Here is a 72,089-nt window from a genome sequence, read left to right on the forward strand (position 1 = left end):
CTTGATAGCAAATAATGTTCAGCCTAATAAATAATGCTGTATTTTTGTCAGTATCAGGTCAGATACAAAAAGTCACTCAAACATAATAAATGAGGTAATTAATTTAATAAATACAAAATTTAATAAATCTATTGTCTGCAACGTTATCCTAAATTAATTTAAGTTAATTAAAGTTGCTATGACATATTTGACAGATTTAAAACTGATAAAATGCAACTAAGGAATAGGATTTCTATAATAATTAATTGCTTCGGAAAAAACCCTACTCGGTTCTAAAATTACGAGTTGTTTTGTAGACTCATTCTATTTCTATAGTTAACAGTAAAACTGAAAATCTATTTTGACAGGACACCCAAGTATGGTAATGTAATCTAATGGAAAGCCTCCACATAGCCTGGGAGTTTGTATATTGTCTTCGACTGTATATAGTAGGTTTAGTCATTCACCATTGAACAACAAAAGCATCACCACGGCATTCACCCACATATCATGGGAAACACCTATTTTGCTATATTTAGAATGCTATTTATAGTAACATGTTCACGTCGGTCGTATATATGGCTGTTCAGCGCATGCCTCAAGCAGACAAGCACCTGTCAACTTCCGGCTAACAGTAAGTTCAGTAAGTTTACCATTAACTTTCAATAAAATGAAGGGATATAGCTTTTTGGTTGATTTTGGGGGAATGACATATGAATAAGATAAATTTTGGAAAGTCGTTTTCTCCATGTACTGTTGATCCATTCCTCAACATCTTGTAGAAACAAGTTCATAGAGGTTACGATTAGCCATAAGATTGAAAGGGTGATCTCTGTAGACTGTACGTGTGACCGATCGATGTCACAGTAAATGATGTGATGACAACTAAGATATCTTATGGATTACATCATTACATTACAAGTTTGAGTGTGATTTCAGCTGATACGTCCCATTTCATTTAGGATCGTTCACAAATTCCTTGACAGCATTTTGAGTCTCTCGATCGAGTATTTTTAGGCCTGATCCAGAAATATACTAGTACTGTAGTCTTGCAGTTAAACTGAATTATGGAATTTCATTTCTGTGGCATGTTATACGTACACATACACTGAGTGTATGGTAATCTTGGAATGGACTGTTATCAAATCATGATGTGATTTTCATGTGATGATGTTTTCTTAAGCCTTTGGAAGTAACAATGTACATATTAAAATTTAGATATTGAAAGTGAAACTAGATCTACTACATCTGATGACAAGCAATTACTTTCATGAAGATCCAGGTTAGGAATAGTTTTCAGCCATCTGCATTGTTTGAAGTGTTGGCTACTGGGTGTCATACAGCTAGAATATTGCTACGGGTGGCATTAAACAACAGACTGACAATTAAATGATTTCAAAGCCCTGTGTAATTGTTACAATATATGTTACTGCACAAAGTTTTGTGTTGTTGTTTACTCTCAATATATATTACGATTTTCTAGTAGGGGAGTACGATGTAGGTATTCATCAAACGCCATGTTTATGCTATAGGCATTATCGGAGTACAATTGGTCCCCACTAAGCTATGCCAAGTAGTTCCGATGATCGAAAATCGATCGAAAGGAGGATTAAAAATAATTATCGAATGAAAAAAATATATTTTCGATTAATCTGAATTTTGTTGTTGTAGCATGACATACTTGAATGAAGTAACTAACCATTAAATTTGACGAATATTCACGAACAAACTTGCGCTCAACAGCGTAAAGTAAAGTTTTGTATTCATCACGAAATATTACTGTAACCTGTCTATGAATAAATTCTACATCTGTTGTGAACGTAATGAGATATATACTGATAAATATGTGTTGTATAAATAAACAGAATATGTATGTAGAAAGTAAAATTACTGCACTTTAAAATTTAGATATATTGAAAATATATTGCTAATCCTGCCTGGCTGACACCGCTGTGGGTTAAGCTGCCACCTGTCCTTACCCTGGACATGGGAAGTTGAGGGTGTGGATTTACTCTCTTAAAAATTAAGAAGAAACAAGTGGTAACACACACACACCCCATTATATTGCATGACATAATTAGTTTTTAAAACATTAATTAGACAAAATCAGGGGAAAAACCCTTGAAATTGGTGATTACATTAAAAATGTACATATTTCGATAATCGATAGTGGATTTGGTTTCCGATTCCCAACACTAATGCCAAGGCAACATTGTGTTTTATTGCCAAGTAAATAAGAAACTAACCAACTTCCTTGAGTTATCCTCGATTTTATAAATAATAAACACACATTTGCAAATAAGGAAGAAATACATTGTTTAAGCAAAACAATTAAATAAGGAAATTGGTACCACAATGAATAATCGGCTGCTGTCGATTTGTTCTTTTTTTCAAACACGCAGTCAGTTTGAAGTATTTTTATGCAAATTACTAGCTTCTCCTTTTAATTGGTCAAAACCTAGATGTAATGAATTTGACACATTGCTACCAATACTGGCTTATATTCAACCTTCAAGTGATACTGGGATAGGATGAATAGGTAATTTGAGATATTAGTGAAAGAAAATAAACCTACTTGTGTCTTGAAAGCAGTTTAAAAGATGGGTGTTTTACACAGTCACATCATTTTTGATTAGCAATTTACAACAATGTCATGTATATAGGCATCTCTGTAACGTAGAATTGATCAACAGTTACATAGGACTCTAACAGGTTGTTGCAATATGATACATGCGAACTCACATGCTGTACTGGGAGACAATACAAGAGTGAGTGAGTATGGTTTTATACTGCTTTTAGCAATATCACAGCGGGGGACACCAGAAATGGGCTTCACACATTGTACCCATGTTTGGAATTGAACCCGGGTCTTTTGCTTGACGAGCAAACACTTTAACCTCTAGGCTACCCCGCAGCCCTGACAATACAAGAAATTAAGGGGCCACCAAAACATAGTCTGTAGGTTTTGAGGTCATGAAAATGTCACATGGGAATTAGACCTGTGTCAAGTCAAACAGCAATTAGTACTGGAAGGTTATGCTATGGCTGCTGACAGATCATACATCATGACATTCTGAGATGCCTGATGGGCTGATGGGAGGTTTTATTTTCGTGAATGATAATAATAATGCTATTTTTTTGCGCCTAGAATCCAACGCGATGCTGTTCTCTGGCGTTACATTATTACCCTGACGGAATTGTACTTTCAAAGCTGCTACTAAGCGCTAAGCCCGACCATATAGGTCCGTACATCCGCTTTTCAGGTACCCATTTTAAACAGCTGGGTGGACTGAGTGCAATGTGGATGAAGTGCCTTGCCCAGGGACACAACACAGTATGAGACCCGGGTCACAAATTTTGGTGTCTCCACCGGGATTCGAACCCGGGCCTTTGGCGTGAGAGGCCAGCATGCTAACCACTACACCACTGTGCTCCAGTGAAGACTACCATATACTAAACTATTTATTAAGTAACATGACATCAGACTGTACAATGTATCTATTTGAAAGTGAATGGAAGACATTGTCTCTGGAAAGGTAGCAGAGCAGACAGTGCTCCAACTGACGTAATTCCAGTTTCTTATCACCCAGACTGACATTGATCACATATTCAAAATGCATTGATAAGCCATATCAGTCTGGCCAGAGATGTATGGTATAACTCTATCTGTGTTGTTGTACGGCATGATTAGCACATCTAATACCTTTGATAGGTCTAACATGTATAACATCTTCTATTTTTATTAGGGCTGTAACGATGCATCAAACTATCGATGGATTGCAATTGTTGAGTCTCTGATAGCAATTAATCGGTGGTAGAAATGAAAAAGTATCGATGCATCGATAGTGTTTGTGACTGTCGATAATTCATTAATTGACTTCCGTTGATAAATGTGGTGCACAAAATACAGGAAGTATTTATTTATTGTTTGGGTGCAGACTTGCAGCTTCATTGAACTTATATCTTAACTGTTTACTTGATTTGGTTTTCAAGTTTCTTGTCAGTTATTAAAAGAGACTGAAACTACTTCAACTTGTTTATATTTTGTACAAACTATACATTCATTTGGAGAAAAAATACTATTCCAATAGTTGATAGAAATAGTATGTTGCAATAGACTATCACTATCACAATAGTTTTTTCCCCCTCAATAGTCACCCCTAATATTTATGTTTACACTTTCATGTCAACCATACATACACTGTAAAAGGCACATCATCTCATCTGTGTGTGTGAAAGACATTGATCTCATTTGACACTGATTTATCGAGGAGTTCAAACAAAGTGTCCTTTGTAGGCAAATTGTAATCAAATTCATAATAATGTAAAAAATGAGATTATGTTATATATTATAACACAGACTATGCAACAAATGGTCTGCAAGTTTAGATTAGTTCAGTTTCAGGAAAATGAAGAGATTATCTGGCTTTTTATTATCTTTCCTGCTAAGTTTTAACATGGTTAAGAGTCAGTGTAACAAAGACTGTAATATTTTACAAACATATATCTAGCCTTATGTTCTTACCTGTGTGGATCCGTTCCTGGGCCTAGATTTTCGAAGCTCTCTTAGTGCTAAGATAGTCGTAAGTGCCATACATTGACATTAACTTACGACTATCTTAGCGCTAGGAGAGCTTTGAAAACTAGGCCCTGGGTAATAGCTTGCTGCTGTTGGTTTCTGAAATCTGCAGACTTTAATTGTTTTTCCTGTTTTCAGAACATCCTAACATTCCACTCTGTGAGTAAAGCTGGACACAATCAGGATGTATCAATGTATTGCCATGGATGACAGCGGCATGTAGTGCCTGTAACCATGGTGAAGGCGTTGAAGGACATGTGCCTCCACTGTGTCCAACACAGTCTGGAGCACATCCCAAATCTGCAGCAGAACTTACCTACTTTGTACAAAGAGATCCTCATTGAAAGACTGGCCAACCATGACATGTTTTTTGAACATTACCGCCCATTTATTGCCAGTAATTTGTTTTGTGAGAACTTACGTTATGTCAAGCTGTACAAGTGCAGTCAAATAGACAATGAGTGCCTTATATCACTGTCTCGAGCTCGATGTCAGCTGGAAGTCCTCACCATTCACAGGTGTGAGAATGTGTCAGGTAAGACCCACTAGGTAACCATAGTAATAGGTTCAGGGCTCCAGACAATTTTTCAACAGAAGAGTACTGGAAAACCTTAAGAGTACAGTTAGAGTACTTGTTGGCATTACAGGAGAATCAGTAATCTTGTGTTTTGTTTCTAATATGCACCACAGCATTGCTACTCTTTTATATAAACAGGTCAATAAACAATAAAACAATGCTTTTAAAAATATATACGTCTGTAAATGATCTTAGACGCGCGTACACCATTGCTATAGTGCGTATTGGCTACGTTTTCTAAATTATTTCCTACCGTATCGTGCATATTTTATATCCGTACATACGTCGATACAGCCCTTATCTGGAGCCCTGAGGTTTAAATAAAATGATAGTTGAGCTTATACAATGGCCAGCAATTTGGTGAAAATCTATGCTGTTGTGAAAACATAACACATTTATTAAAGTTAATATATATATTTTAAATTCAGAGCTATTTCAAAATAATTTTAACATTGCTTCTAATGCCTCAGTATAAAACTGAGCATTAACATAATTAAAGAATCCCTTGATGTATTGGTCCTGTTGTCAGTGGAAACTCAAGTTTCTTTGCGTGATAACATAATCATCACTAAGGCTGTAACAAATCTACTCCAAGGCGAATATGGTACAGCTTGTTCAGCTTGACCTGAGCTACTCTACATATGCATGACCCGGGAGGTCAAATGGCACAAACGGCAGGTCGAAGTTTACTTCATTAAATAGGGGAGCAGAGAATGTTATTAATGTTGCTTCGTATGAAACATGCATACATGGTATGAAACATGCATACATGGATTGAAGTTAAAGAACTTGTTCGAGAAAGCAACACTTCAAACATATTGTACTGAAAAAACAATCTTTTCATGTTTTAATTGAATTGTTTATATAGTCATGTGCTATCTAGTGACTAACTTTACAACGTACAGCGTCAGTTATTTTCACAATCCGATTCACTCTCGCTGTCACTCTCTACACCCAGTTCAATTATCACTTTTTCTATTACATGTTCAACTGCAATATTTCTGTCCCAGTAGTCGCCTAAAAGCCCGAATCGGAAACATTAAACCATCTGTAGCTTCTTTTTTAAAGAAAGTTAGGACATTGCTGACGATTTTTCGACACTACACAAAGAGGGCAAACGGCAACCTTGTCTCGGCTGTTCGGACATGTTGACAATCAACTGACAAAGGTGCACCCCTTCACAATAATAGACCCAACCAGTTGTGACACACTCACGCAGTGCATTAGTATTCACTTGATCTGGTCAAGCTGAGCAAGCTGTACATATCACAAATATTGGATAACGAATACAGTAACAAGTCGGCATTTGATTTACAGTTCATTAAAATGATAAGAAAGATACATTCTTTGACATGTTTACCATTCTGCAGTGTCAATTTATCTTGACAAAGATCGGTGACCACATTACTGTTAAGGTGAATATATAATAGTGTTGGCTTTTATCCTGGCTGGATATATTCCATTTTGCATATATCATATCACTTTAAAAAAACATCCAAATTCAAGTAAAAACACTCTTTTTTAACAAAATTCATGAATATTTGATTATTGTGATCACAAAAAACTAATTGAATTCATGAAGGGACATAGTTCGTTTCACTGAAGACGTGAGTTTATCATAACTCTACTTGTGACTAATCCTGAGCACTGGGGTCACCATGGTATATATATATAGAGATAGTTTGACACATGGTTGAGAGCATGTCATCTTTGTTAACAATGCCAATCACTGGTTTGTCTGGTCCAGGCTTGTTCACAGTAGAATTTGTTTATTCTATCATGCTCAGAATGAACTGATGGATATTGGGATTGTTTTGGGGTCCAGGGTGCGTTGTACAAAACAACCTTAGCGCTAAGACTACCTTAAGTCTATGTTAAGGTATGGGAGTTACTGTCACCTTAGCACTAAGATCACTTTGTGCAACAGCACCCAGGGGCTCCTTTCACGAAGCAACCTTTACTAAGGTTAACCTTAACTCCCATTCTTTAACATTGCACTAAGGTTACCTTAGTGACTTACACCTTAGTGCAATGTTAAAGAATAGGAGTTAAGGTTAACCTTAGTAAAGGTTGCTTCGTGAAAGGAGCCCCTGGCCACTTTATATAGACAAAATGTGTAATAATGAACTATGGTTATAACCAACTAAAATTAGTGGTCCCTCTGAGTTTGGTGTGACTGTAGTTTACTGTATATACCATGTTTCTGCTGTTGTTGTACAGCTTAACTGCGGTGACATATTCACATATGTTTACGAGTGTATGTTTTCATGTGGTGTATACAAGAGTTACCATGGTTACAGGTAATGATTTGTAAGTAATTTGCTTTCTTATTTTAGATGCTGGAATACTTGCATTGACATCAGCCCAGACATCATTGCGGAAGCTGGAACTTCAGGCGTTGCCACTTCTGACAGGCCAGGGACTGTCTCAGATTACCTCCCCTTCTTTGTGGAAGGCTGACTTTCGTGGCTGTCATTCGTTATTGAACAATGGTAGGTTAATACTAGTATACTTAGCCAGTGTGTAGTTTTGACATCATCAGCCATGGAAAGTTGCTAATTACTAGGGCTGTATCGATGCATCGAACTATTGATGGATTGCAATTGTTTAGTCTCCGATAACAATTAATAGGTGTTGGAAATGTAAAACTATCGATGCATCGATAGTATGTGTGAGACTTCCGTTGATAAATGCGACCAGATTAGTTCACGTTGATTTAGAGTTATCCGACCCTGTTACCTCTTAAACAAATTTGATCTGGGTTTCAAGTTTCTTGTCAGTTATTAAGAGAGACTGAAACTAGTTCAGGTTGTTTTTATTTCCTTTTTATTTATTTTTATTTGTGTTTTTATAAACTATACATTCATTTAGGAAATGACTTCAAATGAGACAATTTAAGGAGAAAAAACTATTGGTCACGATAGACTATCGCTGGCGCAATAGTATGTTGCAATAGAGTATCGCTATCGCTATAGTTGTTTCCCCCTCAATAGTCACCCTACTAATGACTTCAGAAGTAGAAGATAATGCATAAACATGGTCAGTGCGCACATGTTTAAGAGGGTATTTATAGTTGATATAGTTTTTCTTTGAAATGTGGTGAAGTGTGGTATGTAGTTTATTACTTGGGATTTTATAATATAATCAAAGTAATTACCTTGATATTCAACTCACAAGTCGAGAGTGAGGACCCTTAGAAATCTAACACTAAATATATTTTCACAGACCATTGCTTTCATATACAATGTTGTTACCAAATTTGGAGAAATAACATTATTAACCATTATCCCTACCTTTCAATTAATGTTATGTAAATATTACGTAAAGATGATGTCGTGTGGAACATTAATCAATGATTATTAGTGGGTTAAATATATTTTGTTCTGAATTATGAAATATCTCAAACAATTTTAGTATAAAAAGAAGTTTCCACTGTCAATGTTATTTTGTTTGAAAGATATCATTTGCTCGATCACAAATATGATTCTCCCACTTGTCTTGTGACTTCACGCCTCCATGAATGAACAGCAGAAAATGCCAAATATGGCATACTGTCAATCATGAAATTAAGGTGCCTCCAAATTAATGCACCTGCTGGCCACTAGCCATAAGTGCAACTCAGTAGTAATGCAGCTTCCCCTCCAACCCCAGTGGTACATATAGTAATGAAATATCTCCTGTGAGATTTACAGGAGATATGTTTAAGCCTTGCCTCACTCCAGGCTTACATTAACCTAATCAAACTGCAAATAGGACCGCTTATTAGTGAAGACAAGTGAAGTATAAAACCATCATAAATCATCACTTCACTGATTGATATGCGGGGTAAGTGTCAACAAGCTTGTAGTCAGGCGACAAGACCATCCCTGTGGATCTGAGAATATATCGATATGTGGAATTGTTCTTTTTTACATTTTACTGGGTATTTCTGCTATCACAGTATAAACCCGTGTAGGTCCGGGTTAGAATTGATCTTCAGTAACCCAAGCTTGTCATAAGAAGCGACTAATGGGATCGGGTGGTCAGGCTCGCTGACTTGGTTGACACATGTCATCAGTTCCCATTTGCGCAGATCGATGCTCATGCTGTTGATCACTGGATTGTCTGGTCCAGACTCGATTATTTACAGACCGCCGCCATATAGCTGTAATATTGCTGAGTGTTGCATAAAACTAAACTCACTCACCCACTATCACAATATACAACTGCCAACACAGTCACTGTTTTTTCTGAAGGACCTACGCATGTTTTGATAAGTGTGAATTTGGTATGGTGGTAGTGCAATAAAATCCACCCTAACCCCCATTTTATCATTTTGTTATAAAACACGATAGATACTTTTTCAGAAAATATAGTGTTCTAGATACAGACTAGTGATAATCCTTAGTGTTTGTTTGTCAATCCAGGTATTGCAACACTCGTGCAGAAAAATCCATCCTTACAACATCTGGTGCTGGTGGACTGTCCAAAGATAGATGAGAAGATATTCTCTATAGCTGCTGTCTCCCTGCAAGCTTCTCTGGTGAGATCACTTTGTTATAAACAGTTGTAGGAACAAATTGTCAGGGATAGACTAATTTTTGTTCTATGAATTGGTACCTCTTTAAATTGGAGCCAAGAACTTCCATCACAAGGTTTAAAATGTATGAATAGGAATAGGAGATATAGTTGTTCTACCTGAAATTTCAAAACGGTAGACATTTTTCTAAATTCACTTGCTCTATCCCTATATAATGTGTGCATCTCAACCCCATGAGACTGAGCTGTTGTAATGTTCCTCCCTGAGAATGAGATGTTATTATGTCCCCATTGAGAATGAAGTGTTGTGATGTCCTCCCCACACCCTAAGAAAAGATTATTGTGATGTTTCTGATTCCTTGAAGGGGCAGTGCGTTAGCCCATTGGTTAAAGCTTTTGCTTGTCATGCCAACGGCCCGGGTTCGATTCCCCACACGGGTACAATGTGTGAAGCCCATTCCTGGTGTCCCCCTCCATGATGTTGCCGGAATTTTGCTAAAAGCAGCGTAAAACCATACTCACTCACTCTGCTTTCCCTGAGAATAAATTTCTTTGATGTTTCCCCCTCCAACAAGACTGAAGTGTTGTAATGTTTCCCCATTTCCTGAGACTGAAGTGTTGTAATGTTTCCCCATTTCTTGAGACTGAAGTGTTGTAATGTTTCCCCATTTCCTGAGACTGAAGTGTTGTAATGTTTCCCCATTTCCTGAGACTGAAGTGTTGTAATGTTTCCCCATTTCTTGAGACTGAAGTGTTGTAATGTTTCCCCATTTCCTGAGACTGAAGTGTTGTAATGTTTCCCCATTTCCTGAGACTGAAGTGTTGTAATGTTTCCCCATTTCCTGAGACTGAAGCGTTGTAATGTTTCCCCATTTCTTGAGACTGAAGCGTTGTGATGTTTCCTCATTGTCTGAGACTGAAGCGTTGTAATGTTTCTCCATTTCCTGAGACTGAAGCGTTGTAATGTTTCCCCATTTCCTGAGACTGAAGCGTTGTAATGTTTCCCCATTTCCTGAGACTGAAGCGTTGTGATGTTCTGCCTCCCCATAGATGTTGTTTGGTGATGTTGCAGGAGGAGCTTGAAACCAGTCTACACACCGTCACTGACGACAGCCTACTGCAGCTGGCCACCCACTGTCCTAACCTTAAACGGTAGGTGACTCAAGAGCAGTATAATTACTTGCCACTCTTATCCAGCCTTGGACTCAGTTGTAAATTCTGAAGGGATAATGTTATTGTTTCAACAAATGAATCATTGATGAGATTTGGTTATTGATATTTGTTGATTGTCAAGATGTTTCATACCAAGAGGGAGTGAATGAGTTTAGTTTTTTATTTATTATTATAGGATATTTATATAGCGCACATATCTAGGCAACTAGTGCTTGCTCAAGGAGATGGGGTTTTTTCCTCGATCACTGGATGTCAATCTCAACGGCACATAATATTATGAATCTCAACTCCCTGGGGAGTATACAACTCTTGCAGCCACTAGGCGCGCCGAGTTATTGTCACATCATTGGCATTGTTGGTGTCTCAAAACGTTGACACTGAGATAGTTTGCAGCAGATTAGCATGGGTACCCCGTTCTTACACATTGACTTGACAGCTGACAGTTGCTTATTGTAATTTTATTCATCCTCATTACCAAGAATTAGGCAATGGAACCAGTACCTTCTTAAAACAGCTTTTGATCCGGCTGAACCACAGACCTACCTACTGTCAGGCTGTCACCCTGATTGAGGATGTTCCTTATCATGAGGACATCATTCTCTTATTTTGTTCAAATAGTTTGGTTTCTAGAGTCAGGTTTTGCGCCTCAGTATTCTTATAGAAGATTTTTGGATATCAGTTTTATATTGTTGACTGCATATCCAGGTGAGCTCCATTGCTGTGGCAATAGCTTTTGATGATTGTTGTTGGCTTAACGTTGTTCATAGTCTCAGTAGAGTCATGAGTGAGTCTTGCAGTCTTAGTCAGTCTTGCAGTCTTGGTTCAGTCTTGGTCAGTCTTGGTCAGTCTTGCAGTCTTGCTGATACTGAAATGACTAAATGCCTAGAGGGAAGTAATAAACTTTGGTTGCAAAGTACTTCTATGCTGTTAAGTGAATGACCGTGTTCAGTTTTACGTTGCTTTAAACAAGTCCAGCAGCATGAAGGCAGGGGATGCCAGGAATGGGCTTCACACATTGTACCCATGTTGCGTCAGACACAAGGCTATGCCACTGCCTTGATATGCTGTTTAGAAATTTAGAGCAAGCATATATTGTATCATGGTGTATTGAAGTAAATGTATTATACTTCTTGGGATTCAGATTGTTTTGTGAAAACTTTTGTTCAAAAGTAGGGGAAACCCCAAAATTGTTGCAAATTTTGTATTTCTTGCTCCTTGTCAATAATGTTTTTTGTTTTGTTTTGTTTTTCAGGTTAGACTTGAATGGTTGTACCAAGGTGGGGAAAGATGCTCTGATAAAGGTAGGTACATAGAGCACACAAACCTGATTTGAATAGAGTTTCTCACTTTGTAACACTTGCCAGGTGCACCGGTAATCTTACATAAAGTTTGTTTTGTGGCTCACCTTGACATAATCACAGTGAGTTCATCATGGGATCTGTCTTTCTGCCTGCTAAAACTGTACATGTTTGGTGGATCTGGACACAGTAGGGTAATGTCAGTAAGATGTACATGTTTGGTGGATCTGGACACAGTAGGGTAATGTCAGTAAGATGTACATGTTTGGTGGATCTGGACACAGTAGGGTAATGTCAGTAAAATGTACATGTTTGGTGGACACAGTAGGGTAATGTCAGTAAAATGTACATGTTTGGTGGATCTGGACACAGTAGGGTAATGTCAGTAAAATGTATTTTATCAGAGGCCCAGATAAGCTGCGTATCCGGGTAAAATACGCATAGAAAATTCCCATTTACGCATCGAAGAATAATTGTTGGGTACCAATTACGCATTTAAAATGTTAGATACGCAAAAAGTTTAAAACAAATGCGTACGGAATATATATATAAATATCGCTTGCGTAATGAAAATGACATCGATTGCTATCAAGTTGTACTGTTAGTATAGGGCAAGTGTTGTATTGTCAGTATAGGATGAGTGATTTCCATTATATTTAAGTTGGTTTTGATTAGGTATGACATAAGGCAGACCATACCTGCTTAGTAAACTTACTCAATGACATAATGACTAAAATACGCACATATTTGAAAGCAGTGGGTAACGGTAATTGAAATACCCACTCAACATTCATAATACCCACTCCACAAAAATACAGTGGGTACAGTACCCACATGAGCTAAATCTTATCTGGAGCTCAGTTTATTGTCCTCAGTAAGAAGATTCTGAATGTCCAATTAAAGATAGATCAAACAAAGATCAACTATAGTCATTAAATGGCAGGCAGATCTCTTGTCTCAAATGTCGTCAATGTTTAAGGTAATGTTAAAAAAATATGAAATTCATGGGATCCAGTTGTTGGTTTTATTGTTTGTTAATAAGATATAGTTGACATTTACCATTTAATATATCCAAACTTAATCTAAAGGTCAAAGGCACCAAAACCTTCTACCTTTCTTTACTGGACTCCAATTACAATAAGTCATATGCACATAAAAAGTGGGAAAGAGTCTTTGAAACACAGTATGATAACACAATGCTACGAAACATATATATGATGGCAAAACGATCCACAAAATGTAGCAATTTGAAATGGTTACAGATGAAGATATTGTATGATATTATACCCACAAATATTTTCTTAAATAGGATCGGTCTAAAGGACACACCTTTATGTACATTCTGTTCAAAGGAACTAGAAACAATTGTCCATCTACTCTGTAATTGTTGTCATGTTAAAAAGATTTGGGAGAGTTTGACCAGATGGCTAATGACTGTAACTGAAGGTAACATTGACACCAGAAAACATCTTACTTGGATTTAAAGGGAAAAACAATAATTCTTTAAATGCAATGTATCTTGTTGTGAAACAGGTAATATACACAAAAAAATTAAAAGAACAAGTTCCAAATTTCAAGCATGTAGTAAGCGAGATATCAAAATACTATGAAATTACAAAATATAATGCGTATTCTACATGCAGCAACAGTGAGTTTTTTACCTTCTGGTCATCTTTCCACAATCTATTTACAGGAAATACTAGGTCAGAAAACATATAATAAATGTATTTAATTACTATTATTAGTATTGGAATCACTGAGATAAGATATACAAAACATATTCAAAGACATTTATTCATTGTATGAAGGGGATTTGTGAGGGTGTATTGAATATACTTGATATATTGTATATGAATATTTGTATGAATATACTTATGTGAATGCATTCTTCATGTACTATGTAAAATGTGGAAATAAAGATGATAAAAAAGAAGATATAGTTGAGCACAAATGGTTGTCCCAAGCCTTTCGACAATGAATAATGATGAGCTTCTTTACCTCCACTAGTCTGGTTATTAGTTTTCCTTTGTCACACCTACTGCAGGCTCATCAGTTAACCGAGCATATATCTAAATATGGCTGTGAGAGTTGTTTCCCTTCCCAGCTGTTTCAGGGATGTCCTCATCTGGAGAAGCTTGATCTGTCTTACTGCAACCGTCTCCGCCAACACCCAGAGAGTGAGGCACTGTGGACGTTGCCGCAGTCACTGCGAGAGCTGTCTCTGTGCGGAATTCTCTTGGAAGATGAGGGAATATTTGTGGAATGTCTGCAACGTCTCCGTAACATCAACTCCATCCGACTCTGTGGGGTGTCAGCCTTAAATGATGACACTCTCACAAAGGTAACTATATTTACATTTATACTGTACTGAGTGTGAAATAGTATTCATTCTGCCAAGGAACTGAATAAGTAAAGACTTACACCACTTCAGCATAATTACATGAGGTTGGGGTGGGAGATTAGCCTAATGATTAAAGCGTTCGCTCATCATACCAAAGACTCGGGTTCAGTTCCCCACATGGGTACAGTGTGTGAAACCCATTTCTGGTGTCCTCCACCGTGATATTACTGGAATATTGCTAACAGCGGTGTAAAACTAAACTCTCTCACTCACTACATGAGGTCAATTTAAAAAATTATGTGGTCACGATATAAGATCCTATAAACTCAGAAACCTGATATGCAAGTTATTGATGCAGAATTGCCATTGACAAATGATGTTAGTTTACATGTCTCTTACCCCAGTATCCCACTTTTGCTGTCTAAAATTTAATGACAAAAGATTCAGGGTTGTGATTCACCTGCAGTAAAGGAGAGATATGGACTTCAGAAATACAACTACTGTACCAGGATATGCATATGTAATATCACCATCAATAGCTAAACCCTACCTCGGATGCTTTGTTAATAAACTGTACTTAATATTTGTAAGAGCAAAAGAAATGAGTGAAATTATGCTTTAGTTTCTGCAAAAACCTGATTGTTTAAAGTGTGGGCATATAAAGCCAGCCACGGTGTGAAACAACCTGGTGGTGCTTGCAGGTGTTGGAGCACATCGGCAGCAAGTTGTCCCTCCTGGACCTGAGTGGGGGGATGACGAGGAAGCTGACAGATGAGGGGCTGGCAGCCGTGGCAAGGTACTGCACCAGCCTGGAGTCCCTCTCCCTCAGTCTCCTCCACACTCCCACAGGGATCACCCTCATGCCACTCTTCAAGGACAGGGACAGGGCCCTCCAGCTCAAGAAGCTCTTCCTCAGCTGTAACATGGTAAGTTCTGAGATGCATACCAGGGTCAGGGGTCAAGTGACCTACTGAATGGAAAATCAATGAGTGAGATTTCTTATGTTTGTTGTTGAGGGTCCTGTTTTCTTCTGATATTAATGCACTGAGCTTGAGTGTCACTCGAAAGTATATTGTTAAAGTACAGTAAACTACTGTTCTACTCAAGGAAACTGCTTATTATAGTTCATTGTAAACATCGTTCATTATGCGTATTATGACTGAACTACTAGTTTTTGTGGTACTCAAAATTCAGATCATCTACGGTCATATACAGTTTACAGTTACTGGGTGTGGTGTGAGTTGAACGAAGAATGTAGGACGTTTGAAGCTTGACTAGCAATGCCCACACTGGTACATTGCCTGACAGTATCTGAGTCAGGGAACAAAAATATGATGTTAATAATGTATCCATGTTTCCACAGATAGACCTGGAACTGCTACACAAGATAGCTGCCACCACCACTATGTCTAATGTTTCCATGTTTCCACAGATAGACCTGGAACTGCTACACAAGATAGCTGCCACCACCACTATGTCCTAATGTTTCCATGTTTCCCACAGATAGACCTGGAACTGCTACACAAGATAGCTGCCACCACCTCTATGTCTAATGTTTCCATGTTTCCACAGATAGACCTGGAACTGCTACACAAGATAGCTGCCACCACCACTATGTCTAATGTTTCCATGTCTCCACAGATAGACCTGGAACTGCTACACAAGATAGCTGCCACCACCACTATGTCTAATGTGTCCATGTCTCCACAGATAGACCTGGAACTGCTACACAAGATAGCTGCCACCACCACTATGTCTAATGTGTCCATGTTTCCACAGATAGACCTGGAACTGCTACACAAGATAGCTGCCACATGCCATCAGCTGGACCAGCTGGACCTGTCTGGCCTGGTGTGTGTCACGGACGACCTGTTGTCACAGCTGGCCCACAACTGCCAACACATCTCCCACCTCAGCATCAAGGGCTGCAGACAGGTACATATACTACTCAGAACTAGTTAAACACATGGCATGACAGATTAGATCTAGTAATATCTGGGCTTTCTTTAACTGTTTTGAGTTATAGAGTTATCCTAGGAAGTGGTGCATTGTGATATTGTAGTGATATGTTTAGGTACAGTGAAGCTATTTATCTATATAAAGTGATTCAAGAATGTGTGGAGCAAATGATTTATGGTCTGGAAAAGAATTGTAGGTTACATTTTGATGAGTGTATGTAGTATGTATTAGTTCTAAAATATTCACCCATTTGGAAAAGTAAAGTCTTGGTCCCTTTCTTCCAAAATACTTCCCCGCACCAGGAGGGAGTTTTCACAATGACTTACAGTAAAATATTGCAACAGAACATCCATTTAAAATTGGATTCAGATCTCAGTTTGACTCACACCTATGTTTGGGTCAGGTACATAGACATACTTTTAATGTTTTGTTACGTGACAATGAGAGATGGTTTGTTTGTTTTTTGTTTGATGCTGCACTGAACGATATCCCAACAATATTCCAACCATATCCCAACCATATCCTGTAAATAATTGAATATGAACCTGACAATCCAGTGATGAACAGCATGAGCATGCTACATCGATCTATTATTGCGAAAAAGCAACTGGGTTCTTATTTGTCTGTGATCTATGATAAGACTTGTCACAGATTACTTGTTGTTTACTTCCTGTTCTGTGTTAGTATCGAATTACTATGTCAGTGTGACTTATGTTCAGGTGACAGACTATGGAGTGTGTGAGGTGGTCCGGTGCTGTCCACTCCGCCGACTTGTGGTGTCCGGGATCAACAACCTGACTGACAAGTCTGTCTTTGCCCTGGCCAACAGCAACCCCTACCTTGAAGAGATCTATCTGAATGGCTGCTCAAAGACTACTCCCATGGCCATCAAGTATCTCATAGTAAGAACTGCTTCCATTATTGGGTCACAGGTGGCTGATGTTCTGAGGTATTGCACCTACATTACAGAGTTTCTACCTTAGTGGACAGTATCTGCTGGTCAATGGTTCAAATACAATATTTAGCCTGTCTTGGTCAGTGTGGACAGTGAATGGATAAAAATGGTTCAGTCATGTAAGGCGTATCAGTACCCTGTGCAGAGTTATGTCCCTTGGGTAGGCCAGAAACACATGTTTATGGTATAAATTTGTGATGTATCAAATTCATTATCTGAAATGAAGTATTTATAAAAATACTAGTCTTGCTTCTGGTTGCAATAATTCAGCGGTTGGTGTCCAGCATGCCTGCAAGGTGTCGTGCATGTATTGCTGTTCATGGTGGACACACTCGTTATTAAGTATATCTGTCATACTTACCGTACAGTGGTGCTGATTAGATTATACATGCTTCACAAAGTCAAGGGGTTCCTTTATTTTTTGTGCCTAGTATATATATTCGGTGAACATTTGCTGAATCAGATTTGAAATATTCATGATGATGTGTATTTACTCAGAAATGTTCTATTATTGAGGGTCTGCTTGACTTGAGGAGTTATAAGCAACTTGATAAGTTCAATGGACAACAATGACAAGGCTTGACAGATTTTTGATGTTATGTGTTGGGACTATTATCTGTGTATTGAGATACCACTGCATGTGGAGTTGTAAGTTGACTGTATCTGTTTGGCAGGACTGCTGTGTACCCCGCCTGTACGTCCAGCACTGTGTTCCCAACGCAGTCCCTGACCAGCTGATGGCCAAGAACCTTGACACCGGCGAGTTCTGTAGAGCTGATCTCCTCCAGACATCATGACGCTGTACTGTACGACAACGTGGGATAAGCACCTGACAGGAAGGTGTACTATATGACATGTGGGATAAGCACCTGACAGGAAGGTGTACTGTACGACAACGTGGGATAAGCACCTGACAGGAAGGTGTGCTGTACGACATTGTGGGATAAGCACCTGACAGGAAGCTGTGCTGTACGACATTGTGGGATAAGCACCTGACAGGAAGGTGTTCTGTACGACATGTGGGATAAGCACCTGACAGGAAGGTGTACTGTATGACATGTGGGATAAGCACCTGACAGGAAGGTGTACTGTACGACATTGTGGGATAAGCACCTGACAGGAAGGTGTACTGTATGATATTGTTGCAGGATATACATTTTGTAGGCTCTATCATCTCTTAGGATGTGATTAGATACCTTAGATGGTTCACTAGGTCACTATCAAATCAAAAGTGTATTTTATCCACAAATTACTGTTGATATGGTTGAAGAGACAGAGAGGATGAATGGTTAGAAATGTTTACTTGTATGCTGGTTGCCTGTATTTGTTTTGGGAAGGATGAAATCCTGCCATTGTTGTGATAATACTTGCTGAATTTATAATATATAGTATTCCATGAAGAAATTATGCCATTGTCATGCACTAAAGGTGATATAATGAGCAAGGTTAGATTGAGTATTATTCACCAGTTACATGCAGGGTGAACATGAAGGGTTGGTTCTCCTGGGGAATCCAAACATCGGTTGTATAATACCCAAGGCAAATCCTGAATATGTAAAACTCATCTAGCATAATCAAAGTTGCTATTTCCACATGTCACTATGAGTATGAACTGTATGGCAACATGAATCTTGTCATGCGCACCAATGACAAAATTGGCTCTTGAGTATTGTGGCAAATCACAACATGCAAAGTTTTATGAAATTGCTTTTAAACATAAATGTTTGATTCCAGAGTGCCTGATACTATATGCCCAGTGAGGAGTGTGTTACATGAACACTTGGTGTGACATTGCTCAAACTTAATGCATGATATGCGAGTCATTCGATCAGTCCTCTAACGAATCATTCCATATTGTCTGTCATCTTTTTTTGCTGGTTGCATAGGAGATATCGTTTGGGAGAGATCTGTGAAATCATTTGCAGACCATTGTGAATTCATTCGATAACAAGACATTGCGATCTCAAAACGTAAAAGTTGGGAGACAAGTATTTCAAGTATTAAATGGAATCTTACTCAAGAGTCTGTTGATATAAATGTATCAATTCTCATGGATTAATGTTTAAAACTCCTCAACAAGTCTCGGACAGTTAGACCTTTATCGACTCCTGTTGATATTTTCTTTGAGAGGCATTTTAGAAGTTGAGAAGAAGTAAAATCAAGTTGTATGGATAGTCAACTTCTTTATTGCAACATTCTGTTGATAAGTTTGGTGGTTTCCTTTATCAGTCGGGATCCATCAGTGAAGCAGTCAGAGTCACATGAAGTGAAGCAGTCAGAGTCACATGAAGTGAAGTAGTAGTTTCTAAGGTTACCCGTCACCAGTGTGTATGTTGCCAGCAGGGTCATGGACAACCTTCATCAAAGATATTAGCTTACGAAGCTGCATCCCTTGGACTTTGGAGACCTGTGATTAGTTTTCCCTGATCATGTTTTTCGGTGTCTATCACTGGTAAAGGTCTGAGCCCTGCTTCATTTCTGGTCTGCTTCATTTCATTAGACGGACATGCTGTGATGTACTAGTAACTGAATATTGGAAAAGTTGCATTTAGCCTGGCACACTCGCTCAGTCTGTTGCCCAGCTGTAATGAACTAGAAAAGTCTGTGCTTAGCCAGTGTCACTTGGAACAACATCATATGTGAGTGATGCTTTGGAATTTCAGTTAAGTCAGGAACAATGGCCAGGGGTAACAAATGTTCAGATTCAAATGCTTGGATATCAGATGATGTCTCTGTGGAGGGCTGTAATTCAGGCTGATTCCACCAGTTTCTGAATCCAAGTTTTTTAACTGTTACAATTGCAGCACAAATTCCATCTTACCTTGTTTTACACCAACATTCCTTATGTCCTTTGTAATGTAAGCACATGAAAGAAATATAAGATGTCTTTAATTTTGGGTTGGAAGTGATATTGGGGGCCTCAGTCTGAATGTCTTGTGTAAGATCAGGCCTTCCTGAGTATAGGGGTGTGCCACAGGGGGTGTAGTTCTTAATGTTGATGAAATACATTTTGAATCCTTGCCTTGCATCCCTTGGGCATGCCAGAAACCTTTGATTGTGGGTTTGATCTCAGTTCCCCATTTTTATGTTTCAAGGTTCATCAGCATCATATTTGTGGTAAACATATGAGACTCACATCACATCATACGTTTCTCACATGAAAGCTGAAATACTGTGATATAACTGAAATACTGTTAAAGGGTGGCTTTAAACACAACTCACTTACTCATCCGTTTGACAAGCATATATTTCAGGTTGTCTGCCCTTGTCAAACTGTTCCAGTGTATGGATTTTGTGCCTCAGAAACAAATGTTAATTGTTTTTAAAGTTCTGCCTTTTCAAGTGCTTAATGCTTTTACTTGTATTAACTTTTGTTCGGTAAGCTGTACTATATATTTTACACAATGTGTGGTGTGGTGGCCAAGTGGGTTAAGTGTTTGCTGCTCCTCATACAGAAACTATGGATTGGATTTCCACGTTGTCACAATTTATTATGTCCATTTTCTAGTGTGCCACTCTGTGATCTTGTTGAAATAGTCCTTTAAGTGGGACAACACCCAACTTGCTCACATTTCATACAAACTCATATTGGAACGAAAACTAATGTGTTTTGTTCATATGTATTGAAATGCTTGAAATGAATTAAAATAGAGATATAATTAAAATCATGCTCTTATGATTTTGTGTGATATTGTGTTAGCTAATTTATCTGCAATTCATAGGCTCCACAGTTTAATATGATAGTATTAGTTAATCTTAATGCCAATATCGCTTTATCTAGGAATCGGTTACTGGGTGTCTTTCTGTGACCAGGTGAGAGGAAAGACAACAAATATTTGTGGAGATCCATGACTGAACATTGCCATATGTGGAGATCCTGTTTATATTTCTGCATATATATTTAAAAGATGTGTCAAGTCTGTGTTTGGTTTTCCTTCTAAAGGAGGATGGCCAAGTGGTCTTGACTGAGCAAATCTCCAAGCATAGTTATGTCCCTTTGCTGTCAGGATTCACTGGTCTGGGAGTGAAAACCAGATTTGCCTGGAATATGATTCATGGCTAGTAAAAACCATATCTATACTTCTGGGTCTCTACAAAGTTGACGCCACGAGTAGCTGGAAAATTGCTGATGTGGCGTAAAGCAACATTCATTCATTCTCTACAAAGTTGTAAACATTTAGACCTGCCACCACTGTGGCACCGCATTGGTCACCCCACCTACTAATGGGCAACAACTGCAGTACCTTCTCAGGTCCAATGTGTTACCAGATGGGTAGCCCAGACTTTAATGCTTGTCATTACTTTTAACACCAATCAAGGAGCAGTTCTATGTTTTGATGTTGAATATGACTCTTTAATGTTTGAAACATAACCCTGTACATTTTCCCCATTTCCTGTTTTTGTAAATAAGCTCAGAGATTTTTAGTGCCTAAATCAGAAATCTTTGTTCCAGCCTACAGATGTTGAACCAATCCCTGTACTATTGTACGTATACTCAGTGATGGACAGTCCTAGAGCAGCTAGCTGTGTGTGATATTGTTTGTGGCTGATTGAGGACTGAAGGATTTCATTATCTGTAATATGAACATGCTTCACACAGCCACAAAAACATGTATGCCAGTGACAACAAAACTGTGACAACTGTTTTTATTTGATAGGTTTCTTTATACGTATGTCATGTTCATGGAGCATGTTATATATATGTTGAATTGTGTTTTAGTCTGGTACGTCCGTTTGCTGTGTGTTTTGTTATAAATCTGATAAATGCATCTGTTTTTAGTCAGGTACACGTTTATATGAATTTAGGAATTAAGATAGGTCATAAGAGACCCATTCAGCTCACTCATTGCACAGTATTGCATCATTTGGTCATGCCGGAAATCTCTGATTGTGGGTTCAAATTTCGTGTCACCCTGTTTAGATTTCTGTCAACACCCTGGTCGTGAGTTTCAGCAATTGTGGTAGTTGTCTGAGGCTTCTCACATCAAGCTGTCCAGCTGTGATATAAAACAGTCATAAACCCAACTCACTCACTGTCAAATACGGGTGAAAATACCCTTATGAAGGTGAACAATACTGGATGTGCTTTCTTTGTCACAACTATGGGTTAGAATTGGTCTCCTGCAACCTATGTTGGTCACTAGAGGCCACTTACCAGATTGGATGGTCAAGCTCACTGACTTATTTGATCACTGGATTGGCTGGTCCAGGCAGGAAATCCCTGAGTGCAGCATAAACAATAAACACACAGCATAATGTTATTTAACAAACAAAAAACAACTGTATTTAAGCTATGCAGATTCATCTTTTACCAGCACACAGACAACTTTGTGATGTAACTTTGCTCAATATGCTATGCAGGAACCTGTCCTTGATCCAGGGTTTGTGAAGACCTAGTCAACTAATTGTGATAACACCATTAATACAGGTAGGCTTGGAGGCTTCATGGAGATGAAGGCTTCCATGACCTGTGTCAGTTTGACTTTCTTACTCTTTCACAACTGCTCAGGTCGATATCTCTCAAGTACTGTCACAGCTTTTAATATAGCAGAGGTGGCACAGAGATCAAGGCCAATATTGTATGAGTTGTGTCCCTTTGGTGTGCAAAGCCGCTCTTGTCATGGGCTGAAACATAAGAATTGATTATGATAAGAGTTTTAACTCAATACCTGTGTTCTTGTTTCCCCCACAGTGATATTGCTGGAATTCACTCACTCACTCACCAATACCTCTGCTTGAGGGTGGCACAAAGTCAAATATGTGCATCAAGCCTTTTCCTCTACATGAAGCTGACATATAAGAGATATGTAGAGTAAAATTAATTTCGCCGGTCTCCCAACATACATTTTAATATATGATTATTAATATTTGCTGATGTTTGTATATGATAAGCCTGAGATGAGGACCTCTATGCGAAAGGTGCTACCGACTTACAGGTAGATATCTGACCCCTTCTTACAAAAAAGGTAGATGTTGGTGAGATATGCTAGTTCTGTCAAACTGAATCACATGCCTGATTTTGTGCTAGTCACAGCTTACCAGAAAGAGACCAGATTTCACTTTCTGTGACGAGTGATATTGAACAAATTATTAATCAGAATAAATGACGAATACTGTGATGCATGCTGGAACATTGAAAAATGGAATATTTGTTACAAATCAAACTTGTTCATTGTCTCTGTTATTTGATAACACTTATGAATGATCCGTGATGACACAAGTTATTATTGTTATCAGATTTCATGTTTTCTCTTCTTATTGCTTCATTGTTTACACAGTGCAAACACACACTGTTGCATAATGATTGCCATTTCTTGATCATGTCAACTTGTTCCAAAACAAATAAATGCAGATGAAATATATATATTGTTGTTTTGTTTTCCTATACACATGTTTGTTTAGCTGAGAAGTGAAATGTTTATAATGGTGTGCACAAATGTACTGAAGAGAATGACCCTCTGCTTGTCAGATATTGAGTGGCCCTTCCTTGAACATTTTTCTTGACTCTCCCCAAAAAGACAGAATTCATAGCAATTTTATATTTTATCGTGAAAAGGCCGATTTTTCGTAAACCTCCTAAATATGTGCATTATGTTATGCATTATGGACCAGACTCAAGAGATTGTCATATTATTTTTGGTTTTTTATGTTTTCCTCTGATTTACCTGGCCACCATGCCCTTTAATAAGGACCAGTCCCTAAATCAGTTTATTGATGGCTGAAAGTACAAACTGTGTCAAAAGACTAGATAAATGATGAAAATGTTGAGTTGTGTACTTGACAATTTGTGAACTAGTTGAGTACCCAGGGATTATGTGGCAGAGTGGTACGCTAACTGGGGCAGTTGTGAATGTTATGCGCTCTCATGCAACATGGTCTTGATAAATGTGGAGACACGGCCTAGTTTCCAGGATAACCGAGACAAGCCGAATAGCGAGGTTACTGAAAGGGGCGAGTGGTGACGAATGATATAGCGAGTGACGACGTTGTGTTACTGTCAGTGATACCACTGCTATCCTTGTTGCCACGCCCCTTTCTGAACGTAGTCAGTGAGAAATGGCAGGGTCAGTGCCGACCATCACTCTTAGCACTGGACAACACATGCCGGTGCTGGGGCTTGGGACATTCAATAAGTTTAAAGTAAGTACGAAATACTAAGTAGGATTTTAGCTAAGTTTTTCGAGAAGGTAAGGGACATTTACGGTATACACGACAGTGATTCATTCCCGTGAGATCTGTGCATCATGACACTTTGTGTCAATTAAATTTATGAAAATATATTGAAAATAGAATATACTAAAGTGTACGTACACTGTCGTTTTTAAATGTCGAATCTGCGTTCCATAACGCTCATTGTCGTAAACCCTCTAAAAAGACACCAGAAGAAAGCCTACCGGAAATCGGCTGGAAACCTTTTAAATATGCACTGGTGTTAAATGCAAGAAACAGTTAAATATATTTTAAGTTACTTTAAGATATTGTCAAGTGAAGCTGAATTAGGGGGTCAGGGGATCTTTAGCTTTCCCAAACCAGTGTTGCGAGGAAACGCGTCATTTTTTCGGGATGTTTCCATGGTAACCATGTTATTTTTCAGAGCACCAGAAAGCTGCATATATAGGAGTAATATCTGCACTATGAATAGTGATTTCATCATTTTTGAGAATGTATGTGCGTTGAAAATTTCTTCATATATTGTTGGTATGTCAACACAAATGACACCAGCTACATCGGTTCAGAGCTCAGTCACTATTTTATTAAACCAGATGGTGCCCAAATGAAAAGTGTCAAATAATATGATTTGAGGGGGCGTTACCGTGGCAACAAGGACATTCAATGACACTCTGTATGTGAATAAATCAAAGATCACATTTACATTTTGCTTTATGCATATGTGTTAGAGTTTATCTGTGTATCAAACAAATCAACCGTTTACAAACCGTCTTTGGTTTTTAACAAAACTCGGAAAGTCATTGAAAGTCCTGTATTAATTTCAGATGGAAATACCCCCCTTCCCTCCTCAACCCCTTCAAATCGTATTATACATCATTTTTCATCTTTACAACATCGGATTCTATAAGGTATCTAAACGATTATGCATGTCCTATGATTGTGTTTACAAACCGTCGAGACTATGAATTGTTTGGTTAGAACTCCGGATTCGAGGGTTTTGAGTTGTTGATTGTCAGCGCCCAGCTTGTGTCTCATGACAATGCTTTTTATAAAGTACGTATTGTGTGCGTTTCCAGCAAGGCGAGGTGTACGAGGCAGTGAAGTCTGCCATCAGTTGTGGGTACCGCCTGATTGACACCGCCTGGGTTTACCGGTCGGAAGGCGAGGTAGGGGATGCCATCACGGAGGTCGTCAACAGCGGTATAGTGAAGAGGGAAGACCTCTTTATAACATCAAAGGTAATACCCTTGTATGATCTTGATTCTCCCCTGTGACTGATATTTCTCAAGATAAGATCCAGAACACATGCAATTGTTCTCCTGCGTGTTACAATACCAACCGGCCATGCTTCACAGTTTCACTGTAGTCTTTGGGAAAATATTAAGTGTTTTTTAACTTCTTTTGTTGTGTATTCTAACCACTAGATCCAACTTGTGCCGACCGCTTATCGTGCTAATTCTTTGCGTTCATTTCTTCATTCAAAGAGCCATGCGTTTGTTCTTATTCAGAATTACATGGCATTAGAGAAATCACAATATAGTTAAAATGCAAAGACGTCATTTGGAGATTACGACTCAAACATTCTCGATAATGCAGAAATAGTGCTGTAATCTTGGTGGCATGTTGCCACAACTGTCAAGGCTAATAGAAGAGGTAAAACTGTTTAATTAAGACATATCTACTGGAAAGTCACTTGATCGTGCGATACCCACTCTATCTTGAGCATGTGTTTATGAATCACTGTCAAATAGTGACGATACGAGGTGTTGGAAAGTGGAGCGTATCCTGCCTCAGCAGTGGTATTTGTCACAAACACATGCAAAGGTAAGGTAATCTAAGAACACACGGGAACATTCAGTAATAATCAAGATAGGTGACCGCATGTGGCAAGCTGGGTTTTAGTTTCCAGTGAATGGGTACCTGGTGGGAGGGAAACGTTTAGCGTCTTACGCGCCGATTTAAGCTAACAAAAGCAAAATATATTTACGCATGAGCATGGATCTACGCAACTGGGATACGATGACATGTGTCAACCAAGTCAGCGAGCCTGACCACCCGATACCGTTAGTCGCCCCTTACGACAAGCATGGGTTACTGAAGATTCATTCTAACGTGGATCTTCACGTTGAACCGGTAATGAAGTCGTCGCCGTCGCCGTCACGAAAAATATCTCGTTCTGTAAGTTTCCCCAAAATGTATCATACATTAATCGAAGCATAATAATATTTTCTTGTGTTTCAAATTCTGAAGTTAGTGACTCATATGCCTTTTAGTCAAATAGACATATGACCTAAATGCTGTACCCTCTAATCCAGAAATGTTGGGTACACTCGACACAACTACCGCCATCATTGAACACAATTTCTTCCTCTCTCAATCTGTTCTTCTTCATATTTTCATTATTATTCTCCTGTCAGTTATGGAGTATCTTCCATGCCCCGGACAGTGTCGAGGTCGGCCTCAGAGAGTCTCTCAAGGACCTGAAAGTGGACTATGTCGACCTATATCTCATGCACTGGCCAATGGCGTGGCAGGTAATTTAAACGTTGTCTTTGATTGGTCGGCATATGCGGAGGTCAGATGAAACAGTATTGATTTTTTTTATTATCTATATTTCTTTAGTCATTTTTGGACAGCAGATACGCTTTCACATAAAAACGCATTAACAGTAAATATAACAGTCATGAATATTTTGCGGACTAAATTATACCCGATTTTTCTGGTATGTCGTAAAAATGATCATGATGGGCAATACACGAGGTAACACGGTGAAGTATACTGTCCTACATTGAAGGGGCTGAATCACAATTAAACTTTCATGTACTTATTGCCAATGCGTAAACGTAGTAGTGTATACCAGCTAAAACTGTAAGACTCGTGTTTTGTATCGCCTCAATCTGACAGGAACCAGCAGATCGCAATACGTGGATCATGGGGACAGACTTCAAACCTGCCGACGTGGACTTCGTTGATACTTGGCGAGTGAGTCCTTTCTTCCAACATGGTGATTCATATCATACAAGTCGAAGATATAAATACAGTAAAACAATGATTATATTTAGATGTCACAATCAACTAGGTATCCCATTATTTTGGTCGGGATACCTTCATTGCCTAATACTCTGTACATAGTGACAATTACGCTGAGCGTGCCTTGTAATCTGTACTGAGAGCACTTTACGCTGTACGTGAGAGCACTTTACGCTGTATTACGCTGTACGTGCCTAGAACTCTTTACAGAGCGAACATTACGTTGTACGTGCCTCGAACTCTGTACATAGCGAACATTACGCTGTACCTGCTCCGTACTCTGTACGTAGCGAGCATTGTGCTGTACGTGCCTCGTACTCTGTACATAGCGAACATTACGTTGAGCGTGCCTCGTACTTTGTACGTAGCGAACATTGCGCTGTATGTGCCTCATACTCTGTACATAGTGACAATTACGCTGTACGTGCCTCGTACTCTGTACATAGCGAACATTACGCCGTACGTATCTCGTACTCTGTGCAGAGCGAACATTACGCTGTACCTGCTCCGTACTCTGTACGTAGCGAACATTGTGCTGTACGTGCCTCGTACTCTGTACATAGCGAACATTACGTTGAGCGTGCCTCGTACTTTGTACGTAGCGAACATTACGCTGTGCGTGCCCCGTACTCTGTACATAGCGAACATTACGCTGTGCGTGCCCCGTACTCTGTACACAGCATACATTACGCTGTACGTATCTCGTACTCTGTGCAGAGCGAACAATACGCCATATGTGTCTCGTACGCTGGACATATCCAAGAGTTCTGTGAACATGTATTAACACTTCCATTACGTGACTTATAAGCCACAAACATTGTGTCCGGGCTGCCACAAAGACTGTGTACTTTGTTTTGTACGTCAGTTTAGATACACGCATTCAGATACACACTCAAGCAAACACACACATGCATATGTAGACATACAGACACAATCATACACATACACGCATTTAGATACACTCAAGCAAACACACACATGCGTATGTAGACATACAGACACAATCATACACATACACGCATTTAGATACACACTCAAGCAAACACACACATGCATATGTAGACATACAGACACAATTATACACATACACGCAGGCAGAGACACACTCTAGCAAACACACACATGCATATGTAGACATACAGACACAATCATACACATACACGCATTTAGATACACACTCAAGCAAACACACACATGCATATGTAGACATACAGACACAATCATACACATGCACGCATTCAGATACACACTCAAGCAAACACACACATGCATATGTAGACATACAGACACAATCATACACATGCACGCATTCAGATACACACTCTAGCAAACACACACATGCATATGTAGACATACACACACAATCATACACATACACGCATTTAGATACACACTCAAGCAAACACACACATGCATATGTAGACATACAGACACAATCATACACATACACGCATTCAGAGACACACTCAAGCAAACACACACATGCATATGTAGACATACAGACACAATCATACACATACAGGCATTCAGATACACACTCTAGCAAACACACACATGCATATGTAGACATACAGACACAATCATACACATACACCCATTTAGATACACACTCTAGCAAACACACACATGCATATGTAGACATACAGACACAATCATACACATACACGCATTCAGATACACACTCTAGCAAACACACACATGGATATGTAGACATACAGACACAATCATACACATACACGCATTCAGATACACACTCTAGCAAACACACATGCATATGTAGACATACAGACACAATCATACACATACACGCATTCAGATACACACTCTAGCAAACACACACATGCATATGTAGACATACAGACACAATTATACACATACACGCATTCAGATACACACTCTAGCAAACACACATGCATATGTAGACATACAGACACAATCATACACATACACGCATTCAGATACACACTCTAGCAAACACACACATGCATATGTAGACATACAGACACAATCATACACATACACGCATTCAGATACACACTCTAGCAAACACACACATGCATATGTAGACATACACACACAATCATACACATACACGCATTTAGATACACACTCTAGCAAACACACACATGCATATGTAGACATACAGACACAATCATACACACACACGCATTCAGATACACACTCAAGCAAACACACACATGCATATGTAGACATACAGACACAATCATACACATGCACGCATTCAGATACACACTCTAGCAAACACACACATGCATATGTAGACATACAGACACAATCATACACATACACGCATTTAGATACACACTCAAGCAAACACACACATGCATATGTAGACATACAGACACAATCATACACACACACGCATTCAGAGACACACTCAAGCAAACACACACATGCATATGTAGACATACAGACACAATCATACACATACACGCAGGCAGAGCATGCCTTGTGTGGAAGCTCTGTATTAACATGGGGAAAATAAACACAGTTTTACACATATGTTTGCGATTGGAAATTGTAAATAATACAGAATATAGCAGACCATGCACCACTATCTTAAACACGCCAAGGTTACAATTGATAACCAGGATCGGTCATAATCTATGACCAGTATCTCTTATTGTGCTGACTAGATAGCGTTAAGCTGACAGATCCAAGGTGACATTTATCTGTATTTACGGCTATGTTTATATTCCACGTTGGTCAAGTCACGTGCGTGCCAACTGGTTAGCTGTTATATACATTTATCATCGATACTTCGGTCAAAGTAAATACTGTAATTCTGTAGAGACAGGGCCATTGAAGTTCACAACAACATCTTTATCGTCAGTTCAATTAGTGAATGCGATTATCTGTGATAGCTAGAAAAGGTTATAAATACTGACGACAGTCACAAATTATTATGTGTATCATATACCGATTGTGCATATTTACTCAGGTTTTGTGTTGTTGTGTGGGCAGGTTCTAGACAGTTGTACCTCTGCCAAGCGCGTTGACTCGCCAATCCTTGTTTTATTCGCTGTATAATTATACATGTAAACACCAGGCCATGGAACGTCTTGTGGACAAGGGTCTCGTGAAGGCCATTGGCGTCTCCAACTTCAACATCACACAGCTGAAACGTCTACTGTCTGCAGACAGTCTCAAGTATAAGCCGGCCAACTTGCAGGTGCGTGATGCAGAGTCGTCATAGGACAAGCCGTGCAGCACGCACTTAGAGAATATGTTGTACTTGTAACAATGATATAAACATTATTTACGCAAATATTATCAGATAAGCCCATCTGGGAATAACTTCTAAAAGTTTGTAAGTTAAAGAATAATATTACATTGTTTTGGAAGTGTGTGTATAAAGTCTTTTGTCCCGGGCAAATGTGTAAGCATTTCATTAAATGTACGTCACATTCATTTAGATCATGCCATTTTAAATTGCGGCCGAAGACCATTCGTGGCCCCGATAACAGAGGAATGCGCCTGTCTGTCTGTCTGTCTGTATGTCTCGTGATATTTGTGCATGTTGTTGCTAAATTCCTCCGCAGTTTTTTTGTGTCAATTATGTGTCCCGTGGCCTCGCTCCACCACACGATCGAACCGCCAGGACCGTGGTTAGTCAGTGTAAAGCATGGGGCTTGTGATCACCGTCTCTGTGTGTATATATTTGTACACACAAACATATTTGTAGTTTTCATCAATTTCAGGAACATAATTTATTACTTTCCGTCATAACGTTATAAGGTAGGACATGTCCCTGGTACCTAACTGTTGCCTGGTTCTAGAATGTTTAGTGTCGTGTCTTCTCCAGATTGAGATCAGCCCTTACATGGACAACAACTACCTCGTCAACTTCTGTCTGGAACACGACATCACCGTCACGGCGTTCTCCCCCACTCGCTAAAGGAGGACAGGAATAGTCAGTAGATATAGTTTTAGATATTCAGCTAAGATTCCTAACATTTCCTAAAAAAGACATCAAAGTACATTCTCCTAAAACGTCACCAAAACAACATTGAGGACATCAGAGGTCGCTCGCTTGGGTCAGTTCGTAATGGAAGTACCGTCCTCTGAGATGTATTTACCAGCAATGAAATATAAAGACTAAAAGGACTTCCAATCTGCGTCAACGATGTAAAAAACAAAAAAACTTTAATGATCGACAGTAATATGGTGATCCAAATGAATCTTTTCCCTTAAATTTATATATTTTGCTATTTAAATGCATAGTCAAGGACACCTAATAATGCGATTAGTCTACATAGCCATTGTATCTATGGACCAAATAAGTTCCCACACTTTGAAATGATCTTACGTCTACGTAAGGTGCGGCTGATTACGAAATCATGTGTATAAGATAAAGTGTGGGGGTTACGAAATCACGTGTATAAGATAAAGTGTGGGGGTTACGAAATCATGTGTACATGTATAAGATAAAGTGTGGGGGTTACGAAATCATGTGTACATGTATAAGATAAAGTGTGGGGATTACGAAATCATGTGTATAAGATAAAGTGTGGGGGTTACGAAATCATGTGTACATGTATAAGATAAAGTGTGGGGGTTACGAAATCATGTGTACATGTATAAGATAAAGTGTGGGGGTTACGAAATCATGTGTATAAGATAAAGTGTTGGGGTTACGAAATCATGTGTATAAGATATAGTGTGGGGTTACGAAATCATGTGTATAAGATAAAGTGTGGGGTTACGAAATCATGTGTACATGTATAAGATAAAGTGTGGGGATTACGAAATCATGTGTATAAGATAAAGTGTGGGGGTTACGAAATCATGTGTATAAGATAAAGTGTGGGGGTTACGAAATCATGTGTATAAGATCAAGTTCGGGGATTGTGAAATCATGGTATAAGATAAAGTGTGGGGGTTACGAAACCATGTGTACATGTATAAGATAACGTGTGGGGGTTACGAAATCATGTGTATAAGGTAAAGTGTGGGGGTTACGAAATCATGTGTATAAGGTAAAGTGTGGGGGTTACGAAATCATGTGTTTAAGGTAAAGTGTGGGGTTACGAAATCAAGTGTATAAGGTAAAGTGTGGGGGTTACGAAATCATGTGTATAAGATAAAGTGTGGGGGTTACGAAATCATGTGTATAAGGTAAAGTGTGGGGGTTACGAAATCATGTGTATAAGGTAAAGTGTGGGGGTTACGAAATCATGTGTATAAGATAAAGTGTGGGGGTTACAAAATCATGTGTATAAGATAAAGTGTGGGGGTTACGACATCACGTGTATAAGATAAAATTCGGGGATTATGAAATCATGTGTATAAGATAAAGTTCGGGGATTATGAAATCATGTGTATAAGATAAAGTGTCGGGGATTGTGAAATAATGTGTATAAGATAAGGTTCGGGGATTGTGAAATCATGTGTATAAGATAAAGTGCGGGAATTATGAAATCATGTGTATAAGATAAAGTGCTGGGATTACGAAATCATGTGTATAAGATAAAGTTCTGGGATTATGAAATAATGTGTATAAGATAAGGTTCGGGGATTGTGAAATCATGTGTATAAGATAAAGTGCGGGGATTATGAAATCATGTGTATAAGATAAAGTGCGGGGATTACGAAATCATGTGTATAAGATAAAGTTCTGGGATTATGAAATAATGTGTATAAGATAAGGTTCGGGGATTGTGAAATCATGTGTATAAGATAAAGTTCTGGGATTATGAAATCATGTGTTTAAGATAAAGTTCTGGGATTATGAAATAATGTGTATAAGATAAGGTTCGGGGATTGTGAAATCATGTGTATAAGATAAAGTGCGGGGATTATGAAATCATGTGTATAAGATAAAGTTCTGGGATTATGAAATCATGTGTATAAGATAAAGTGTGGGCGATTACGAAATCATGTGTACAAGTTGAAGTGTGGGGATTACGAAATCATGTGTATAAGATAAAGTTCGGGGGTTATGAAATCATGTGTATAAGATAAAGTGTGGGGATTACGAAATCGGATATATAAGATAAAGTGTAGGTTTTACGAAGTCGTATATATAAGATAAAGTGTGCGAGTTACGAAGGCTTGAATTTATGATAAAGTGTAGGAGTTACGAAGTCGTGAATATAAGGTAAATAGGGGCGTTACGAAGTCGTGAATATAAGGCAAAGTAGGGGAGTATAAGATGTGTATAAGATGCAGTGATGAAGTAGTAGCTTTAGAACCAAAGTATCTGAACTGATCTGAATCTATTAAGAAACCTTTGTTATGCATGTGAGTGCTGGGTATTATTTGGAGTTAGTGAAATATTGTTTAATACAAAGACTGTTTAACTCTCCAACAGTGCCGGGAAGCCGACGCCCAATCTGATGGAGGAGAAAGTTCTCAAGGATACTGCCCGGAAATACGGGAAGACTCCAGCACAGGTATGAGACCAACTTGCTGTAAGGGTTACATGGGGGCCAATACTTGACATTACGAGGAGTTCCGGTCACCGTATGTCGAAAAGGGTAACCATACATAACGGCATTTGGGATTCTAGTCATAAAACTATTCATTCATAGAAATAAATTGACTGACCCTTGCGCATTGAGAAGTAAGATAGACATACCTCAAGTCTGATGCATGTGTTATTCCTGGAATCAGTTGAGAGTGATCACATCTCTCATTACATCTTCTCCAAGTTCACCAATGTAAACCCGTGAAGATCCGGGTTAGAACTGATCTTCAGTAACCCATACTTGTCGTAAGAGGCGACTAACGGGATCGGGTGGCCAGGTTCGCTGACTTGGTTGACACATGTCATCGCTTCCCAATTGCGTAGATCGATGCTCATGCTGTTGAGCACTGGATTGTCTGGTCCAGACTCAATTATTTACAGACCGCCGCCATGTAGATGGAATATTGCTGAGTGCGGCGTAAAACTAAACTCACTCACTCACCAGTGTAAGTTCCTTTTAGACTTCTATTTGCTTCGAAGATGCCGTTTTTATTCCACTGTTATGATGCCCAGTGTCTGATTTTCAGGAACAATGTGAAGGAAACTAAGATCACGTCAACTTCCGTATGACTGCTTCACGTCCTTAGTCTTCTCGTTCTATATTTGTTATCAGCATGTAGAAGTATTAGTAAGTTACTACATATGTTAAGGAGGTATTGGACGTCGTTGATACTTTATAATAACACGCAGGTGGCTCTGAGATGGGCCTTCCAGAGGGGATACGCCACCGTTCCTAAAAGTGTCACTGCGCACAGAATCCGGGAGAACATCGAGGTGAGAACACACAGAATTAGTACCGGGTCAGAGGTCAGGTCAGCAGCTTCTATAAGTCGTCCAGTTACCACTATGTGTGACTCTACCACGGTGGGGTAGTCTGTGGTTAAACTCTACCATACATATCAGTATCGCTGTAACACTAGTACACAGATCGGTTTCACATATCACGATTACAACGTCTTGACCTCTGATGGACATAAGCACCAGGCCGATGGACATTGATGTCTTTGGTAGCTGATCTACCACGCCCCACTCCACGACTTCAACAATAGTGTAAACGTATTGATGAAACGTACGTTATCGATGAGAGGAAATCGCTTCTTTCAACAAAGATGCGGTGACAAAGACAATGCGGGTGGGGGTAGACGGTTGTAATTAATGGCTGGCAACCAGTATTACATACGAGGTGTCGCGGAACTTTATGCCAGCAGTCTAAAGATGTGGGGATTTGAGGACTTGCCGAATTGGCGAGACATTGTAATACCAGCGCTCCACGTTGTTACGGCAATATGCCAATACATCCTAAATCAAGCTTCACGCACCTCCCACAAGATGCTGGATTCAGGAACATATGGAAAGATCCTGCTATGATACAAGGTTAACTGTTCCCTAGCATATTCCGGTCGTAAAAGTCGACATTGTTGATTGGTTGGTTACACCCGGTGACTTGCTTGTTGGCAAAAAAGTGTACAGGCCGCCGTCATAGAGTTGGAATATTTTTAAGTGCAGCGTTAAACTAAAAACATACACAATACCATGTATATATTGTAAATAAACTGGAATTGAGCTGAGCAAGGATGCAAGTGCCTTGACACATATCATCGTACCCCAACTGTATACATCAATGCTCAAGATGTTGATCACTGAATGGTCCATTCTCGACTATGTATAGGCTGCCGCCATATAGCAACAATGTTTTGTTTGTCAAACCACAAACAAACACATAAAACCAACAAAACGTCTTTCTCGGCATCGAAATGGAGATATTCATTTGCCAAGATGCTGATGTGGAGAACTATCGTTATAATACTCTCCTCAACAGACTTGTGAGGTTTTTCCGTTGATAAAGGCTTTTTATGGGCAGATACCAACCGACGAATCTTATGTTTTGGCTGCCATGGCAACATCCACAATAACATTATATACGCGATGTTAATGTCACCTGTTGTATATTACATCATTCTGTTGTCATCTATAGTCGTAAAGATGTTATATTTTTATCACATGTGATGACGTGACACTTTCTCCACCTAGTTGTTTGACTTCGAACTGTCAGCTGATGAGATGAAAGCTATCGCCACTCTGAACAAAGACTTGCGGCTCGTCTGGCTGGACAAGTAAGTGTTCGTTGTGCTCGTTTGTGAAGGATGTGTATTAAAGAAAGCCAAACACTGCACTTGTACCCCGAAAACCATATCATGGAATGTATGTGATCCGAAGACATCCTAATGAAGCAGTTTCCATGACAAATGTTGTGATCTGTATCAGGTGTACATATGATGTTGTTTGTGTGTCAGTAAAGGTCTTGTTCGAATGCATGATTTCCCATTGACGATGTTGACACATGCGTGGGTAAGACCATTCCACGTGTCTGAAATATTCTGATCGCTATCCAGCATCCACACATACTATCTCTACGACGCGGTGTCTACCTCTCCACTTGAAGGGTGTTCCACGGGTGTTGTATAATAACTTTGTGACATTAAGCTTCCATGTCGCATTTCATTTAATTTTATTGGCTTATTTTGTGACACTATACATTCATAAAACTTTTCATGATTTCCCGCTGAAATACCGCCAGTCTGAAACTCATTCATTGTCTCACACACTGTCTCATACACTCACTAACTCACACATGTACTGTCTCATACACTCACAAACGCTCACATTTACTGTCTCATACACTCACTAACTCACACATTCACTGTCTCATATACTCACGCATGCACTGTCTCATTCACTCACTAAAAGCACACATTCACTCACCAACTCACACACTCACTGACTCACTCACTGTCTCATACACTCACAAACTGATTATCATCAGTCTTTTTCTTTACAGCTTCAAGTCCTTCCCAGAATACCCCTTCGAGTACCCCCAGTAAACAGCCAGCGTCCAGGTGGTCAACATGCTGAACAGGGCCTCCTTTCACAACGCACTAAGCTGATCGTAAGTCACTAAGGTAACCTTAGTGCAATGTTAAAGAATGGGAGTTACGGTTAACCACAGTAAAAGTTGTATCGTGAAAGGAGCCCTAAGAGGGAACACGGACGATGGTCGGTCTGGATCCATGTGACAACAATTGAAGTCACTGTGTCTCTTGTGTGAAGGAGTGCATCGTTCTGGTCTGTGCTTGCATTTACTGTACAACTGACATATTTTATTCAAATTTTCGAAATAAATAAACCACAAACCATTACTGAACCATATTTTGTACCTCGTCTGTAATCAATGATTCGACTGTTGACCTGCCACCGAATCAAACACCAGTATCAGCCACTGAAAAGACAAAATTATACATTCGTTAGGAAATTCGTTTAAAAATGAACGACCGTGGATACAAAAGAATGTGACTGAGTTTAGTTTTACGCCGCACTCAGCAATATTCCAGCTATATGGCGGCGGTCTGTAAATAATCGAGTCTGGACCAGACAATTCAGTGATCAACGGCATGGGCATTGATCTGCGCAATTGGGAACCGATGACCACCCCATCCCGTTAGTCGCCTCTTACGACAAGCATGGGTTACTGAAGATCAATATTCTAACCTGGACCTTCACTATTTGAGAAAGTACTGGAACCTGATAGACAAAAATATAATTTGATTCCAACTAAATACCTACAAATTTCTAAACAGCATGGTTTCAATATCAAATTCTTCACCATATCTTACCAACAAATTCCTTACTTTTTAAAATGGGATACGCAGGCAGCAATTTATGTGGTTATTGTAATAATCAACGTGAAACAGTTGATCATCTGTTTTGGCATTGCAGCCACGCGAGTTCCATCTAGACACAATTTAAAAAATGGGTCAACCAGAAAGCCGATTTATCAATCAAACTTAACAAGAAAGATATACTTCTTGGCTCCCTGCTACCAAATTTTGGACCAATAATGTTTTTAATAATTGTATGCAAACAGTTTATTTTCAAAAATAAAACATATACGAAAACAAAATAAATTGAAATGATTCATGAAGAACTCACATGCTTTTAATACTTTACGAAATACACAGCAAAACTGTATGGACATCTTAACCAATTTACTAAATTCAGGTCATCTTGTCACCTTTTGTTTATATAGACAATTATATACATGTGCAACTATGTACAAATACAACAAAAATAAAGACAAAAAAAAAATCTAAAAAAATCTAAAAAATCTAAAAAAACATTCGTTAGAACGTAAATTTCGAGAAAGGTATTATGTTTTTATTTCCTGAATGATGAGATGTCAGACTCCTAGCTTCTTCACATCTCAATTTATCATTGTAATATCTTATCACGTAATGTGCAGGAACGAAAATACAACCTTGAAACATCGAGAGAGGGATAGAAAGCCACAGCTTAATAAGGCTGATGGTTGAGTGGAGCGATATGCTGGTCCAGTGGTTAGAGCGTTCGCAAGTTGCACTGAACCCCCCGGGTTCGATTCCTTCGTAACTAACAGTCTTTCAGAAGACAAGAATGACATGTTATTCATTTTCTATGAACCTCCATGACATCAAATGTCGAGATAGACCCTAACCCACACTGAATGAAGCGGCGGTAAAATACCACACAATGTACGTGTGTATGTGCTGTGTGTGAAGTGATTTGACAACAGTTACATTCACTTACGGTACAGAAAACATAACTGCTACGTAGTATGATGTAATACCTGATTATTCTGTGCCGTGAAGTCCAAACCATACCACAATCACAAGAAATGTCCATAAAAGCCTTTTGTACGATTTTAGCGAAACTCTCTTGCGAAATACCCTTTTGTGTGCGTGTGTACGTCACACACACACACACACACACACACACACACACACACAGAGATAGTCGCACGCACGTACACACACACACACACGAACAAACATACACACGAACGAAAACACAAACACACGAACGAACACACACACACACACACACACACAAATAAATAAAAATAGGCGCACACACGTATGATTGATTCAAAATCCAATTCTTCCATTCCGAACAATAATTGCAAACACTAACCTGGTGACCCTACTATGTCTTCAGTCCCTGTCAAATAGCCAAGCAAGGGTTAAATACTATTTACTGCTCACCGAATTATATACTTGTCTAGCGTCTCGGGGCTGTCATCTAGCGTGTGATTACTGTCTATAATGTAAGTAACAAGGTAATTGATTGGGCATCTTCTCTCCGGCATGCACGCCATGCACACATATATCGTACAAGAAGAACTTTGGGGAATCGTTCAAAACTTGATCCATTTGGAATAATAACTATGACTTAGATTGTCTAGGCTATGCCAATGATGTACCACATTACGTTCTCGCCCTAGGACAAAAGTGTAATATTCCATGAAGTGTTGCAGTCATTGGTCTCAGCGATCTCGGGGGTACAAATCACGTATCATCTTCTATATAATGACAGTCTGGACCACTGTTACAGAGAGGATGGGGAAGAGTATCACCAGGAACCACTGTTACAGTTTGCATGACACAATTTCAGCTCTTGATCATATACAGTCCTGTAACTGGATAAGCGACAATATCAAACATATGCCAGTACACGTAATACGAGAATGAACCTAAATTATCGTATGTGGATAACATGGAACATATCATAATAACCATATCACATCATATATCGAATCGTAGGCCACCAGTGGATCTGAGTGAGTTTGGTTGTAGACTATGAGCAATATTCCAGCAATATCATGGCGAGGGTCACAAGACATGGGCTCCGCACATTATACCCATTATTGGAATCGAACCCGGGTATTTGGAATATGAGCGAACCTTTAACAACTGGGCTACCCCACCGCCCACATATAATATGTCATGTCATGTTTTTGTAAAAACTGACGAATGTAAAACAAACCGAAATCTGAGTGCATCATATATGGTTAATATGTGCTACGTTCGCCTTATTCGGTCAAGCCAGACACGAACATTCAGTGGTATATTCAATATACAATCATAAAGACAAGAAGTCAGATATATCGTAATAAAACCTTCGGAGAACGTTAGTTTGAATGTTGTCATATCAGCATTTACAGTCAAAGTAAGAAAGCGACATACTATTTTATATGATCTAACAGTGTCGTTCTCTGAAATGGATGGATGGATGTGACAGGGTTGCCTCGTGGTTCCCAGTGTATTGTTGCTATAATGGATACGCCATCACCACCTTATGGAGTCTGTGTCGGAACAGATCCGAGGAGCCATATTGTCGTCACAGCCCTGTAATGACGTTCGCAAACCTAGTAATACACTGTTCCATTCTGCGAGCGATAGCCTGTCACATTATAGAGAATGACACTGATGGAATGTCCATAAGTCAGTTGTCAAGGGAGAGCAATTAAAATGGTTTTATAAGTATCCCGCAGTGATTGCTCCATCCTAGCTGTCTGGAGTTCATCGGACTGCTTCACACGGTAAATGATTAAGACACAATCGTCGAATATATAGTGAGTGAGTTGGGGTTTAAGACCGCTTTAAACAGTATTCCAATTATATCACAGCGTCTCACCTTAGTTTGAAGTTTCTTTGTGTGAAGAAGCAATGAATGGGGGTCTGAGACGTTTAGCGCTTTACGAGCATGAATATGACCAGATATGACCCTGACACACTTAGAATCAGGGCTGAGACGGATTCGAACTCACAAACACAGGTGTCTGTCGTGTACAAGGGGCGTAACTCACAAGGATAGGTTTCTGTCGTGTACAAGGGACATAACTCACAAGGATAGGTTTCTGTTGTGTACCAAATTTTCTTTATTGTTTCATGCTATACACAACAATATTTAAGCTCTATCATGGCGTTCAGTAAACATCGAGTCTGTACCAGACAATCCGGTGACTGACACCATTTATATCGATCTGGGCAGCTCATTGACGGCTGACATTGGCGGCTTGGTGAACGGGATTTGTTTAAAATGAGGCCGATTTACAAGCTATTAAGTTTTGTCAGTAAGCCCAAGGATTCTACTCCTGAAGCAGAAGCCTTTGCTCGATCCCGACTACATCACAAACACGTGTTTATGAATTTGTATCAAATGTCCACGAGTCTAGGAGATTGCGAGTGGATAAGCGTATTCTACCAGCCCATGTCATCTGTTTCGTTGTTAGCACCGGGAGACAGTGTAGGGAGTAACGAGTTTACTTCTTAACCTCTCGCGCCAAGTTACATGCATACTGGCTTCCTTGTTGGGAGCGTTCATTTTAACCGATTACGTTACATCATCCATGACAAACACAACGTCAAGTCAATTATTCACTTCAAAAATCCAAAACAAAGCCACTTGTCGAGGAAACTAGCAATTATTTTACCAGCTTTGTTTACTGGAATTGGGACGGAAGCCACACAACCGCCCAGTACTGGCGCCCTCTGCCTGCAGCATAGCCTAATGCACCTCCTTTGTTTCCTTTGCACAAAGTACAGCGCCATAATTACCTGAAAACAGACACCTTTGACCTATGTGGGAGTACATGACAGGTCAAGGACAATGTTCTAGCATTCACGCAGGCCCAATGCTTGGGAATCAATGCGATACCAACTGATCGAATGCTGTCTGAAGCAGTTACAGTAATTAATTGACAAATCCTTTCAACTTTCTGAAGTAATGAAAGAGTCGATAATCATTTATCTCCTGTTCCATCCGTAGGGCTTGGAAGTAAACCTGGGTTTACACACCACACAACAATTAAGATGCTTTCAAACCTTCGTTTACCTAATCGATTTGGATCAACGTTTCAGGAATTCTCACACGTGCAGTACGGACATGAAAGATGCAATCCTGAAATACGAACTAATGTTGAAATAAGTATATGTTTGAAAACTAATTAAGTGCACGTGTATTTAGGAAATAGTGTGGCTATTTTCCATTAACTGCACTGGCATTGTCTGATGATCTTCCCGATGATAAGGTGGTGTTCTTTATCTTCGGTTAGTTCTCACGAACGTTGATGTCCACGCTATGGTGTTTGTCTCATCAGTCGACGTCATTGCCAGCAGCCAACGAAGGCTCCCTCCGTGCAGTTATGGCTGTTGGCGACAACGTCGCGGAAGTCGACACATGGGATGAGAATGTCCACTGTCAGTCATGCTGGCAATCTGAACGGACATTAACCAAAATCCAGGAAGCATGGAAGCTTGAAATGAGAACAACAGAGACTCTCTTCTGATACAAGAGATGCTATTCCTAGATGAGTGTATAAAGGTGCACGCATATTGTTAGCAGATACTTGGGGAAGATTAGTATCTACCTTGGAGTGGTGTCTTTAGAAATAGAGAAGATAGGTTCATGACCAATTAATATGTCATTCTTTTGCCTGACTGACACCGAAAGCTAGCTATTATGCGAGACCGTCGCTTTCTATGGAAATGACGTTTGGTATTTTCAATATAACGGTACGAGAATCACCGTCTCAGGGGAACACTGTGAATATAACAACGACCTGAAACGTGAGCGACGAGGTATTCCCAGGTCTTAGTACTGTCCTAAGGAAAATCTCTTTGTTATGAGACATTGACGAAGCATACACGAGTGGAGAAAGGCATGCGTTTTACAAATTGGACACTATATTTGCTTGAGCACTTAACCGAAAACATAATTCCACCGGAGGATCACCAACAAGTTATGTATGCACCCTTTACCCCTAAATCACTTGTTGATTATTGTAAAGCTCAACTAAACCCGCCTACTATTGGGTTTGTTTTCGTGGTATTGGAATATGTACACCTCATTTATAAATTATTGTTTTTCCGAGCTACGCTAAAAAATTTGGTTCTCCCAATGTGAACCATGGCTTTGGTTTGAATCCCAAATTATAGTTCTTGGTTTGTCGGCACCGAGATCGTGATGTGACTGACACATAGTGATATAACTCTTATACTCTCACATCAAGCTGACACACAGTGATATAAGTGTAATACTCCCACATCAAGGTGACACACTGTAATATAACTGTAATATTCCCGCATCAAGGTGACACACAGTGGTATGACTGTAATACTCCCACATCAAGCTGACACACAGTGAAATAATTGTAATACTCTCACATCAAGCTGACATACGGTGATATAACTGTAATATTCCCACATCAAGCTGACACACAGTGATATAACTGTCATACTCTCACATCAAGCTGACACACAGTGATATAACTGTAATACTCTCACATCAAGCTGACACACGGTGATATAACTGTAATATTCCCACATCAAGCTGACACACGGTGATATAACTGTAATACTCCCACATCAAGCTGACACACAGTGATATAACTGTAATACTCTCACATCAAGCTGACACACAGTGATATAACTGTAATACTCTCACATCAAGCTGACATACGGTGATATAACTGTAATATTCCCACATCAAGCTGACACACAGTGATATAACTGTAATACTCCCACATCAAGCTGACACACAGTGATATAACTGTAATACTCCCACATCAAGCTGACACACAGTGATATAACTGTAATACTCCCACATCAAGCTGACACACAGTGATATAATTGTAATACTCTAACATCAAGCTGACATACGGTGATATAACTGTAATACTCCCACATCAAGCTGACACACAGTGATATAACTGTAATATTTCCACATCAAGCTGACACACAGTGATATAACTGTAATACTCCCACATCAAGCTGACACACAGTGATATAACTGTAATACTCCCACATCAAGCTGACACGCAGTGATATAACTGTAATACTCCCACATCAAGCTGACACACAGTGATATAACTGTAATATTTCCACATCAAGCTGACACACAGTGATATAACTGTAATACTCCCACATCAAGCTGACACACAGTGATATAACTGTAATATTCCCACATCAAGCTGACACACAGTGGTATAACTGTAATACTCCCACATCAAGCTGACACACAGTGAAATAATTGTAATACTCTCACATCAAGCTGACACACGGTGATATAACTGTAATACTCCCACATCAAGCTGACACACAGTGATATAACTGTAATACTCCCACATCAAGCTGACACACAGTGATATAACTGTAATACTCTCACATCAAGCTGACACACAGTGATATAACTGTAATACTCCCACATCAAGCTGACACACGGTGATATAACTGTAATACTCCCACATCAAGCTGACACACGGTGATATAACTGTAATACTCCCACATCAAGCTGACACAGTGATATAACTGTAATACTCCCACATCAAGCTGACACACAGTGATATAACTGTAATACTCCCACATCAAGCTGACACACGGTGATATAACTGTAATACTCCCACATCAAGCTGACACACAGTGATATAACTGTAATACTCCCACATCAAGCTGACACACAGTGATATAACTGTAATACTCAAGCTGACCACATCAAGCTGACACACAGTGATATAACTGTAATACTCCCACATCAAGCTGACACACAGTGATATAACTGTAATACTCCCACATCAAGCTGACACACAGTGATATAACTGTAATATCCCACATCTCCACATCAAGCTGACACACAGTGATATAACTGTAATACTCCCACATCAAGCCACATGATAAAGTGATATAACTGTAATACTCCCACATCAAGCTGACACACAGTGATATAACTGTAATACTCCCACATCAAGCTGACACACAGTGATATAACTGTAATACTCCCACATCAAGCTGACACACAGTGATATAACTGTAATACTCCCACATCAAGCTGACACACAGTGATATAACTGTAATACTCCCACATCAAGCTGACACACGGTGATATAACTGTAATACTCCCACATCAAGCTGACACACAGTGATATAACTGTAATACTCCCACATCAAGCTGACACACAGTGATATAACTGTAATACTCCCACATCAAGCTGACACACAGTGATATAACTGTAATACTCCCATATGACACACAGTGATATAACTGTAATACTCCCACATCAAGCTGACACACAGTGATATAACTGTAATACTCCCACATCAAGCTCAATACTCCCACATCAAGCTGACACACAGTGATATAACTGTAATACTCCCACATCAAGCTGACACACAGTGATATAACTGTAATACTCCACATCAAGCTGACACACAGTGATATAACTGTAATACTCCCACATCAAGCTGACACACAGTGATATAACTGTAATACTCCCACATCAAGCTGACACACTGTGATATAACTGTAATACTCCCACATCAAGCTGACACACAGTGATATAACTGTAATACTCCCACATCAAGCTGACACACGGTGATATAACTGTAATACTCCCACATCAAGCTGACACACAGTGATATAACTGTAATACTCCCACATCAAGCTGACACACAGTGATATAACTGTAATACTCCCACATCAAGCTGACACACAGTGTTATAACTGTAATACTCCCACATCAAGCTGACACACAGTGATATAACTGTAATACTCCCACATCAAGCTGACACACAGTGATATAACTGTAATACTCCCACATCAAGCTGACACACAGTGATATAACTGTAATACTCCCACATCAAGCTGACACACTGTAATATAACTGTAATACTCCCACATCAAGGTGACACACTGTAATATAACTGTAATACTCCCACATCAAGCTGACACACAGTGATATAACTGTAATACTCCCACATCAAGCTGACACACAGTGATATAACTGTAATACTCCCACATCAAGCTGACACACAGTGATATAACTGTAATACTCTCACATCAAGCTGACACACGGTAATATAACTTTAATACTCTCACATCAAGCTGACACACTGTAATATAACTTTAATACTCCCACATCAAGCAGACACACAGTGATATGACTGTAATACTCCCACATCAAGCTGACACACGGTGATATAACTGTAATACTCCCACATGAAGCTGACACACTGTAATATAACTGTAATACTCCCACATCAAGGTGACACACTGTAATCTTACTGTAATACTCCCACATCAAGCTGACACACTGTAATATAACTTTAATAGTCCCACATCAAGCTGACAGACAGTGATATAAGTGAAACATTGTTGAACGGGACGTTAAACCCACATCACCGACTCACTGCAGTGATTACCAACTCCCAAAGATTACACGACTTCAGAGATCCTGTAATGCCAGCGTGATAAGGCGTTATGCCGCATCACCTAAACACATGCCTTACCGACTCTTGGTAATCTGCCAGCAGTCGTGTATTTTACAGTACGGAAGTTCACTGGGATTATTATCTTCCCGGCAAGTCTTTTCAGTGCTTAAAGGCTTTGTATGTGGATTTACCACTAACTGTCATGTTAGAGCATCGTCCGTTACAGCGCTCACAACACCTGGCTGTAGAGCGATGGGAAGCATTTAATTCCTGTCCATGTTATCATATCTGTTGCAGGGTTTGATATATCCCTGGATATACTTAACATTTTCTTTCTAGAGATGTCATTGTTTGGCTGCTGTATACATAGAGATTATTACACGAGCTAGTGTGTCATACGACTAATACGATACAAATGTGTGAAATTTTGGATTGCCCAAGCGAGCGCTCAAGCAATACAATGATTTGCACGAGTTTCGCATAAGTCATATTACACACTTGCTCGAGTGTGATAATTTCTTCATTATCCGTTTTATTCATGTACATTTGTGCAGTAAAACACCGTAAACAAGTGTGACGACCATCTGCATTGACGTCACGTTCAATTGTTTAATGACGTCACAGACGACGAAATACAGAAACAATGATTGTTAGGCAAAAGTCATATCACTCAAACCCAATAAGCAGGTCCAAATGATGTCCCACTGTCATATGTAAAACATAAACTTATTTGCATGATGTTGTGTGTAAATAAAGGGTTTGATCTATGCACTTTGTACCAAAACATTCAGCTTCACAAGTACAATTATAGTCATTCTGAAATAAAGCTTTGAGTATGTGAAAATGAAACATTCTTTATTACTGTCCCAACCAGGAAGTACACCAACTTCACTATCATCTGGTCTTATTGCAGCTGCATTCAAAGTTGATTGTGCTGTTTTCCTTTATTAACATCATGTACACTTCACATACAAGTTCTTCTATGTTCCAACCTTTGCAGACTTGTATGCTACCCTCACATTGCGATTCCGTTACAGCCAAATTCGTTACCTATCAGACTCATTTGTCTGTCAAACATAAAGGTGGCAGTCATTTCTTTTAGGATATTTACAAATTCACATCATTTCAAAACTGCTATATACAGTGTACTAAAATTAAAATCCGAGAGTAATTTTAACAATGAAATGTACGTTACTGCCTTTTTCTTCTCAAATCTTAGAGGGCTAATAATGTTCATGTAACTTACATGGACTATCAGAATCACAAGTTTAGATTCGAAGTCGATTTTTGCTGGTGAGATAATGGTTAAATTGATCCAATGTGAAATGTACGTGACCGAAATGTACGTTACTAGTTTGGACGACTAACTGAAGAAAGTGCTGCACAGAGGTTTTGTGCAAGGTTCATGAACCAGTACCATGTGGCAAGTCACACCGTATGTTCAAACTGAGTCATGGAAACCTAAACCTGGTTGCAGAGAGGTTTGAAAATTACAAGTGAAATGTCCTTTACCATCTGAAAACCTCGTGTAATTGGCAAAAAAACCTTGTTAGTTCTCATTGTTTTATCATTTTAAAGTTGGAATTTACAATTGTCTGTTGGTTTAAAGCCTTTGTTGCCCCCTCATTGCTACCATAGTATTTACTTGGCAAAAGTAAATTTACAGGGGAAAGCAACTGGATTTGAAATGTACGTTATATAACAGATTAAGTTGTGGACTTCACAAACAAGGAGCATTTCTCTATTTGTTTTATGTATCCCTCATTTGTGTGTTAGACCGTTAAGAGAATCATGATTGATGGATTATTTAACAGAATACTTGTTTACTTGTTCTTTCCTTTCTCTGTAGGTCTTTTCATGTAAATTAAAAGACAATTTCAATGGAAAAGCCTTTATCCATAGGTTACTTATGCTGTCTGCTTTCTCAGTAATGCAAAAAAAGTGTTTCAGTCACGGTACACACCATTCATCTCATGTAAGAGAACACAAATCGATAGAGCATTGGCACTTACGAAATGTACGTTACATTTACTTTTATTCTGAGTTACAATATTGACCCATATGAGAGATTGTATCACCACAGTGTCTATTTTTATCCGAAATAGGACCAAACACCATACTTGGATGGTCACGAAAAGTCTTTAAATATTGAGACATTATTTGTTTTTAAACCTTGGAGTTCGAATGATCAAGTTTTATATTTTTTTTCTGTCCATGTTCAAGTGAGGTATTCATATTGTGCTGACTACTTCCCTCGCCCTTGTTTTTTTTCTGCATTTATTGACTTTCTGTGAGTGAATTAAAACCACTGAAGCACTACAATTTATTTCTTATCCATGTCTATAGACAATGAGCAGGTCAGAGAGTCTGGTAACGTACATTTCAAAGCTGACTTCGCGAGTTGCCAGACACTGATATTGCACGGATCGTAACTCAAAATATATACAACTCAACTTGAAAATATTTTAGTTTTGTAATCCCAAAATAACATATACACCTGGAACTTAATTAAGCACCCCCCCCTATTTTCTGGATGATGAGAAACAAAACTTGCTGTAACTCTCCCACTATTCCAAAGATAGTGGAACCTTAGCTATTGTGAAACATACGATCTATTGGAAAATGAAAAACAAGACAATGATTCCAATACGTGTTGTTTTAATAGCGTAACCAATGTGATTTGGTCACTATTCATTCTTGATGAAAATAGTCACTGAACAAGTATGGTCGTAGCATTGTCAATGGCTGACTATTACAAGAAATGATGCACAAGGAATGTCACATGTTAACATCTGATGGGTCTGGCATCAGTATCGGGTGCTTGGATGACAGCTTGAATCCTCCTCATCATGCTACTGGTAAACCTTCTGATACGATCAAGTGTCAATTGCCGCCATTCTTCATGCAAAGCAGCTTCCAGCTGTGCAAGATGCTGGAGATTGGGTTCTCTCAACCTCACACGGCATCCAAGAAAGTCCCAGATGTGCTCAAAAGGATTCAAATCGGGGCTCATTGCTGGCCAAGGTAATGTCATGAAAGCCTCATTCTGGAGATGTGCGGTCACAGCACGTGAACGATGCGGCCTGGCGTTGTCGTCCATGAATATCGGGTGAGTAGCCAACGGGCGGTTGTCAAAGTGAGGCACGACAACTAGATGGAGAATATCCCGGATGTACTGCTGACCATCAAGATTTCCTCGGACTGTCACCATTTGAAGTTTACAGTCGTGTGAAAGACAACCCCAGATCATAACCGATCCTCCACCATAAGGAACAGTAGGGTGGATATTCCTGGGCACGTAAGCAGTGTTTTTATGCCTCCACACTCTCATTCGACCATCTGTAACGTGGAGGAGGAACCTGCTCTCATCTGACCAGTGGACCCTCCTCCATGTCTTCAGATTCCACTGGCTACGGGCCATACACCACTCCAGACGTCGTCTCTAATGGTGATCAGACTGAGCAGGACGTTAGATGCCCTAAGGCGATTTCTGACGGTTCTGGTGGATAATTGTCTGTAGGGTAACCACAGGCGCTTCAAAACCGAAGTTGTGGCAAAGGGTTCTCGCCTTACCAGACGTACCAGGCTGCGATCATCACGGGCCGTAGTCTTCCTGAGTTGTCCAGGCCTTGGACGATCTCTCACATCTGTCATCTGATGTTTTCGGACAAGTCGGCTGATGACCGAGTGACTGTAGCCCAGTTGTCGTCCAATAGCTTTGAAGGACATGCCTGTTGCATGCATGCCGACAATTTGCCACCTTAGTGCTTCAGAAAGTCTTCTCCTCGCCATTTCAGTATTCATTAATGGAGACAGTTACAAATTTGTCTGCTTTTATACCCATCAATTGCATGTCAGAGAAACTGAATTTTGGGAAAAGTTAGGGTTGTATGCTTCACGTGCACAAGAGATGCATTGTGACGAGTGCACAGGAACTGAAACACCTTTTTAGACTACTAGAGATGTGTTGTAATACAGAGATATCATTCATGTTTAACGATGGTTAACAGTTGCTCTACTATCATGAAATATATCAGGGGGTGCTTAATTAAGTTCCAGGTGTATATTACGAAATAAATAGGTAATCTTTGAACTTCTCAGGATTTATTTTTTCAAGTTTTCTCACATGCAAATAGACCTGCTTATTGGGTTTCAGTGTATGTGGAGATGTGTCCAGTTGTCCATCTTGTGCATTGTTGCAGGCCTGACACCTTCGCTTCATTGAGGCCACTAAACGTCAATGAAAGGCCTGGGGGAGATCACTCCATATCCGAAGAAGGATTGGAGGGGTTCCTGCTGCGTTGGTTGATGATTCGGATGGAGTCGTAAACGTCGCTCCTTTTCATCCCAGACGATTTCAATGAGTGACTAATCAAGGGATCTTGCTGTCCGGGATAATACCTAACATCGTTCTAATTAAGATACTTCTGTTAAACTCGAGCAACATTTGGTATGAGGTTATCCTGTTGAAACGTCACTCCAACGCCGTTCTGTTGCAAACTCGGTGAAGCGGCCATTTGAAAAATCTCTGTACCTCACGGCATTCAGGTCTCTCAATCACAATTACTGGCATCTCTGCTACAGCTTTATTCCATCCAAGATCATTACGTCCACACCTCCATCCCCCTTCAGAACACGTGGCCTTTGCACGTTGCCTATTCATCTGTGTACCTATAGCCAATTATCCTGCCTTCATCTTAACGAAAAAGGAATCCTGACTCATCAGTGAAGAAAACTCTACTCCACTGGCCTGGACCCCATCGCAACTGCTGCCTGCTCTGCCTGAGACGTTGACGTTGTTAGAATTGGCCGCCCCGCCGAATTGCACGAATGCTATAGTCACGTAGACGTTGTCGAACTGATAAACAGGTATGGTATGGCCTGTCAGGGTTACTGGCTGAAACCTGTGTCATATGTGCGTGCTTCTAAATTTTATCGTTGTTGACGTGGGGTCGTTACTGCTGGGAGGTCAGTACGGTCTGTAACTCGATTCTTTTGCTGAAAACGTCGCCATGAGTGAGAAACGCTGTTCGTATCAACGTTGAATTGACGAGCAACGTCTTCCTGTGAGGGGTCCTTTCTGAACGGGGTCCACCTGGACATGGCGGTCTTATCACAAAAAGATGTTTGTAACTCTCTAACACTGGCTTTCGATTCTCGAAGCGCCAAGATCGCTTTGTTCATGGGGATCCGGGAATCCCGACATTAGGTCTCGAAATGGTACTGCTTGTTAGGGTACCTAATATTTTGGCATCCTCCTTGTTGACATTCTGCTATGTGAGGGCACACCTAACTGGAGAACCATTTCTGTATGACTGATAATTGGGTTCAGCTACAGCAATAATATCGAAGTGGTCTGAAGCACTGTGGTGTATCGTGTTATCAACTGATGCCCCTGTGGTCAGAGTGTCCTCATCTCCAAAGTAGTCTGTAATGTATTTGTCATGTTTCGAAATAAACTGGTCTCTTTGGGTGTTAGATATACGATGACTGTAATGCCTTTGGTAGAAACCTGATATTTCCTTTATCAAGAGACGTCCTTCAGAGCAACGGACGTCTCCTTTGACATTTGACCCTTGACCCCATATTACAAGTAATTGGTATGGTGCGGCGCAAGGATATACTCATGACTGTAATTGACGTGAAAACTAGTAACACCCGACGGGGCCTAATTACATATCCATTGCTCTCTGGTCAGTTTCTCCGTGCTTACTAGTCTGGGGTGTATCACTAGTCCAGCTGAAACTAATTAAAATAGTAATTAGCGATATGATTATAACCTTTTAGGCCTACTTGCAAGAAACATATGGGGCTTGTGGCCATGCACAGTTGAACATGTGCACTAAAGAACTATTTTGAACCTTAGTTTTCATTATTATTTTTTTAGGGGAGGGGCGTCAGGGTTTGTGTTCCCCAAACCTGTGAGGTGTGCCCCTTGGGGTTACCAGAATCGTATGTCGTGGGTTCGAATCTCCGATTTTGTTACTTAGTTTGGCAGCACCAAACCGGTGCTCGTTAGTTTCACAACCGCAGAGACAGGAACGGCATGTGTCTTGGTTGTTATTGCGGAAGGCTGGCCGTGATCTAAAAAGGCAGTCGGTTAAATGGGTCTTGAGATTTTAAAACAACCTCTTCTTCGTCACCTTTGAAGATCAACCCCATAACAACTCTGTTGTGTTCAGGTCGCAGCGTAACCGCGACCTTAAATGTAATTTGTCAATCTTATTAAGGTCTTGTGGTTTGATGATTTCATATGGTGTAGTTTTGTTGCCCCGGAAGGAAATGTCATATTCATCCACTGCAGCCACATCACCACATATCATTTAAGGTTATTAGACGTTGGGGTCTTGCTGTCTGTCTCTCACTTCGATATGGTGCCTTGTCTATGATAATAAGGAGCTTGGTAGGCAACGCAGTATTTTTCACCAGAAATAACAGAAGTACTTTGCCGTCCATCCATCTTGGAGAACAGGCTCATCAAGCAGAAACGCGAAGAAGTATATGAGACTTCGGACACGAACGATATCAGATCGTTCACATAACCATATATTTTCACCTCCAATGTATGCAAAACTTACCATAGCTTGTATTTTGAAACAATTAACACAGTTCAGTTCCAAGGTATTTCGTTTAGAGTCTCAGATTGTCTGAAATATTTCTGACATAATTTTCTGAAAGTAGTTCGACAGGTGCACGTCTGACTTGATTTTCGTGAAAGCTGTCATGCTTATGAATCCTAAATGGTTTTGATATGTTCCCACCTACCTGTCGTGACTGCTGGAGTTCCTTCGACTGACAACAGTTTTCAGCTTGCTGGGAGACATCCCAAGAAGTTTAGGAGCTCGTTTCATCATCTTTTGATGGCATAAAACGGTTTTCGCTTTTCAGCTTTACACTAGGACATACATACACCTTAACAATTAACTATTTTACAACAACGTCCTTATTGTGCGACATTTCAGTGTAGACGGTATCACTGTTATCAAATATCAGCTGAGTAGCTGAGTAACACATCTTGTCAGCGGACGCCATGTATGGACATACAGTACGTGTTTGCTAGTCAGCTGTTACCAAATTTCAATTTCAGTTTTGGTTTTGTTTTAAAAGCGTAAAATATTTTACTATTACCAGTTAAGTACGCGGAATTTGGTTTTCAAAGCATACAGATAAATGAATTGTTTTTGTAGTTATATTAAAGAATATGGGTGTTTGTTTATTGATTAATGCTTTTGTGTACAGTGACAAGTCACCTGCCTGTCGAAAAGTACTCCGTCCAATTTACAATAGGTAGTTCGAATCTCCAGAAATGACGTCATGAATGTTTTATCCAAATATAATTTGTTTTTAAAATGCATATGAATACATGTTGTAAATGAAAAAGAACGGGGTTGTTTGTCAACGAAATTTGACATCCCCATGTTTTAAAGCAAACCTTATGGGGAGATCTTAATTGTCAGAGACGTTGGTGCAACAACACGGGGTTGGGCGATGAGAGTGAATCGTACAAAAAGGGAACCACTGTCAGATGAGAAGACAAGTGGCAGCTGGCTGTCAGATTTATGTAACGCTGGGATAGGCTGAGCCAGGTTGATTGAGGAAACGCCAGTGGCAATTGATGCCGGTCGGTGATCAATACAAAAACATGAAGGAGAGAACTCTCAGTATTTTGAGACTGATAAAAAAAAGTATACATATTAAAGGTCAACAAGAGGTTTTGTACATTTTATTTCCAATCGTGAAAGCTGATGTCGTGATGAAAGTTATTTACGTCTCGTATTTTCGATTTGTACATCAACATGGACAAAAAAAGATGATTTGTTTTCTTTTCGAGTTATGTGAAAACATGGGATATAAATATAAATTTTATGTGTCAGAGTCATAAAAAGCAGGCAATAGTTATGATGATTGAAGAGTTAAATAACAACATTGGTTAAAGTTACTAACGTTTTCGAGGCATATCGTTTAGAGTAATATGTGTTGTGCTCTCGACCAAAATGTCAACATTACAAATGTTGTATTTCAGAGTTTAATAAAAAGATGGGTGAGATTATGAATATTGTGTGTCAAGTCATATACAATAGTTGGTAAAACATGAAGCGATCTACGTTTCTATCAAATATCTTTTCCCATTATTAATGCGTATGTTTAAGATTGCAATCTGAGATGTTATGTGTTGATTCCCAAAAGCTGAAAGTTAACAGGGATTCAGTCCGTTAAAGAACTATAGTTTGGCATGAAATGCATGTGGACCCGTTTTTTTTGTAAATATCTCTTCATCCAATGACCCAATCGATCTCAAACTGTGCAAGTGGATGTTTTGTCAGACAACCTAATCACATTGTAAATATCCGATTTTATGCATTTGTATTAAAGATTCTGTCTATGTAACTGTCAACAAAATAAACAGCAGAACGCTGTTGTTAGTTTTATCCATTTGAACAATTGATTCCATATGTTTTTTAGATTTTGGACAGTCCTAAAAGAGATGAATTCCGCTTTCTGGTGCATTTTTACAAAATGAGCACAACTTACTCTCAACATATCCCATCTTAAACAAAATTAGGTTTGTGTTATACTTGGTCTTTGGTCAAAAGATGACGTGAGTGTCTATTAAACTGAAAGGTTTAATCTTCTAGAACCAAGTTTACATTCACCATGTCTTGGCGCGCTGTTTTTCTCAAGGGAAACAACTCCCAATGATACAAAAGTATTAATGTGAATTAAAACGAAATTGAATCACGTAATGTGACAGTTTGTTGGCAAAATTCTATGCACTAAAGAATATTGGAACCATCTAAAATCTGAATTTGTATGAGCTCGAAATATAGCACAAAATTGCCTGGTCGTACAAGGTCCTAGGTGATATAATACCAAAGCAGTGATTACAGCAATATAGACAATGATGGTAATATTCATCTCTCGGCAGCAGTAATCCAACTTGGAAGAAATGGCTAGGCAGTGATTATCCAGGGTATGGTCATCACATACCATGCTAGACATTATTATTATCACATACCATGCTGGTTTTCTTCTGGCTTGAAATGTAATGTGAGATGAGAGGTAATAGCTGGCTTCCTTTACAAACACCAAAATAAGTATAATTTCCATAAAAGTTTGTGCAGCAGAGTTGGGTTCTAGAACATTTCAGCTCTCTGTCCAAAGTGCACGTCTAAGTGCGGCACACCACTGCCTCTCACTGACTCTACAAGTACTATGTATAATACGTGAAACATTGCAGCACGACGTAATATAACACTGCCTCATAACACGGACCACAATGTCAATCCTTGCAAAACAATATATATTTCGGCGTTTGCGCCAACATGTCACATAAACATTTGTGTAAGGTGTTTGCAAAAATATTACCTTATTCCTGCACCACAGGTGCAGTGTAGCCCTGAACACACACGGAACATATGGTACCTTTCAAACTCGGGAATTGCATCCGACATATGTTTTCATTAATGCGTCAAATTCGGAAATGTCTTCCACATGCCCCCCATAAAACATACCTCATATCCTGTCATTGTCTGCTGTGGATATGGATACAAAATGCTCAAAGTGGTCTAATGTAGCATACGTTATATTTGGGATAATCCAAAATATTATATATGTAAAATATGGTGTACTGTAGGTAGTTGTTTGACGATTCATGCATCGATCTTGATATGAAACAGATTAAAATAAAACAAGAGGCACTACCACTAAGTATTCAACTTTCATGTTTTGATATTGCTACAGAGCCTAGGTTTATTGCACAAGGGTAGACATTCCTCACAGCAAGCCCTTCATATTTTTACAAAGGTTTGTTGTTTCTAACATAATCGGTCATACCACCCAAAAGCCGTTGTGAATCAGGCTTGACAATCCTGCCATGTGCTAAACATGTAGTATCTCGTCCCAGACACGCAATCGTCTGGGCTTAGTCTTACCTGTCACACAAATAAAGTTAAACACAGCTTACACCTTATTAGGCTGCGAAGTCGTCTATTGTGGCAGGGCTTTGTCACCACATGTGCACGTCCTGGCTTTAAGGCTGTTAACATAAAGTCTAGTTTAAGTTCTCTATACCAGGAAGTCAGGCTATGACTATAAACACTGTCAATAAATCTTTCAAAATTTGACAAGTCATGTTCTGCAAAAGTTGCTTGATTTGAAATTTCAATCAGAAGATTTAAGAGGATGATTCGCAATAACACCTTTCCTCAGTCGTCATTCTAATCTTTATTCACATTCTGTGTATTTGTGCCTTATTGAAAACAGTTTAAGGCACCATCCATTTGAAGTTGTGCCAACAAATAACATACTTTAAAAGCGACACAGTACAATCTTACATCGTTTAAAATGTCAACTTAGTTTGGCTTCATTGATTTCCGAGCTGTATTGAAAATATCTTTATTGGCAGTGATGTTTGATAAAATATGACAATAGTTTACTGCCAAAAAGAGTGGAATGATTGACACATACACAACACTTTTCAAACATAGGTGTTATCTCATAATATTTTGTAATTTGTTTTCTCAAATGTATTGAAAGTTAATCCAAGCTATTTATTGGCTAACCAAGGTATTATTTTATGTTTCAAAACACCGACCATAATTAGACCATGACCACTTGCGGAATATTGACTGACCGATTTGCTGATACTCTGGTTGGCGTGGCTTCATATGAAAGGTTGCGCAAGCAATGTCACTGATTCATATTACCAGCATTTGTTTCCAGCAAGTTATCAACGAAGCAGTCCACAATGATGTGTGTACATTATAATTTAGAGGAATGACATTCGACATTTTTGCCATTATGAAGGTATACACATAAAACCGCCACGCACTTTTTGCGTTAAAATGTTGAAAGAATATTTAATCATTATTTGAAGTGTGCCACGTTTTGTTGTTTAGCAGTTGTAACGTTTAAAGGTGTCGTGTTCATTTTCCTAAGCACAAATCATTATGTCATTGTTGTTTCTGACACTTTACAACAACCACTTATTCGTATGATTATTCCATTTGTAAAACCTGTCAAGGAGCAACCTTCTCAAGAACATGGCGTGGGTGGTTGTATATTACCTCTCCGCGATATAGAAACATTGCGCCAAGAGGGAACGATGAACTTTTTTTAGTGTGTGATTATCCTGTGTATGTGAATGTCTCACGCCAAGCATTCACAGTCCCTCCCGATCCTGTTAAGACAAAAGATGTGATTTTATAAAAATATTCGCAAAAAGGGAAACCTTTCAGGAAATGCTAATAATGCATCGCACTTTCATTCTTAAAACCATATACAGTTAGGCTTATAGAATTATTATTGATAAACTATCCCGTTTTCCACCAATTGCTTGAAAACAATCTGGTCTCCAGACAAGATCCACATGGATATCACATTATTCTGTATTATGAAAACATTCTTTTCAAATGTTATAACCACACAGTAGCTACCTGACCTGCTGTGAGACGTGTTAGTTCAGTGATCTGGATGTTGGCAGTGACCACCGATCTTCTTACATCGTCATCAGGAGGAGCAGATGTATCACGAACTCTGAAACAACCGATGCGTTATCTGGTCTGTGATATAATGGACACTTGTTACTGCTCTGATAGCCTATGAATTGGCCACATGAAATCCTGTTTGAGGCATGAACGTTTTATTTATCAAACATGAAAACATCGTCAAATCGCTCCAGGACAAATTCTGTACTCTTTCTGCAGTGAAGTATTTGTGACCAGTTTGGGAATACTAGTACGTCATCGATGGCCTAATAGCAGATTTAATCGAAAGTTAGACAACATGTTTAGTGCGTCTCTTTGTGTGGTTTGCTATGGAATCCGAGAAGGGGCATTGTCGAGTTGTCGCATTGTCACCCTCTCAAAAACAAATAAAATGAGGCAAAATAAACCAAAACGCGACACGCGACATCGCGACATTTCGCTCATTTGTCGCATTGTCGCGTTTTGAATAATATTTTTCTATTCCTCCAAAGGACGACAAATGGGCGAAATGTCGCGTTGTCGCGTGTGGCATTTTGGTTAATTTTGCCTCATTTTGCTTGTATTTGAGAGGGCGACAACGCGACAACGCGACAATGTCCCTTCCAGGATTCCATAGTTTGCAGACTTTTCTGCAGACACAATGTTATGTTAAACATCGGAACGACACAGGCATCTCCGATCGTGTGTTGTGCCGCTGTTAAGAAACCTACACATCCCAACTATACGCCAATAGTGTATAAAGTGTACACGCCGATAATCTTGTGTCATGTTGTCCGATAAGTGTGGATTTTGAATATGCATGTATGAATCTGATGGCGACCTAAAGAACGCTACACGAATGTCATCATATGTCAACGTCACAGGTTTGAGGATATGGTGATGTGGGGCGGGATCATTATGACAACCAGAACGACATATTGTCCATGTAACGGTTACAATTCGCTTTGTATCATTCAATAAAATAACGTTGTCATTCACCGTACACGTATGGTAACTGACGACCTCAAGCAGCAATACATCACCTGAATACACTGACCATGTATAAGTCCCGACCATTTCCCAAACAGAACGTTGCAGACACCATGGGGAGACGACTGTAACGGCCACTCGCTTCTTCAGAGACGCTGGGCCAAGCGGTGCAGGATCAGTAGATAAGACCAGAACCATGCCTTGTCATATAAACGAATGTTTGATCACGGGTATGACCAAATATTGATCACATGTTGTTTTTTCTTCCCAATGTTTCGGCCGAGACATTCCCAATGCCTTATTTCAACATCGTTTTGCCTTTTACGCCATATAGTTCAGCAAGTGCTCACTGGGAACAGCTGCAAACCTTTCAGGCAGGTATCTAGACTTTGATGATACTCGTGGGGATATAATGGGTTTATTTTCATTCAAAATTGTTCTATTGCTCACCCATGACTCATATCTTAATGGAAATATAATATAATATCCCTCTTTCTACCATGAAAGGCTTAGAGATGTGCAGTTCTCACAGATAAACAGTCGCATATTATCTTTTTTCTAAAAAGTTTAGAAACGATCGGTAACATTGCAACAGCCCCTTTGTGAAGCAGCACGCGCGCTCAGGGAGTTCAATGTGTGCTGTGACGTCGTGGTATACACAATATCCTGTCAAACGTTTATACGTAATTGTATTGATGGCGTTTCGAAAGCAATGTATAAATAACAGAATTTCATATGAAAATACATCTCGCCCGAGAAAGCTCAACCATAACGCAGTTACAATATTATTTCGCCCTCTTAATACCATCATTTCCTTCTCATGTGGCACCAGCTGACACGGCTCAGGAACAATAATAATGGTCTCCCACTGAGAAGACACGTGTAGTGAGCTTGTCGCCCCAAATCCTCTTCGCCTATTGGTTTCTGTCGAAACATCTCATAAACTTTAGAGTACAATTCGAGTTAAGTCTAAATTTTAGGCTTGTCACACATTTCCAGAAATTTGTTTGCTGCTTAACGTCGCACTCAATACCATTCCAGCTATATGGCGGCAGACTGTGAATAATCTGGACAACACAATCCCGTGATTGACATCATGAGTATTCATTCAGCTGCAATACGATGACATGTGGCATCGAAATCAGTGAGCCTGACCACCTGATGTCTTCAACTTGTCTGAGCGGCATTTAGAAGTTGGAGCCGTAAGGAATGATAACAATATATCGATGAAGAACTTCTCTGTTACAGTGAAAGCGACGTTTCGGTTGTAAAACCGTTATGAAGCATGTGCTGATAACGGTGTTAGAACCTACATGGAAAAGTCGCTGTCACTGGAATAAACACGTTCTTCATCCTTATATTGTTATCCTTCCTGATGTCCTTAGTTAAGCATCGGTTTTCACACATTATACCCACGTGGGGAATCGAACCCGGATCTTCGGCGTGACGAGCGAGTGCTTTAACCACTAATATACCCCACCGCCCCTGTTGTTGTTTTGCTTCTTTGTATACCGTCTTTGTACACAGGCGTGTCTTATGGTATAAGCGACGTATACTGCCGTATACATCCCAGGCTAAGTGCATGCATTAATTATGTATGGGCGTTCTTTAATCTTTCTATTATCACAGCCGACTTACATGTTCCCACCGACAACCAGTAAATGGATCGATTATTTCAAAAGTCTACTCTGATTTGCGACATTATTCTCATCTGTTTGTTGGAACATCTCTTTGAACCCAGAACAAGGCGGTTGGAATTCGGGAATGCATCACTCTGTGACATATGCAATTTACCGGGGAAAAGATCACACGAGTAAGATTATTTTCATGTCTCAAAGGGGATCTTAGACAATTACATGGTAAATGTTTTGACACGGGAGTCATGACTCTTTGCCATGACTCAAACAAACCAATCCCCGCTGGGATTCCAGCTTCCCGCGCACATTCTGCATGGTGGAACAACAAGTTACAGCTAATTCCGATACATTACACCAAGCAGGTACTAATAATAGAGAATTTAGCAGAATACTCTAATCCCACCTTCTTCAGCTACACGCCAGAAACCGTTGGTTCGAAACCCGATTGACCCCGAGTAGGTTTCTAGCTTTGTCAGCACCATTCACACATGCTAGGGCGTTTCCTCAAACTTGTAAATGTCTAAAACCTGCATCACGTTGTACTTTCCTGCCACGTTACCTGTTTACAACTGGAATACTGTTAAGAGCGGCCATAAACCCAACTCACTGTCACTCTGGCTTACCACCAGCGAGATGTTGTGTTGGGCATAGTTCCTCAAAGCGATCGTAGCTCTAAGACGACCCTCATACTTAACATAGACTTGTGACAGTCGTAGCGCTACGATCGCTTTGAGGAACGGGCCTATTTGTAAGAGTATGTCATATACTGCCAAGTTCAGTTTCAGAGTCACATAATCGGTTTTATTTTGACGAGTGAGTGAGGACGACGTATTACTGGCATGTCAGTTTGATCACGACACGACAGCTTTGTGAAGCATACAGGTTCAACATGAAGCACGCCACGGGCATTAACTTACATACCACAGCATAGAGTCAATATGTACTAAGGACCCGATCCAATCATAGGCGGTCGTACCTCTGATACTTTAACATAGACTAACTTGGGACAATCATTGTGTTAATGGGACCCCGGGGTTGATAGTCAGTGAGACTGGGCCACGTGTTCCTCCGTGTAAGGGATATCATCTTGAATATCCAATATTACATATAGGAAACGTCCCTTGTTCTGTATTTAAAGAGCATAATGTGAGAATGACAAAACAGGTAGGCGGTCTGTGCGTATTCTATTGACTTGAATTGAAGCGTGAATTAATTCACTTTTTGTGCATTATAGGACGCAATACTTTCATGATTCTGATTAATTCGCGGTAATACACAGGCGTTCGGAGAAAATATGATATATCTAAGCTATAGTTAGACTGTTTCAAATTTCCAAACCCAATGGGTTTATCTATTCATCACTGGTTACACATTTAGTTAGCAAATGGGTTATTTTTTATAAATGATGAAACTCTTCTGTCACGAACCGGGCGAGAAACAAATATATCGATTCAGTAACAACGTATCAAAAGGAGCTGAGAAGCAAACAGGCATGTCTCTTCTATCTGACACTTGAGACGAAAATCGACAACTTGTAGTCAATTTCTTGCAACCAAGTGACAGTGTTTTCAAGACGTAAGCTGAGAACACCTTACCCCCACAATCAATAACATAGTGAATAAAATGAATCTTTGGAAATTCGTTAGTTTTCAAGACTGAGTAAAGAGTTCTTCGTGGTGGAAGTTCAACCAATGAAACAGATCATCAGTGTCCACAAGTTATTTCCAATACTCCTTATGAGATATGTGATAGCCTTACATTCATACGCCTCAGCATCTTCAGTATTGATTTTGGAAATCTTATTTGTCCCTGATGTGTTCATAATTTGCAAACGTCGTGTTTCAGAACAAAACAGAATGTTATAGGGTTCGACCGCGCTTCTAATATCTCGTTAAAGTGCAATGACCTAGTTCCCCCAAACCATATACAATAATACGTATAAATGACATTACAATATCGGGCTAATACTGGAAGTACATTCGGCATCTTGCCGCTTTCTGGCTATCTGAGTTACATGCAAGACAACTGAAACATACACACTATGCCCTTATTTAATCGACAACATCTCAGTCCATTCGAGAGAAATAAACTGCCAGGCAAAAGAAGTTATCACTTTCAAAAACGCTGGTACAGGTTTGAACCGAAGAAGAAAACATTCGCCAAAACGCAGCATGTTCCCGATAACAATGCAGCTGTTATCGTGCAGCTTTCAAAACTTGAAAAACGTGTTTGTGGGACATTGGTCTAAATGCACGTGCATGGTTTATGGCACAAGTACAGATGTTTTACAGAGCAAGCATGCAGTAACCACAAAACCACCTCGAACGAGACAGGGCGATCGGTGTGGCCAGTATAGGGGCTTCACAACGTCAGCTGGCATGAACCTTCAACTGCAGCAGGCCGCCATCAGCAAATTGATAAACTGCTACCAGCAAACAGGCTAGACCCAAGACCGCCCAAGATCGGGAAGACCAAGAGTCACGGCACTAGCCGAAAACCGCTACATCCGGCAGATCCGCCTCAGGAACAGAACCGTGATGGCGACGGCACTATTACACGCCATCAGCAGACGAGCAGTCCTTCGACGACTTGGTATGGCTGGTATACGAGCCTACAACCCTTTCCGTGGAATGACCTTGACCTTTTACACCGTCGACGCAGACTGCAATAGGCCCGAACTCTACGTCAGTGGAGGCGACGTGACTGGGAGATAATGTTCTTTACAGATTGAAGTTGATTCAGTCTGTTCAGAAATAATGGCAGAGTTCGAGGTTTTCGACGTAGAAGCGAACGACTGGCGTCAAACTGCCTTCAAGACGTTCATCCGTTCGATGGAGGAGACGTCATGGTATGGGGCGCCATTTATAGCCAGAAAACAACAAGACTGGTTATCAACCTAGGAAATCTGAATGCCAAGCGATACAGGGATGAAGTGTTGAGACCTTTTGTGGTGCCCTCTTATTCGACAGCAGCCAAGAGAAGTACTTTTGCAGCTCGACAACGCAAGGCCTCACGCCGCCAGAATTGTTCGAGAATACCCGCACAACGTTAACGTCAACGTATTGCCTTGGCCAGAGCGTTCTCCAGACATGAACCTCATAGAACATCTCTGGGGTTATCTTGCTCGTCAGCTGAGACAGCGTGTACCACCTCCAGCCAACCGACAGGAACTTGAACAGACTCTCTTGAACTTATAGATCAGCATTCCTGTTGACGTCATCCGTCGACAGACGACATCAATGAGGAGACGTTTGTTGGCGTGTATGGATACCCAGGGTGGGCACACTTGCTATTGATGACGTGTTCCCGACTCCTGTCTCATTATGTGATTCTTCATACACCTTTTGAATGAACTCGGAATTGAGTAATGTTTAATTGTGACCCCTTGACTCTTTCTTACTGAATTGCGGAAAACACAAGACCCGCATTTAAATGAATTTTCAGTCAAATTATTGGACAATGATTTCTGTTTGTGAAATAATTGTCGTAAATCTCACATACGTCTTTGTTTCTATGTTTTGGTTAAGTGAAGTCAGTGATAACGTTTTTTGCCCGGTAGTATATTTTCTGGGTTGGCACGTTCCAAATATCCGAGCAGAATCAAATGGTGACCTTGACCTTCACACTTTACTGATGCAACTGACAAAGGACTTGTTTACTCAGCTATGTACACCTGGTGCCATCGATGTAAAGCACTACTGATACCTGCCATGATTAAATACAACAATGAAATAAAGGATTGCATCGTGGGGGATGTAGAGACCAAAAAAATCATCATATCAATAAAGAGACTTAATACCCATTATTTTTGTATTTCGGTACTTAGCGATTCAGGACTATGCATGTAAATATAAGGATATTTTGTTGGTAGATGTTCTCAATTTGAGTATTGTGACGCGCTGTTGACAAAATAGTATGATCATGAATATATTTTCATGTTTGCTATATTTACGTTCTTCCAGCCAACCTAATCCAAGCAGCTCGTATCTCTTTACAAATGTCCAGATGTTCAGAATAGACATTGACAGTTACCCAGCAGAGGTTAAATCCACGGCGAACATCTCACTAATCTCTTCCAGCAGGGATTGGTGATCTGATCTGTGATTACCTCAATGTCACTTGTGTTTAGGCTTTTCAGGAGATCGTTTATGAGGACACAATAGGGCTTAAATGCAGCGAGGAGAAATGATATTCTTCATAACACATAAGTTAAACGTTTGAAAAACAACATGTCATCAACTCTTTTATGTTGTGACCCGTGAAGGTCCGGGTTAGAATATTGATCTTCAGTAGCCCATGCTTGTCGTAAGAGGCGACTAACGGGATCGGGTGGTCAGACTCGCAGACTTGGTTGACACATCGGTTCCCAGTTGCACAGATAGATGGTCATGCTGTTGATCACTGCATTGTCTGGTCCAGACTCGATTATTTACAGACCGCCGCCCTATAGCTGGACTATTTCTGAGTGCGAAGTAAACCTAAACTTACCCACTCACTCACTCACTTTTATGTTGCCCCCTTAAACATAATAATATATGTTCACCATTTCAAGCGCACACGTCTGTATTATAGGTGAGCACAAGGCAAAAGTTATGGCATAAACAGAATGTGACTGTACAAACCAAGTAAGGTCCTAGTTGACATTTTTGTGTAAATAAATGCTGCAGCATTGTAAATCTACTCACATCACCAAATGTATCTATTGGTGTTTGTTAGGATTACGGTTCTTAACTGTCCGTAACCGTTTGGACTTCCTCTGGGAGTGAGTAGGCATTGATTTGTGCCGTTTACACTGCAAGGAACCTCTTTTAGCTATTAAACCACCCTATTTACCTTGAATCAGTACGTTACCGAGTATCTCGTTACATCACATGAAATGGCCAAAGAATAACGATGTCAGAAGGGCTTATTTTCACAGATAATGTTTAAGTTTCGATTCCCAGGTCAATTTCCTTGCTTTAGATCGGAGAAACGTCCTATGCTGCATGTTGAACAATGACACTCACCAAAACGTCTTCAAACAATACAAGGAACATTTACTTTGAAGGTTAAAGTAATTACGTCTGTTGCATGCGCACGATGTCCGACTGAAAGCCTTCTTATATTTCCAGCATGGTTTGCTATTTCAAGATGCTTGTATTCCATGGTATTTGGCGACCCCTGTGGAGATCCATTGCTATTTCAAGAGTCCGGTTAGCACGCCCAGCCACAGGCAATAGACATAAGACTAACGGCTTACAATGTTCTCAGTCTCTTGTCAAATGATGTGAGTTATTTTCGCATAACCCTAGTGTGGTTCTAATAAGGCGTCGGTGTTGCATGTCTTGTCGGACCGAAGACCTATACAATTCTCCATTTCAAAATAACAGTGCACACTTTTAATTTATAATACCTATTACTTGTTCCTTGGGGTATCAGTTTGTAAACAACACGCTAGACATGTTTTTTGGCCATGCCTTTGATATGTAAGTCCTGTGCGATTAGAAGGTCCAGCTCAAGCCTCATGGGTACGGCGTACTTTAGTATTGAATGTCCATTTGTGCGGTAATGGCATCCCTGACGTCATTCTCAGCCTCTCCTCCCTAGTACCCCCCCACCCGCCCCCAAGCTGTTGTTGTATCCTCGTGGCCCCCTCAGACGCCTATTAACCTGTAAGTACAAGCATATATACAGGAATAGATAGGCTGCAGAACTTGTGTGGTTGTTGAAACTGGTAGCGTTGACGCATTCATTCAGCAATAACTTAAACATCCAGACAGTGTAGACAGATTTAATTATTATTGACAAGGTAGCTTATACGCGGAGAGTATGACTAATTGACCGACTGCGATACACGTCAATATCTGGTCCGGGCAATAAATTGGATCCCAATCAAACAATAACTTCGATCCATTAATTAATTCGCTAGGAACTAAACAAAGATTTACCTTCGTTCTATCTCACAAAATAACAGATATTTGCATTTGAAAACGTGCCAAAGTTGTTGGTGACAATTGATGTCCGATGCAGTTCTCCTTTTTCACGTGAACAATATATTTATTTGATGGTCTCCTCTTTATAAAAGCATGTATTCTGGGAAAATAGATGTGCATGTGTACTTTCAAGGGACTGACTTTAACTTAAACGTGGCAATATTATAGCAACAAAGCCTTTTCCACAATCGCAAGAAGTCTAGAATGTTATACATATGTCATGAGCTTACTTTCATGAATCAGAAAGTTATGCTACCAATGGTTCAAGACAAAAGGGAAGTCATGCATTTATACGGGAGAGATAAGAATGCATGTTTACGATGACTTTGCGTACGTTTTGATATTTAAAATACGAAAATATGGAGCAGCGGGAATGTTGCTCGACGTAAAAGGAAAGGCAACCTTTATGATATTTGTGTCTCGGAATCGTCTATTTCGAGTACAGGTTGGTAACTTATTGAGCGCTATCAGATCATCCATCATGTCTGAAGTGAACGCGTTTGTATGAAAGGCTTCCACAAGATACATACAAATCAACAATCGGATTTCATTTGACAGTTGATCTCGGCAGATGGCGCTGAATCAAATTTCAATTACGATCATTCTTCCACTGCTTTGCCATCATTTTGTCGTTATCTCGCTCCCACTGTGGAGGTGCATCACCAATAGATAAATGTTTAGGAACAATATTAAACACACGTCTCCCATGTGAGATGACACGAGTATTTCTATTAAAGACCCACTGGATATTGAAACAGTGCAGCATCCCCAGTTAATCAAGTAATTTGTGAAATCAATACATTTAATCCATCACTAATTCCGAATGGGCAACTAATGATGATTGTTGGGAGCTCATTTACTTGACCTTGAACGCTGATAACATGGTATTTGTGACAACAAAATCGTTGGCCATGATAACGGCCTTTGGCAACCAACCCAAAGCATTCTGACACACAAGCAACAAACAACATCAGTATTAAACCTTTACTGTCTTTCCATGAAGTGTAATTCCTTGGAAAGGTTCATGATATGGTAACGATCAACAGTCTTTCAAAACAGCGTACCTGGCACATTCAAATGTGTCACAACACACAAAGGGTTCACAAGCAAGTGTGTGTTTCTTGTGTATTGATGCAGTCCGGACACCTTCGGGTCCTTGAGATACTTTATTCAGTTGATATTATGCACACATATCATTTCTTTTGCTAATGCGTGAACGTAGCGTATGAGAGTTCCTAAGCCATCGTTCTTGTCATGGGGTAGCTAATGTAAGGAATTGTTGTCACCGTTAGTGCTCATTTACTTGGTCTTGAACGCTGATAACATGATGGTATTTAACATATGCTATATTTGAGATTACACTTTGTTAGTAAAGTACAAATTCTAGTCCCAAATATAACATATGCTACATTTGACCACTTTCTAAAACCGGCATTGTGTAATCAATGATGGTATTTGTGACAACAAAATCATTGACCACGATAACGGCCATTTTGCAACCAACCAAATGCAAAAGTTATTGCGACAACAAACAGACTCAGTGTAAAACTTATACTGACTCACCATGAAATGTTATTACATGGAGACAAATGGTTCAAGATCTGGTAGCGATCGACAGCCTATAAAACAGTGCACCTGGTCGACTGAACCTCCACCTTGAACAATAGGTGCAGGGACAATGAGGTGTTGTATTGTGGGAATTGTAGAGATAAGGAACGAACATTGTTGCTTTGGTATTTTGGCTATGTATTTCTGTCTGATGTTTCCAGATCATAAGAAAGTGGTATCCATCTTCTACATCTCAACATTTGCATAATTTACGTAAACTTTCAGAATAGGTCACATCTTGCATCCTAGCGGAATAACACCGCACCGAAAATGCTTCTAAATATATCAAAACGAATTACATTGATAACCTTTCTTGTTCTAAGATACTATAAACAAGTTTATAGTTATGTACTTTGGACACATTATTAATAGTGGAAGACCAATCAGTTAAAATGTCATCTTTCATTCTTTGCTTAAACTGTGCCAGAAATAACTCTTCTACATTTTTTGCTCTACCATCACCATCATACAGAAACAACATATAATAACTCCTCCTAACATACCTATGTTCTGGTATCCTTAAGTGTTTTTACCAATTTTTAAGTGTATAAGAATACAAGGCTGCGTCCACATTCATCTGATACCATCTGTGTTGGTGTCTTCATAGCCAGCTGTAGATAACTTTTGCATGCTATTGTTTGTTTCTGTTTCCCCTGTTTCAAATTGTTTAAGCCCCCAAATTTCATAACCATAACTGTATGGCAATATATGGAAACATATGGAAATTGATTTTGCTCTGTAACACGTTAGCGTTTTTAAGAACAGGTATGATACTACCCAAAGTTTGTAGACACGTGTCTTGCCGTAGAACGGTGAAGACGGAACCTTGACACACGTGCTTCCCCCCACCACACCCCCACCCAACGCGTTAGATGCTGCCGAACTGTTCTCACAGATACACCTCTGTTGCCAGGTATGGAAACGGCTGTAAGGGTTGCAGGCTGGAACCTGTCTCGGAGATGGATCTAGTCCATCGTTCTTGACGTAGGGTCCACTTCGGGAAATGTCAATAACTCGATTGTTTTGCTGAAAACGTCGCCATTGCTTCCAAATGTTGTTTCTATGTACGTTAAATCAACGTCACGCTGTGAGGTACCAGACTGAAGCATACATATAGATCTCCATCTGTCTTGTTCACGGGTGCGTGGTGTGTCGAACTTGTTCAAGAACGATGAATAGAGGTGGTGTTTCTGCTTTTGCTCTTCTTAAGACATCTTTAAGTAGAAATGATAATCGTCTGGCCGTCTGACATTTTGAAGTGAACCTTCTGGCTTTTTGTCTCGAATATGTCATGCTCTATTACATTTCTTCGACCATTCTTGATCTAACCTTTTGTCGATAATGGTCGATAATATATACATATATATTTAATATAGAATTGGTTTGTTTTGTACCTAAACTGAGATACTAAACGTACTGTTTTCCTGTCCTTTACAGACAGACTTTGGGGCTGCAATATTGCCGATGCGATGTAAAACTTTCACTCACTCACTCTTCGACCATTTTAACAAATTCTTTCTTTGATTCAAATCAACATTTTTATTCACAAGCTTAGCAATGAAAAACAATCCATGTCACTGTGTCTTGCCTTTGAGAATACGTATCGTTTTACTTGTATTGCTGATATTTGGGGTTTATTTGAACTCACCATTGGAAACGCGTTCATAATAACAGTAAGTAATTATTCAATGTGATATGACAAGTTACTTATTTATCACATAGCAATATTATAATATGGCATGTCTTTGGTATCATATTACATAACTTGTTCAAAGGTTGAAACAAGAAAATATATACAGCTTTGGTGCCGTCAAACTTGTAGAGTGTATAATACGATTTTACCAAAGACATCATACATGGAAACTCACCAGCAAAATACCACCAAACATTGTTATTGTGAATGTCTGTGTCATGAAGCGGCGTCTACAAAGATCTTTCTGAAGATAAAATTGATAAAGATTATGATAGTATCTGAATCGTAATAAATAAGAATCCAGTGTTTAACTATTTTTCATTCAATTACGAACTAGTTCGGTATTTAACTCCGTTGTTTATCATATATAATGACGCGCTACATGTCGTGACTGTGAACGCTTACACTGACATTATCGGTAAAGAGCGCAACTGTTTGTGCCATAAATTTTACAATGAGAAATAAAAAAAGAAAATAAATGATAGGGAATGTGAACAAGTGTTAAACAAATCTTTCGGATGGTGTTTGGGGGTGGCTTCTATTGGATGTGGTAGCATGAAACACACACACAAAGTCTTCGAAGCCAAATAGTCCCATCAGCGTGACCTTTGGTAATTAGTGACGACGCTCCTGCATGAAATGCTAAATTTCTTAAGTTCGCTGAGAGCCATTTCCCAACTCTGCGTGTCCCCGAACATCTTCGCCTTCAGCTGCCTATCATCATTATGTTTTCAGTTTACATGAAACATAATTGGCCAGTGATTGACAATGCTGACTATATTAGCCCAAATAGTCAAGCATTATTCTACTAATCATCGGAATTGGACAGGAGCCATCGAATGGTCGTTATTGACATGCATTGAACGAAGGTCCTGATAAGAGAAGTGGGCAGGGGCAGATGGTATCTCTGAATGTCTTCTCGCTTACAGATATAACTGAGTTGATATATAGGGTTACCATCCGGAAGTTTAAAAGCGAGGTTTTAGTTGCGAGATTCGATGTGCATTACGTTGTCGGCGATAGAGAAATATATCGAATCGATACACTAAGTTCACATTTCTACATATTTATGAACAAAGATAGATGATAACATTTTTCAGATCCACTTTGGATTTTGAGTATGTTCTTCCATAAATCATGTCTTCATTTTGAAAAGAAATAACGCTGTGAAAGGAGGAATTTGGTAGATATGGGAATTGGCCAGTTTGAAGATTTGTTGGCAAATGTACTCGATGTTGTCATTCTGAGATCTCCTGGAGATTATTTAGGTGCGATTTTATGTGCACTCTGTCTGCAAACATAAACTAAGAATTAATTAGTATTTCCTTTCTAAAACAAAATCGCAACATCCTCTAATATCTAATATTATATAAATATTCTGTTCACATTAGAAATGTACACGTGCCGGATGGCCACGTGGATGTTGTGTTTCTTGTCAATGGCCCTTCAGGACAGAAGGAAGTATCATTTGATAGGCACTTCTAATGGAGTAGTAATTATATTCATTGTCTGTTGCCTTAAGTAAAGCGTCCATGTTTTCTCTGTCAGACAGACAGGTTTTCCCGGGGAATTGCAGGAAGTAATTTGCCGAATGATAATCAGTTCTAAATGACCAAGAATGTATACCAAGAGAGATGTTCAGTCCTACCGGTAGGTCATATACTACTGATGTAGAACAAAACAAGTATGATTACTAACCAGTACAGAACAGATTTCTTTTCTTAAAATCGACAACCATTCTCTCAGGTCTAGTCACCAATGGATCAAACGTATGTCTCTGGTGTGTGTCATCAGTATAGCGGGGATGTCACTGACGTCGGTAATTTCCGTTAATGACATCCAGAGACACCCGGTGATATGTGAAGGTGATTCCAGTGGTTAAGAGCTCCTGATACTTCAGACCCCATCAGATTGTCATATTACGAAAAAAGTAGCTGTAGTGAGCTGCCACTCAGTACCTGGAAACCATGATCCATGATCTAATGTTGACCCACGAGATACTCATAGTTCTATTTATTGTCTGATTAAGGATAAGGCCTGAAAATGGATACGGCATAAGGTCAGACAGACTGTTCCGTCCCACGTTATCACACTGCGTTCCGCATTCATCAATCACAACTAAATACCATTACGATAAACATGTATACTTACATCACTGTGGGACATATTATACGGCGATTGGGTGAGATTCCTATCAGACGTCGCACGATTTATGAGCACTAAAGGGATGAGTAGGTTGATGCCAGACAGACTGCTGTGAGGCGCAATGCTTATAAGTAAGCGGAGCAATTTATGATGGACGTGTTTACCAACACCAGCCGGTGGTTTCGCGTTTGTTTCCATGCGAGTGTCAACATTTGCTGACAGTATTCTGGACAGTACAGACTGGACGCTACAGGGCTTGACCTTTGTACTGCAGTCCGGTCTGGTCATTGCTATTCAATAGATGGTTTTGTTAGTAGTACAGGAGCAGTCCATGAACACAGGGAATTTATACAACTAATAATTATCAGAAATTACAGAAACTGCTGGTGATTCCGTGGCAGGTGATTGTATTTGAAATCAATATTATTTTGAA

General features: G+C 39.6%; 2 protein-coding genes across 4 annotated transcripts; both read left to right on the top strand.

Annotated features, from left to right (window-relative positions):
- The first annotated feature begins 582 nt into the window (after positions 1-582).
- LOC124274323 (F-box/LRR-repeat protein 7-like) lies at positions 583-21,044 on the top strand. Of its 3 annotated transcripts, XR_006897912.1 has the most exons (12): positions 583-613; positions 4,697-5,093; positions 7,472-7,627; positions 9,542-9,657; positions 10,726-10,805; positions 12,079-12,127; positions 14,229-14,465; positions 15,167-15,391; positions 16,245-16,400; positions 17,144-17,326; positions 18,054-18,462; positions 18,504-21,044. XR_006897912.1 is itself a non-coding variant. In XM_046709678.1 (11 exons), exons 2-11 carry the CDS (start codon positions 4,793-4,795, stop codon positions 18,174-18,176), a joined length of 1,626 nt encoding a protein of 541 aa, XP_046565634.1. In that variant the 5' UTR covers positions 583-613; positions 4,697-4,792; the 3' UTR covers positions 18,177-21,044. The 3 variants fall into 3 exon arrangements, 2 of the variants coding, with proteins under 2 accessions (XP_046565634.1, XP_046565635.1); XM_046709678.1 differs by having other exon boundaries at positions 18,054-21,044; XM_046709679.1 differs by having other exon boundaries at positions 599-622; positions 18,054-21,044.
- Positions 21,045-24,281: 3,237 nt separating this feature from the next.
- On the top strand, positions 24,282-37,276 carry LOC124274276 (aldo-keto reductase family 1 member B1-like). The gene is made up of 10 exons (XM_046709617.1): positions 24,282-24,519; positions 25,626-25,787; positions 26,967-27,083; positions 27,454-27,531; positions 30,650-30,772; positions 31,406-31,497; positions 33,914-33,995; positions 34,760-34,843; positions 36,101-36,183; positions 36,909-37,276. The coding sequence occupies exons 1-10, from the start codon at positions 24,436-24,438 to the stop codon at positions 36,949-36,951; spliced, it is 948 nt and encodes a 315-aa protein (XP_046565573.1). The 5' UTR covers positions 24,282-24,435; the 3' UTR covers positions 36,952-37,276.
- The last annotated feature ends 34,813 nt before the right edge of the window (positions 37,277-72,089 follow it).

Source organism: Haliotis rubra, unplaced genomic scaffold, assembly GCF_003918875.1.
Source record: "Haliotis rubra isolate DU_JTF1 unplaced genomic scaffold, ASM391887v1 Scf19, whole genome shotgun sequence".
Taxonomy (NCBI): Eukaryota; Metazoa; Mollusca; class Gastropoda; order Lepetellida; family Haliotidae; genus Haliotis; species Haliotis rubra.

Excerpts from the sequence above, each read along its gene's own strand:
- LOC124274323 (XM_046709678.1), top strand. The coding sequence starts at position 4,793 with ATGGTGAAGGCGTTGAAGGACATGTGCCTCCACTGTGTCCAACACAGT. Across the intron at positions 14,466-15,166 it reads ATGATGACACTCTCACAAAG|GTGTTGGAGCACATCGGCAG; the intron begins GTAACTATATTT and ends TGGTGCTTGCAG. Across the intron at positions 17,327-18,053 it reads TGGCCATCAAGTATCTCATA|GACTGCTGTGTACCCCGCCT; the intron begins GTAAGAACTGCT and ends TCTGTTTGGCAG.
- LOC124274276 (XM_046709617.1), top strand. The coding sequence starts at position 24,436 with ATGGCAGGGTCAGTGCCGACCATCACTCTTAGCACTGGACAACACATG. Across the intron at positions 25,788-26,966 it reads ACCTCTTTATAACATCAAAG|TTATGGAGTATCTTCCATGC; the intron begins GTAATACCCTTG and ends TTCTCCTGTCAG. Across the intron at positions 27,532-30,649 it reads ACTTCGTTGATACTTGGCGA|GCCATGGAACGTCTTGTGGA; the intron begins GTGAGTCCTTTC and ends TGTAAACACCAG.